We start from the raw sequence: 72,089 nt of genomic DNA on the forward strand, positions 1-72,089 counted from the left end.
CCTTCCTTTTCAACAGCCTTGGGAGAAAGGGTTTTAGTAAAATCTGCTGTTTGTCAAGTATCTTCTAAATATATGCATGTACAAAGTTCTGTCCTCTTCCTGTCGTATAGGTTAAATGCTGGGTTATTAAAAGTGAATTAGTGTTGCTCATGTTCAAGCAGAGCTTTCATACTCAATGAATTTTAAGATAACTTTTTAATATAAGAAATATGGAAACAGCAGCTTCTACAGCCTCCAAGCTGAGTCACCAGGCCAGCTTGACTGTTTTACCTTCCCTCTGCTCTTCCTTTGGACATGAGCTAACTAGAAATAGGGATGGTTCAAACCAGAAGGCTGAGCTGGCCTTTGCTCATTGCTCTGCCTACCACTTGTATGGTTCCAGGCACTTTAAGAATGTTTATGGCTGGGTGTTGGTGGCACCTGCCTTTAATTCCAGCACTCAGGAGGCAGAGGCAGGTGGATCTCTGTGAGTCTGAGGCCAGCCTGATCTACAAAGCTACACAGAGAAACTCTTGACTCGAAAACAAACAAACAAACATGAATAACTATGTATGTAGTCACAGGGGCTCTTCTCCCATTCACCTTGTCCCCATCCAGCTGCTTATAAGGAAGCAGGCTTCAGATCTCTGTATAAAGTTGTAACTGATTACTGGGGTACATTCAATCAGTTGGCCTCTGATAATTATTTGGAGAATACACTGGGGGGGGGGGGACAATTCCTGCCCTTGGGAAGCTGGCAGGGAGTACTTACGTTGGGGAAAACAGACAATATATATATTGGACAAAGTGACAGAGTCCAGAGGAAGTGTGTGTGTGTGTGTGTGTGTGTGTGTGTGTGCACAGGTGGGGTGTGGGGTGGGGGAGTGGGGGTCGGGGTTGTTCCTTAGATGAGGTGCCCTGTTGGCCTTTGACATTATCTATGATCTGAATACTGAGAAGCCAGCCAAACAAAGATGGGAAGGAACAGCTTCTAGAAGAGGGAACCGTGGGGAGACAGAACTGAAGATGGGGTGTTCCAGAGATAAACTGGAGCCAGGTGAGTAAGAACATTGGGTTTGGAGAGGTGATCTGGGTGTGACTTTGTGTCCTTGTCACTGAAAATGTCTACACAGTTCTGTAGGTATGTTTAAGTCAGGTGAACCAAGAGGGGCCCCTCTAGGTGAGGTCAGGGATGATACAGATTTCTGCATGCGATACTGCAAATGGAACCCAGAGCCTCACACATGCTCAGGAAGCACTCTACCCACAAGTCACACCCCAGCCCAAGGAAGTCACTACAGTCGTGCCTTGGCTGTCCTAGCCTTCAGCAGCTGGTCTCAAAAAAGCAACTGTCATAGGGCAGCTGGAAAGAAGGACCAGAGTCCAGCCTGCCCACTTCCCGCTGTGCTTCTGCATAGGGACCCCTCCAGGGGTAAGCAAGAGCATAAGCTAAGAAGGGCAACTGCACCCTCCCTCAGGCTGGTTTGAGTTCTTCAATGCATGAGTTCTCCAAACCCCAGAAAGTAAGAGGCAGCTCCACGAAAAGCATGGAAGTTATGAACATGCTGTCCTCACTAGGAGAGGGTTCATCTGGAATCACTTTAAAAGCAAAAATCAACAAATGACTAACTGCAATGAGGCACTCCCTTCCCACAGGAGGCACTTGAGAATGCCTACCGGGTACCCACAACCACATGGGAAGGCAAGTCCCATTATCAGGTCCTGGTTTCTGACAGTCAGCATGACTCTCAAGAGGATTCAGCACGGGGGCCTTCCAGAGTCACCAACTTTGCCTTCCGGTGATCCATCAGGGAAGGCGAGCTCTCACCATCCCTTCTGGGCGCCCAGAAGACACAATTCCCACTCTTTTTGTCTACTTACTGGATCTGTTTTTTTGTTTGTTTGTTTTGACACTGCCTCACTATGCAGCCCTGGGTGGCCTGGAACTATATAAACCAGGCTAGCCTTCAACTTAAGAGATCCACAACTAGCTGCTGGGTCAAGCTCCTGGAATACAAAGTGAGGGAGGAGTGATAATATGAACAAAGGAGTCAAGACCATGATGGGGAAACCCACAGAATCAGCTGACCTGAGCTAGTGAGAGATCACTGACTCAGGTCTGACAAATGGGGAACCTGCATATGACTGAACTAGACTCCTTAATACAGGTGTGGGTCCAAGATCTAACATTAATGCACAAACTGACTTAGTGGAGCCCATTCCATATGGAGAGATACCTTGCTCAGCCCAGACACGGGGTGGGGGTGAGGGTTGAGAGATGTCTTGGTCCTGCCTCAATAAGATGATGGGACAGACTTAATAGACTTCCTAGGGGAGGCCTAACCCTCTGCAAGGAACAGATGGGAGGTGGCGAGGAGTTGGGGGAGCTGGAGGAGAGGAAGGAGTGGGAACTGAGATTGGAATGTAAAAAATAAGTTAATAAAAGAAAATGAAAGTAAATTAACAAATCTTTTGTAAGACTTGGCAAGTTTTTTGTTTTATTACAACATTTTTAACTTTAATGAGCATTGGGGTTTTGCCTACATGTATGTCTATGTGAGGATGCCAGATCCCCTGGAACTGGAGTTCCAGTTGTGAGCTGCCACGTGAGTGCTGTATTACTGTGAGTCTTGTGTAGGACACAGACTGGCACATGACTTTCGATCGGTCCTCTCCTTCCATCATGGGTCCTGGGGACTGAACTCAGGTGTCAGGCTTGCCCAGCAAGCACACAGCCCTCTATCTTCTGTAGACTGTTTTATTACTCTATTCATCCTTGTCTGGGATCTTGTTTTCTTCCTAGGAATCCAGAAAGTTTTAGCGTACATGTTACCACACCAATATCTAAAATTAACACTTATCTTCTACCCAAATGTTAAGACTTTCAATATATCAACTCCAATTACCCTGCCTCTCTAGCTACTTTTACGGTTTAGAGATCTTTTTCGGGGGGGGGGGGGTAATTTGTTCTGAGACAAGGTCTTACTACGTAGCTGGCCTGGAACTAGCCATGCAAGCGAGGCTGGTCTCAAGCCCATCTAGATCCATCTGCCTCTGGGTTTTCTTGTTTGTAGTTTTCTTTTGAACTTTGTAAGACTTGGCCAGTCTTAGCTCTGTTTGCTGACATATTTTAAAATCCCCACACTGGACCACCTCCTTCTGCTGGAGAAAACTCAATTTTTACTTTTTATAAAAATGCCCTTATTTCATCTTTCATAAAAGGTAGTTTTACTAAGTACAGAAGTCTAGCTTTTTCTCTCTCATCGTATCTTTTTTATTTCTTTGTTTTGTTTGCAATAGGTTCTTGATCTCAGTCCAGGTGGGTCTGGAACTCATTACATATCCTAAGCTGACCTTGAACTCCTGGCAATCCTGACTCAGGCCTTCAGTGCCAGAGCCACTATAATCCACCTCTCAAGACCTCCAAAGATGCATTCTACTGATTCTGGTACATGTAGTTACAAATGAGAAGTTAGCTGTCAGTTTCCTTGGCCTCAATTTGGGGGTGTCCTGTATTTTCATATCTGGTTTCACGTGTGTATAGATGGATTATTACCCTAGAATAGGATGACTCAAATACTGTGGACATATTGGCTAAGGTCTGATCTTTATCTAATTTGACCTTGGGATGTGCCATGACAAACAATATCCCCTGCTAGGGTTGGGAACAATTTTGGGGGAGCCAGAAAGATCTATTGAGGCAGAGATACTGATGTAAATGGTACACGGAGGCCCTTCTCAGTGTTCAATTAAACAGATGCAGTCTGTCCACTCATCGGAGACCCCACCTTGTAGAGACATTGGATCTGGGAGGGATGATGTAGTAGTAGTGTTGGGTGTCAGGAACACAGGCTCTTAGATTTGGTGCATGAAGACCCTTTGCAAAAGCCATGAGGATGATGACAGTGGGCAGGCACAGGCTGGCTCATATCCTGCAGAACAGCTAAAGTAGGGAAACCCTGAGCTCTGCTCCTGTTTTTTCAATTTGAAGAACCTCAACCATTGGCTGCTCCCATTTGCAGCTAAGTATACACTTCTCAGAGTTTACAGATCAAACACGCTGGCTTATTCTCATTTAGCAAAGTATTTTATTCAAAAGCTTCTCAGCACCATCAAGTTATCAGAAAGAATGAGCGTCACTTTCTCTCCCCACCCAATCCCCAAGACAGAGACTCAAGCTAACCTGTCAGTGGGGTACCCCAGTGACCACAGCTGAGTCCCTGACAGGGTTTGCTCTAAGCCTCTGTTTAAGCTGATCCAAGCAGAGCTACACCCCACAGGAAGGAATCATGTCAGACCCGATCAACCTTCCCTTCTAAGACTATTAGACTCACATGAAGCAACCTTGCAAAAGTTGAATTAGTGACTGCCATGTAGGAAGGACAGTGACCTGTGAGACAGCATGCAGCGCTGAGTTCAAATCCTAGCTAACCCTCCCCCAATCTACTCTAGGAACAGGAGCACAGATCTGTTTGTTCTCCATACACCTCAGCTGCTCATCTTATTCTCTTACTACAAACACGAAGACCATGACAGTTAGGACAATTACATCCGAAGAAGATGCTAAGAGATCCTGAGCTGTTAGAGATGAGGAGAGCAGACAGTGTGGCCCCATCCCCCACCTGTTTTTATTTTTCTTTATGAATATTTTGTTTTAGCATAAAGCATCTTTCCCAAAGAGGTTCTTGCAGGAGACTGGGAACCCAAGAGTCTGCCTGTGTCCTGTGGGAACAGCCACCCATGTAACTTTGGTTTCAGTTCCTGGATCTGTCCTTGGCAGCTACGTCCGATCCCATGGGAGGAGGAAAGAGCTGGAGCTGTACCACTCACTCAGCCAAAGCCCCCATGGGGTCCCATGCCGGCAGGACAATGGGCTCCTGCTCTAACACAGCCAGCACCTCTTCCGGGACATGCTTCCTGTCCACCACCACCTCGTAGACATACTCAGAGAACCACTCATCAGTCATGCACAGGTAACCTGGAGAGGAGAGAAGAGACACCCATGAGTTCAGAGGGTGGGTAGAGAGCAGGGAACCTCCTGCAATAAGATCTTTTACAAAAATGTTGTAATCTTCTTTGAACCTCAGTATTAATAGAAATTCTGTGAAGCAGATAGGATAGACAGCTGTATTTTACCAATTAGGGAGAAGGGGCTTAGAGTAACCATACTAAGGAAGTTCAGTTCAGAGAGGACCTATGGCTAGGCAAGTGCCATGCTGCCCCACACTCAGCTCCCTCATTGATGGTGAGCACTGACTTGTACATCAGCAGGTTAGTGCAAAGTGTCTTGTTCATATTCACCTCTGGGAGGACTAATCTCTAGGTAGCACAGCAAGCATACCAGACCCCATTCTCACCTCACCCACACTCCCAGCTACTCTTCCCGGCTCATTCACCTCTATAGCAACCAGCTAAGCTGCTATAGGCATACAGATGGCCATGTTACCATGCCCAGCAGTAGGCCACTCATTTGCAAGTGACACAGAGTGATCACAGTCCTTGCTTTTCTGAAAGGGAATATGTAGTGCCAGAACGTTAAGACAGCAAGTGGCCTACATTCCCCATCATGGCCCTTCCATGAGGAACTGCACAGAGGTACCCATACTAGCAGCCTGCCTCTTCCCAGAGAGATTAACCTGAATCTCAACCTCTACAAGGTCCACAAAAGTTCGTCTTCAAGACCATACCGCCAGCAAGCTCATGTGGGCAAATACTCTACCTAAGCCACTAGCAATACGAAGAACAAAAGGAAAATAAGACTAATATAGTGTGTTAAAAACAAAGCATGATTATAAGCTAGGGAAGGAATGTAGAGCACAAGCATAAGCAAAACAGGTACCTAAACAGTAGCACTGTGTGCACATCAAAGGACTCGCAGGGAAGAGCATCTGCTACCCACAAGATGCAGCTGGTACCTGCTATAGACACGTAGCCACCTTTCTCTCTGTTTATGTAAACCTGGATCTGTGGTATTAATTCCTACACAGGACCAAGAGCAAGGGAGAAGACATAAATGCTTCTCCCAAGAAGGTCTTCTAAAGTCAGGTGTGGTAGCACATTCTTGTAATAGCGGCATTTGGGAAGTGAAGGCAAGAAGATCAAGATTTCAAAGCCACACAGACCTTTCAAGGCCAGCCTGGGCTACATGAGACCCTTACTCAAAAACAAAGAAAACAACTAGTACATAGACAGAGACATAGAGACAAATGCATTCACGCACACACACACACTCACACACAGGCTCGTGCACAGTGCCCAGTCCCCCAAACTCCAAAAGGGTTCTCTATTGAAGCAGTTTCCAAACTTTGACCTCAAGACTGGTTTATACTCTTAAAATAATAATTAGAGGTGGCTGGAGGGATGGCTCCGGGGTTTAGAGCATTTGTTGCCCTTGCAGAGCTTAGGTTTGATTTCCAGCACTGACACGGTGACACAAACATCCACTGCAGCTCCTGGGGGTCATGCATTCTGATCCCCAAGGGTACCAAGTACATCTGCAGTATACATCCACACTCGCAGAAGAAACTCATACACACAAAATTCAATAAATAAATCTAACAATAATTAAAAGCCCTAAGTTTTATCTATATACAAATCACTATTTATTATACTAAAAATTAAATTTTAAACAGTTTTATGGGCTGGGGGGGGGGATGGCTCAGCAAGTAAAGTGTTTGCTGTACATAAGGATTTGTGTTCAGATTGCTAGCACCCACATAGAAAGCTAAGATGGTAAGCTCCTGAAACCAAGACCACAGGAGTTCCCAGTTCAATGAGAAAAACAGCCTCAAAAAATAAGGTGGAGATGATAGAGGAAGGCGTAGCTCACGCACATGTGCATACCAGCACCCCCTCATGAGAAAACACTCTAATGGGCTCAGTGGTGAACATTTGCCTACTGTACAATGGACTCTGAATTCCATTCCCAGCATCACACAGGTATGTGTGCACACACACGAGTGCTCTCAGGAGTGAACCAAGCCTTGTCAAGGGCTGCTTCTCTCATGGTGGCTAAGGACAGAGTATGGCCTGTCCTGCATCTGACTGGCCCTAATTCCACACTGGGCCTCTGGCTCTGCTCTGTCAGGTACTGAGGCCTTACCGTTACCTCATTCAGTGCTACCCAAATCCAATCCCGCTACATCTGAAGTATATACTTCTGAGAAACTCAGCATTTGCCCTGTCAAAGAGATGCACTGGCTAATACCTAGAATCCTAGCACTAAGAGGCTGAAGCAGTACAATTACTACAAGTCTGAGGCCAGCCTAGGCTACAAAGTGAAACCATCTAAAAACTCAACACCATCTGAGACATCAACCATCATTCTCTCACCACAGTGCAGGCTGAGCATGTCCTAGATCAGCTGTGGGCAGCAGAGCAGGTAAAGAACAGAGGCAGACTCCTGTAATAAAGTTCTGTGTCCTAACAATGCTATCGACACACAATCAAATGAGTCTTCGAAGACAGCCCTGAGAAAATGGACAGAAAGTACATCTGCACTATCTTGTTCCAAAAGCAGATCAGATTAAGTCCTCACAAATTAAATCTCCTATCAATTGTAGCCCACCCTTTCCATGTCTCTGCCAAGAGGACCTAGCTTGATTAGCCTCTCTCTGCAGGATATGAGTTCTTTGAGGCCCACAACACCCGCACAGTGTGAAGGCTGTCAAGTAATTGCACCCTGGGAAGATAATGGGATATGGCAGCTCCAACTGTTGACACTGCATATCTTGGGAGTTTTACCAAGAAGATTAGGATCAGTGGGGCTGAAACCAGGAGTGCTGAGAAGAGCCTGAAGCCAAGGGTGCTGTGGTGCAGACTGTGGGTACACATGGGGCTCTGAACTGAATGAAGGCTCTGCTCCCAGCCCAAGAAGAGACCAGCAAATTGAGATCCCAAAGTTAACATTTAGGAAGACAGACAAGGCAATGTATAATGAAGTCAACTTCAGACATACAATTTCACTAAGCATTAGAGTCTTATTTATATTCTTTGGGCAAATACAATAAAATAAACAAGCAATTCCTAAGGCAGCTGGCAATGCTGCTGAGCTCTGTATAGGAGAGGGCAGAACCCACTGAAGGGCAGGTAGGGTCTGGGATAAAGCTGCAGAGCTGGGTGCTGAAGCTCACTCATGGAAGAGCCCCAGATGGCTGGTCTATGGGTGGGACAGCTTACCAGAGTTTCTGACCCTTTGCCAGGGGTCTGAGATTATTTAAACCTTGCAGTCTATATTAAAACAACAAAACATTACCATTTATTTTTTAAACTAATATATATTTTTAATCATTTTGTTTCTAATTACACGTATGTAACAGGTTGTATACACACAGTGTGGACCCATGGAACCAGAAGAGGAAGTTGGATCTCCTGGAGCTGGGTTACAGGTGGCTGTGAGCTGCCTGTCTGCTTGATGGGTACTGAGAACTGAACCCAGGCCCTCAGGAAAGAAGCAGTGTGCTCTTAATTGCTGAGCCAGCTCCAGCCCCAACATTGGCATTTATGAACTAGAAATACCTCCTAGTTTTTCTCATCTCTGTTCAAAGACATACTTCACCTGACAATTTTTAGTTAATTATTATTTTACTATTAAAAAGAGGAGAGGGGCTGGAGAGATGGCTCAGCAGTCAACAGCATTGGCTGCTCTTCCAGAGGTCCTGAGTTCAATTCCCAGCAACCACATGGTGGCTCACAGCCATCTACAGCAGTATCCCATGCTCTCTTCTGGCATGCAGATAAGAGTATGATATACATAAAATAAATAAATCTTTAAAAATTATTAAAAACAAACAGGTATGGTAAAAACCAAGTCATAAGCTAGGTGTAGTAGTGCACACCTATAATCCCAGCACAGAGAGGGCCAGACAGACCACACATTTGAGGCTGGCCTGAGCAATGTAATGAGACTCTCTATTACCTGCTCAGTTTTTGTGTGTCCAGCTGCACTGAACTAAGAATGCCAACTTGTCACCTGATACCCTAACTCAGTGTGCAGCAAGGCTCCCAGAAAGGAAACTGAAATCTGCCTGTCTCATGTTCCAAACTAAGACAGAGTGAGAGACACTTTACAGAACATAAGCTAGCCACTGCCAAGACACTGCAAAGAAATACCCAGCAACTTAGGAAAGTATTTAAGAGTAAAGCAGATATAAGCAGTATATCCTCTGCAATTTCTGTTACAAATGGAGGGCTCCACATACAGTACATGCACTGTACCCACACATACTCCGAGACATAACAGTAACTAAACAGCATGTCACGCCAAGACATAATGCATGATCTCTCCCAGATATTTGACATGTTCTATTATTTTCTGGCTACTTAAAAAAGTTACCCAAATAATTTAACTGGGCTGTGGTGGCACACGACTTTAATCCCAGCACTCAGGAGGCAGAGGCAGGCAGATCTCTGTGAGTTCAAGGCCAGCTTGGTCTACAAAGCTACACAGAGAAACCCTGTCCAAAAAACAAAACCAACAACAACAAATACAAAAAGTTACTCAAATAACTCAAGTTTACTAAAAATGTTTTTAGAACCATGGTAAGAGGAAGAAAAGAAGAGATAATTTCAAAACTATCTACCCTAGTAGAAGAACCCGTTAATTTTACCTTGTAGCTTCAGTAAGTCTCTACCAGCAGACTGCTTCCTAAGGGACAAAGCACCACACACTGCTTTTCCAGTCCCTCTCCTCCCATGACATTCTAGCTGACTCTCACTTTAAGTGTCAAGTCTGTGTGAATCATCCACCCCACCACTGAAGTCTGGGCTGTCTGCTCATGCTCAGGAATACTACTAACACTAAAAATGCTTCTGGAACCGAGTCTGTATCTGCATTCTCCATCTCCACTTGTCTTTACCAGAGCTTGTATAGCTAATGGCCAACCTTTCTGTGGGTTTGTCTGAGCCATTTTAAAGTTTTCTGGTAACTGAGGGCTCACAAGAAGACTAAGGGGGTAAAGATACTTGCTGCCAAGTTCAGTGACCTGAGTGTAATGCTTGCAACTCAAATGGTAGAGTGAATTCAAGTTGCCCTCTGCCTTCCATATCCCGGCTTCAACATCTATGCACAGACCCAAGTGTGCACACATACAAATACATGTATGGAGAAATTAAAAGAAAAGTAGTAGAGGCTGGAGAGATGGCTCAACAGTTAAGAGCCATGCTGTTCTTCCAGACCTGAGTTCAGTTCTCAGAACTCATGTTGGGTGGTTCATAACCATCTGTACCAGGGAATCAAATAGCCACCCTCTTCTAGTGCACATACACACAGAGAGAGACACATATTTAAAAAAAAAAAAAGCCTCTTAACAAAAAGAAAGGCAATAAATTATTACAGCTCTGTCCTGCCCTTCGTAATAGATTGTTTATACAGAAAGAGGCAGAGGGAGGTAACCAAATAACTACTTTCACTTGTGACTGTCACTTGGGCGGTGACCTAAGAAGCCGCTTCTCCCTCCAGACTAGACACAGACGTCTGGCTGGGCTGAGGACACATTCATGGTCATAACCTTTTGCTGATAACAGAGGAGATATCCTACGGCCGGATATTATGGGTGGCCTCTCTCAGACACAAAGGCCGGTGAAGGTAAGATGGCCCTGCTAAAGGCACAGGAAAAACAAGCATGGTGAATTGGCAAACACAGTAAAGATGGGCTGTTTGGGTATCTCTAAGTGTTTAAATTACATTGATTTAAATGTGCAAACATGCCATGGTGTAGGACTCATAGGGCAACTCATGGGAGATGGTTTTCTCCTTCCATCATGTGGAGCTCAGGAACCAATCTCATGGTGTAAGGTTAGTAGCAAGGTCCTTTAACCCAATTTCACTGATCCCATTTATACTTTCCCCCCTTTTTGTTTTTTTGAGACAGCCTTAGCTGTTCTTGATTGTCCTGAACTCGCTCTATAGACCTGGTTGGCCTGGAACTGACATAGAGCCACCTGTCTCTGCCTCCTGAGTGCTGGGATTAAAGTGTGCACCATTCCTGGTTTCCATTTAGACTTTTTAAAGCCACAACAAAATTCAGTCAGTGAAAGTGCACCCACCCCAAGGAAGTGCTCTTCCCTAAGTAGCGCAGAGACAGCCCCTTACCTCAGTGCTCAAGGCTACTCTCTCTGGATCCCCAAGTGAAAGCCTGAGACTATACACGATTGGGTCAGGCCAAGGTCTTTCCTGCCCAAGGATCTGATTTCACAGGGAACTTCTCTGCCTCCCACTCCCCAACCATCACTCCTTGTTATAGGGTAAGCCCCCTGGAGGGCAGGCCACATTACTGCTTGGCTACACACCTCTGACCCGCCCAAAGCATACTCCAAATGTCAAGAACTGCTGTCTGAGCTACCGAATCCCTCGCTAGTCTCTCCACAGCCCTGGGAAGAAGGCTTACTCTTCATCAAGCTGTGTCCTCCTGGAGAACTCCTCAGGAGGGCCCACAGTTCACTCTCCCTACTCACCATTCTGTTAACCTGCACTCATTCATGTGTTTATCACACACACACACACACACACACACACACACACACACACACACACACACACACACAGGGAAGGAGAGGGAAAGAGGCAGGAGAGGGAGAGGGAGAGAGAGAGAACAAGACTTACAACCTCAACGATCCCAGCTTTAGTACTCCTGCCTCACACAGTACTAGACCAGAACTCACAATAATGAAATGCTAGTTTGGCACACAGGACAAACAGATGCCTATCCCAGTCTCCTAAAGTTCCGGAAAAGACCTGTGCATCTAAGCCCAAAGCTCTTCCCTTTGCTCTGACTGCTCTGCCATTACATTAGTATGGCCCTCTAATCTCCCAAACACCCACTGAGGTAGCCTTTCCACCCTCACCTTCCCTGTAACCTCAGTCCTGCATTCCTGCATCTCCCCACTGAGGTGCCATGCCCAGCTCTTCCTTTCTTCAGTCACCCGCCTCTTGAAGAAATCACCTTCGCTTTTCTCGGTCTAGTTGTCCTGTATCTTACAGTCTGAGGAGCACACCATGAATGCCACTTCTGTCACATCTCAGCCCTCTTCAAATCCTGTTCCCATGTCCCAGGAGATTAAGTATAAATTCCCCTGAGGGTCAGGGACATTCATCCCATCACAGGCTATGCACGGGTTTCTGCATACTGTTGATAAATGTGAGTTGATGCCACTGCTAATGGCTTTTCCTCAGCACCAGGTCTGCCCATCTTTACTGTCTTTTCTCACGAAACTAAGCTTACACTGTAACTGTGATGTAATAATACTCAAAGCTCTGAAGCCAGACCCACGGGCAAGTTAGACAGTCCTTTCCAAAGGCGAATGTGAGTGAGCCAATGTTCCTGCTCCCATTAGTCTGGAGCATTAATGACAGCAGCCAGGGCTGTGGTACGCTTCCTCGGCACTTCATGTGACAGTTACACACCAGCTTTAGAGATGAGAAAGTCACACACAGGCTCAATACCACACCACCACACACTTGGAGGTCTCCACACATCCTAGCTCCAGATTCTGTGCTGATCTTCCATCCACGGTACAAACACTCTTTAGAACAAAGTAGATTCTTCTGCACGAAAAAGGACAAATCCACCCCATAACATTTTGTTAACTAAGAGAGGAATTCACTCAGGTCTGAAGCCTTGGATCTGTAGCATGTCCCTGTGCCCACAATAGCAACTGTCTCAAGTCCTACATGTCAATTAGCACCCCTGACCCATACAGCCTGAGCTTCCTCTACTCCACTCACATGTACGAGTTTTCAACCCAAGTCATTTAGGCATTTAGTTAATAAAGATCAGCAATGAAAAGGCCTTCTCAAAAAACCAAACTCCCCAGATGTGACGGGTAGCAGCTAAGTCAACCAATCATGGAAAAATATGAAACACTCTGCCATGAAGTAACAAACTTGACCCATTCCAGGAGGTCAAGGACCTCTGCCTTTAGCTCATAAAGTTACTATAGCCAGTTCAACTCCATGTCACATATCATTTATATTGTTTGAGTTTTTAAATTATTTTGCCCAAAGTGAGCCTGAAACACATCATCAAATAAATACTAGTTGTTCTCTTTAAGTCATACATGACTAAGGCATCCATGAGACCTGAATCCCAACTCTGCCCCATCCCATTCAACCTGCACACATCAAAACCTTTCAATTAGACTCAAGTATTTCACACACAGCACAGGTGCACCCACACATTCACATGCTACCAGGACACCATGCTGTGAAATAAACATACACACATCAGCAAACCCAATTTTATAAGGCAAGGTGACATCTAAGGGTCTATGTTGGGTACCTCTGACAGGAACATGGTACTCACTAACTCTGAGTAATTGTCATATACAGTCTGAGCAATGCTTTATTCGTCACTTCCTTTGACGGCTATAGAGAAACCATAATACCCCTTACAGGAAGAGCAACCAGCTGTGCTGCTGGGAGAGCAGGTGAAAGCAGGATCCTGCGAGGCCCTTTGAGGATCTGTGACCAGGAGCTGACAGTCAAGGTTTCACCACAGCATACCTGTTTCCACAGTATAAAATCATAGAAATGCAGTGAGTTCTGTGCTAAACTTGGAATATATACTGCTTTCAAAATTATATGCTGTGTGGCTAGTGAGATACTTACTGGTCATGGTATTTGATAAAGGATATAATATAAATTGGCAAGTAAGTGTCTTTCTGATTAACAGCCAACATGCAGAAGTTTCTCTAATTGGAAACACAGTGTTCCTTTTAAGGAGAAAGTCTAAACATTTTACTAAAATGAAATCAGGAATAGGAAGGTTTATTTATAAAATAAAATAATGTGGGTTAAAGTAATTTTAAGAGCTCATATACCTATAAAAGGTACAAAGCAATCTGAATATACAAAACTCATCTTGGCTCAAAATGAAAAATAAAGAGATTTTGTTTTGTTTTTCAAGACAGGGTTCTTTGTATAGCCTTGGTTATCCTAGAACTAGCAGTACAGATCAGGCCTGCCTTGAACTCATAGAGATCCACTTGCCTCTGTCTCCTGAGTGCTGGGATTAAAGGCATGCACCACTGCCTGCTAAGAAACAGTTTTTAAAAGATAAAGATTTTCATCCAATGAAGAGAATTTGCAATACTGTAAATACCATGTCCTCTCATTGTTCTCTTACTTTTTCATGTAATCTTAGCACCCAGAAGACTAAGACAGAGGGGCCACTGAGAATTCAAAGCTAGCCAAGGCTACAGTGTGGGATGCTGTCTCAAGATACACACAGACACACACACACACACACTGAATAAGCACTAAAAACTATGTTATATGAAATCCTGTCTCAGAACAACAAAGAATGAGTCTTATGTCCCCTCAGCCACTGTTTCAAGTCATCAAAGATCATTGCCTTACTTTTCTATTGCTGTTAAGAGACCATGATCAGGGCAACTTTGTAGAAGAGTTTATTTGGAGCTTAAGGTTTCAGGTTAGAGTTCATGACCATCACGGCAAGAAACATGGCAGCAGGCAGGGGCACTAAAGCCTTAGCTAAGAGTTCCATCTTGGAACAAAAACTGAGAGAGAGACAGAGAGAGAGAGAGACAGAGAGAGCGAGACAGAGAGAGAGAGAGAGTGAGTGCTAACTGGGAATGGTGTGGACTTCTGAAAACTCAAATCCCATCCCTGTGACATACCTTCACCAACAAGGCCACACCTCCTAATTCTTCCCAAAAAGTTCCACCAACTGGAGACCAAGCGTTCAAACAGAAATGCCACAATCATTAACGGTCTCATGTGATTGGACTAGCTGCTTCCAAAACAGAAATTCAGAGAAGCATGGCTGGCAGTCAGGAAAGCCAGCTCTATTGTCAGGCTGGGCTCTGATTTTGGCTCCATCACAGATCACGGAGGGACTGCAGTCTCTCTGGCTTAAAGACTATTCTTTCTCAGATACATTTCTGACTAAGCAAGAGAGGAACCAAAGGCGATTTCCTCCACTATTTTTTTTTTTGGGGGGGGGGGGGAGCTGACACTAGGTCTCATACAGCACAGGATGACCTTGAACTCTTAATCTTCCTGCCTCCACTTCTGAAGTACCAGGGTTACAGTATAGGCCACTATCCTCAGCACTATTTCCTCAAACTTAAACCTCTAAACAGCTTATAAAATATTTTACCAGATCACCCTTTTAAACTAAAAAATAAGGTGGCAAGTCCCACAGTCTCCTTCCTCATCTCACTATGAGATCCACTTCTGAAACAATCCATAAACGAGGATGAAATGAGGCCAGTATTTCAAGTAGGGAGGAAACAACTGTGTGGGATGCCTGCTCAACATGCATTCCATTTCTAGCACAGCTGAATGTGAATACTCACACTCACCTACATGAAGTAGCTCAATTGGTGCAGCAAGGCAAGACCCAAATCTTCCTTCTGTCTCTCTTAGCCAGTTTTTGTGAAACAGGTTATCTAATTTACCCTGTAGTCTCTGGGCAAGAAATGCCAGGAACATGCCAATGGAGAAGACTGAAGCCTGGCCAGGGCAGAGAGCAAGGGCAGCCTCCCTAAGTATCTTTGCTTGTTTACTTCCAGCTTGCATTATCAAAGCCGCTTTTAGAAACATGGATCTTAACAGACAGAAATCCCAAAGACAACAATAACAAACTGCTAATAATGTCTATAGAAACAAGACCCCAGGGTCCTGACTCACACAAATTACAAGGCCTGCCTCCACAGGGCCAGCCAATGTCTACCAGGATGATAGACAAGAGAACATTGCTGGAGTAAACATATATTGTCAGCAGAATAACACACTAGGTGCTCTCCAAAGGCCAGGCCAAGTGTGCCAATACAATTAGATCATGTTTTCCTTCCTTCCTATTAAGTCAGGAAGGACATTACCAAGAAACACATAAGAGCTATTTACTTTGGCTTTGAAGGAACTGTCCATCCCCAGTTCAAACTCTTATCTTTGTGGCTGTATATCTCAGGCATTTTAGCTATTTGAGAACAACAACCAAAACAGTATTCAGCCTTCACTAAACAGTGAAGACTCCACAGAGTAAGCATGAAGACCCTCGTGCTCTCAACACAACACAGGCTGTGAGACTAAGAAGTTAAACCTGCACTGCACAGTGCAAAAGGGTCCAACTGAAGGGGAGGCTAGCAAAGTGGCCAGAATCTTCTCCGAGGCAAGTATTTAATTTCATAGTAGTAAAACACACAAAACACAAAACACTCTCCTAGATTTATGAGTGTCTATCCTTTCTTCTATCTAAAGCCTAGTGATGTCACAAAATTAAAATGCCAAAAAAGCAAGTTGTAGCTCTAGTCCTTTTCTTGGATGTCACCCCATTTACAAAGATGAGCCAAGAGCCAGGGAAGTTACCTGAAGCAAGAGAAAAATTACTTTAACCCAGTATTTTAGGTTTGCTATAAGTCATCCAATCCTTTTAAACATAAGTATCCCTTTCTTTTTGTTGTGGGACATTTGTACAATGTGTAAAAATGTATTGCTGTGACTGGCGTAATAAAAAGATGCATGGCCAATAGCTAGGCAGGAGGTATAGGTGGGATTAAGATGGAACAGAGATAACGCCACTTGATAGAATGTAGATTAATATACATGGGTTAATTTAAGTTATAAGGGATAGTGGGACAAACCAAAACTAATGGCCAAGCTTTCATAATTAGTAAGATGTCTCTGTGTTGTTATTTGGGATCTGGCTAGTGGTACAGAGAAAGACATGCTACATCCATTTCTTAACCATCACTGACTTACAGATTTAAGAGTAACCTTCACTCTTTCTGCTAGCTTTGTTAAAGCTTAAAGCCTCTACTCCCAGATGCCAAGTGTATTTGTATTAAAATGAATACATTTACCTATTAAGAAAACATACTTCTTAAAAACTATTGCACTGTAATTTGTAACAGTGAACTTAAAAATTACAGAATCATAGAAGGACATGTGGCCACCAAATACTGGAGGAAGTGCACACTAACAGGGCTTGTATTTGTTTATATAAACATGGGGCTGCTAAGTTTCACACCAACTCCTAGGGATGGTTAGCCAAAATCTACAAGCGATCATTTTCATGAGAAGGCAGAGACTTTAATGGACAGTTAAACAGTCTCAGATGCTAGCCATCATAAACAGACACGGAAGAGCTGTCACGCTCAGAGTGAATTCCTCGGCTAGTCTCAGTTTCCAAACGTGAGCAACAGAAGCATCCTGTCACTTTCAACCTCCTCACCTCCTTCAGCTTTTGGCCTTGGACATCAGCATTCTGAAGGACACAGTTGAAAAGTCAGAATTCTAACACCTTCCCAAGCCCTGTCCATACTGAGGATGGACTAAATAGGGCCCTGTGCCTGTTAAGCAAGCACTCTACCACTGAGCTATATCCCCAGACCCCATTTTCAGCTTGAAGCTCTAAAATTTAAAGCATAAAAACAGCCTTTAAAAAACTTTTATAAGTCAACAAAAACAATCTTTAGGTTTCCAAGAACATGCCCAACTATTAATCAGTGGTTGGTTAGAGATCTTAATTTTCTTTTAGTTATTCATATTTAAAATTCTTCTACAACTTGCATATCCCTACATTATTTTCTTTAGATTTGCCACTGTAACTTATTCTGATTCTTACCAGGGTTTGGGATTTCAGTTATTAAAAGAGTTTTAAATGGTAACTTTAGGCTTCATAATGTAAGAGAATCCTAAGAGACCCTACAGAAAGTTTCTTTTTGCCAATTCCACTGTCCTTGTAAAGCTTCTTTCTTTAATATGCTAGTGCAGGGACAAAAAGGTATAAAATGCCACATACCAAGGACAATGCAAAGGACTCACCACCTTCCATTCAACCAAGATTTTCTGTTGCAGTTCTGTAGGGTCAGTATGGCTTACCCAAATAACAACACATGCTGGTTTCAGTTTACTTGGGAGTTTAGGGACATGTAGGCCATAGGAACCCTGGGCAAACATGAGCCTGCTATTTTCCTGTAGGATAGCTGAGCCAGAGGGATTCGTACTAACAAATTCCCTACACTGGAACAGCTTTCTATCTAGAGAGGCAGAGTATAGTAGATCCCAGGTTCACTGAGTTAGTAGTCGAACCTTACCTTTGTGGCCATGGTCTTCACCCCATGAGTTCTCTACTCTCCATTTCACAAATGCACCATCCTGATCATCCTGCCAGAGAGTGAACAACAGTGTACAGTCTGAAATGAGATTCTCTTAGCTGGTGTCACATCATTTTAAATCCTATCGGGCCACTTAGAATACTTTAAGTGAGCAGAGCCATGTATCACCAAGACACGCCAGTATTAGTGGAATTTAATCCCTTGGGGAGCAAAAATACAATAAAACAAGAAACACTACCTCCATTTTTGTTTCAAATATCTATATTTTACTTGTGTGAGCCAGTTAGTTTCTGAGTCCCCTGACCGTGGGTGCTGGGACACAAAACTGTCCTCTAAAGAGCAATAAGCTCTCTTAACCACTAAGCTGTCTCCTCCTGACACGATCTCCTTTATTTTCTATTATACAGAAAAGCAGAAGTACATAGGGCTGGTTGGAGGGCTCAGTGGGTAAAGTACTTGATGTGCAAGCCTGACTAGTTGCATCTCTGGAACCAAGTAAAAGGTAGCTGAAGAGAACCAACTCCTCAAAGCACAAAGCTATCTCCAGGGATTCTTGCTTTCACTCAAATTCTTTCCAGAACCTTGTATTCTCTTATTCAAATCCAGATCTTAGCTGTCAGCAGTGGCACACTCCTGTAGTCCCAGTCCTGAGCCAGGAAGACTGAATGCCAGAGCCCAGTTTGGTCTGTATCTCAAGACTCTGCCTCAAAACAGAAGAATCCAAAACCAAAACCTAATCTTACAGGTTTAATTACATTTATATAATTGTAGGGTTATATCTGTATTAATTTTAGGAGAGATTCTTAAGACCTGATCAAAATTCTTAAAATGCAAAACAAAAATATCATGATACCCAGATTTTTATTTAGGGAATCTAAGTAGTGATATCCTCCAAATATATTCTTTTACTGATTCAGTTACATAAATACTGAATTTAATATAAGAGATTGAATGGCAAAGCAAAAATAAAAAGAGCAATTTCATAAACAAAGCCCAGCCAGCTCAGCTGTTCTCCCTCTTCTGTCTTCATTAATGAAATAAGTTCAATTTTCATCTCTTAAATAGACCGTGACACTCACCATAATAAACCTCATTCGTATCTTTATTAAAGACACAGAAAGGGACAAAAGGCAAACTCCACTTGGGATGTCAGAATAGTTCACATCTCCATAGCATGAGAAAGGCACTGACCCTTGTGTCATCTTCCAGTGCATTCATCTGCCAGTTCCCACTTGCATGTCACTTCCGGATGAGTGTCATCCATGTGGGATTCAGTTTCCTCTGGCTTTGCCCACCCAACACTCTACTCTTAGCAAGTTTCTTAGACCTCAGATTTAGCCAACAAACAAATCCACAGGCATTCCACACCTGTACTAAGAAGATGGAACTATTTATGCTGAACCTGGCTTGTTAAATGTCTGTTTTTGCTCTCTATCTTAACCACTGCAACCCCTCCTCTCTTCCTCTGAAATATCATCATTAGACTTGTATCTGTTCTCCTGTAAGTCAGAGTCCGACAATGTTTGTTGCTCTCCAAGTTGTCCTCTGCATCATAGACAAATCAAGAATGATACATGGTCCTGCTCCATAGAGATTCCATGAATTATCAACACAGAAGGACATTTTAAGAATATATCACTGGTGTGCATTTATCTCAGTATGACCATTAAAACATAGTTCAAACTAGTTTTAGTGCTCGAAAACTCAGTAACAGGAAAGAAAACTTTCTTTCTTTCTTTCTTTCTTTCTTCCTTCCTTTCTTTCTATCTACCTACCTACCTACCTACCTACCTACCTACCTACCTACCTACCTACCTATTTTTGAAATAAAATCTCACTATAGCCAGGCTAGCCTCGAACTCATGGCATTGCTCCTGCCTCTCACCCGAAGGTTAGAGTTACAAGCTTGAGCTACAATGCTTGGCAAATGTTTTCCTTTAAAAAAAAATGTATGTGTAGGAATGTGTTGCTACATGCTGCATGAACGGCTTTCCCAATCTATAAAGGCAACTGCAACTGCACTCCACGCACATGTCTGTATCCTGGTATGGGGACCCCTCTAACTATAGAGCTTATTTGGAAGCTAACATTAACAAATCAAATATAGCCTACCTATGGACTGACAGTCTGTAGAAGAATGTGGGTCCCCTTGTGCATCAATAGACCCATTAATGGCATGCTGGGGGCCTACCTTCTCTGAGACAGCAGTGAAGGTCATGGCGTGGGTCATGAGTGACTCACCAAAAGCCAACCTCTCAGCTTTATTCATGTTCTTCAAGGAGACACCGAACACTAACTCATGATCATAGCTGTAAAAAAAATGACAGAGTGAAATAAAGAGAGTGTAGCCAGCCTGAGGACATGAGGACATGGAGCCTGACAGCTCCAAAGGAATGACCCTGCAGAGAACAGCACATACAGAATCAGTGTAAGCGGGTGCCCACTCCTTACACATCACTAAAGTATGCAAGACAGTATGAGGAGACCATATATAAACTCTCAATAGTAAATGCTGACAAGTTCGATTTATACAGTTATTTCAGAAAGAAAACTTACTTTCTTTTTTCTTTTATTTTTTGGTTGGGTTTTTTGTTGTTGTTGTTTAAGACAGGGTCTCTGTACATAGCTCTGACTGTCTTTGAACTCACTCTGTAGACCAGGCTGCCCTCTAATTTCAGAGTTCTGCCTGCCTCTGCCTCCTGAGTGCTGGCTGTGCACCACCACGCTGAACAAGAAAACTTTCTTTTAAAAAATAAAAAAGCTTTTAACGTAACTTCTTATAGAAATGGTCTCTTTCACATTGGTAGATCCTCCTGGTTTCTGAATCAAACCACTGACTGTGGAATTAATTAGTTTATAGATAGGGCCTTATATAGCCCAGACTGGCCTTGAACTGACTATATAGCAGAGCTTGACTTGAACTCCTGATCCTTCCTGCTTCTGCAGGCCTGTGCCACCACACTTTGCTCTAAAGGTGAAATTTAAATACATAAATGCTAAAATGTTGGAAACTAGTTTCAAATAAAAAACCAAAAAGTCTCATCATTAGAAATTTTTTTCCTTTTGTTAAATATCATTTAAGACATTATTCTTACTAGTAACAATTATTTATGAGTAACTCTAAAATGATGTATTTATTTTATTATTTTTGTAAATATTTCATGTGTGTATCTGTGTGAGTATATGTCACATGTCTGCAGGTGCCCATGTAGGCCAGAAGAGAACATCAGATCCCCTGGAGCTAAAGTTACAGGTAGCTATGAGCTCTCTGACATCAGCTGAGAACTGAACTTGGGTCCTCTGAAAGAGCAGCAAGAGCTCTCAACCACGTTCAGCCATCTCTCCAGCCCCTAAAATGATATATTTTAAAACCAAGAAATCTTGTCTGATTCAGCTTGGAAATGAAACTTCAATGTCACTAAAGATGAAGGAGAATGATCTAAGGTAAATATATAAATTAGCCCAACTTGTCCTAAAGAGAAAATATATAAGGTGTTAAAGTTAGAGAAGCATTTAAAGAAGACCAATAGAAAAGCTCTGGAAAGTCTCTCATTACACTCCAAGTGTGCCACGCAGCTTTCCAGGCGACCCACTGCATGTTCAGTGTCTTTCCCACACAGGCCAATGTCATAGGAACACCATGAGTTCTTTCTCTCTAGTGTGATCTTGGTTTCCTGGGTTACCAGCAGTTACACGTTCAGTCTCTGCCAGGAGCCACAACTTCACAGATGCAGAGAAAGGCCCACCCTTAGGTCAACCTCAATGTCTTGATGAACCTCAGCAGAGGCATTTCGTACACGAGTGCACTCCAACAGCAACAACCCACAAAGAACTTTCTATTTGAATTCCGTGCACTCACACATTCATGTCACTGAGGCCCAGCTTGCCATTGAAGTGTTTTCCAACATCACAGCCAAACCACACAGCCTAGAAATAGAAGAAAGTCAACATAAACCAAAGTAGTGAAAAGGAAAGAAGCAGCTATGTTAACCCCCATGAAGGAGACACAGAAATGTAAGGCAGTACTAACCTCTCCATCTTTGATGGAGGCAGCAACCATCTTTTTCAAGAAGTCAATGGGCTGGTTGTTATACAGCGTTTTTCTCCCTCCAACCATATTGCTCAAGTAGTCTACTGTGTACAATTTATTGTACTTGTGCTGGGGCCGTGGGTCATTCACAAAACAGATCTTTTGAGATCAAGAACATGTGTATTAGAGCATAAGACCAAGAATGTCAGGCAAGACACAACAACCCTCTGCTAGGTTGCTATGGTTACAAGCTCATCACCACTAACTACAAGAATAAACACTACAGCCACAAGGTAAAAGTAACAAACAAAAACTGGCCAAACACATATAAAGAAGGGCATTGCATATTCTATTAACACAAACAACACACTTGAGAGCTGTCTCTATCTACCTTTCTTCCCTATTGGTAAAAACTGCCCCCAAATTAATTCTGCACATAACCCATAAGGCACCACTCATGGAACATTGCCACAGGCCCTTCCTTAAAGTGTAAGAGAAGCTCAATGTGTAGCAATGCACTTTGATTAGAAGAGGGTCAAAAAATTCATCAAAGAAGGAGGCCCTGATCATCCTTCTAGACAAATGCAGAAGAAAGAAGAAAGCCAACAGTGGATGCCTCCTTTAAGAACAAAGTTCTCAGAAAGGCCAGGAGATTAGGGTGCTCTGAGCCTATTTGCAACATCCAATATACCACCATTTTACTTTATACCTGAGATTGATCTGGACTCTAAATTGCAGGGAAGAAGGTTGGAGATGTGGGAATAAGCTGATTCTTGGCCTAGAGTCAGAAACTCTCTGAAGAGAAACACTCCTGGCGTTAGGTACATAAGAACTTCAGAGAATGAAAACAAAAGTTTCCTTAGCATCTGGTTTGACAGATGTGCACATTAACCTGGGAATCTTATACTTTCTGTGTAAACAACAGACACTTGAAAATAAAAAGCCAGCAGCTTCTGATACCAGTCTCTGACCTTATCTTCCATATTGAAAAGTGGCTTCACATGTTCCTGGTAAAACTGCAAGGGTGTTATGGGGCCAATCTTGTGATAATTTTTATCTTTGTCTCGATACTCCCAGGTGAAGGTCTCTGGTGGGTTACCCAAACAGATGCACACCACTCGGAATATCTGTAAGAGAGGGGGTGATTAAGAGTTTCATTTCCACAAACCTGAAAAGTGTTAAGGAATTAACAGCTATGTTTCAAATTCAAAAATTGCAAAAGAAATCTACTACTGCTCCAAAATTCAGAAGTTGTCACAAGTCAACATCTAAGCACTCTGAACAATACAACACTGAAATGTGTACAGATTAATATTCTTAGTAATGTGCTACAAATTAATTTCCTTAACTAAGAAACTTGCCCACACAGAAAGGGTGGTGCATGCCTTTAATCCTAGCACTTGGGAGACAGACACACATCTTTTTTTGGTTTTTGAAACAGGGTTTCTCTGTTTAGAGCCTCTGCTGGAAATTGCTCTGTACACCAGGCTGGCCTCAAACTCAACATAAATATGCCTGCCTCTGCCTCCCGAGTGCTAGGATTAAAGGCATGAGCCACCACCACCCAGCCCCTTATTTATATTTTTAATTATGTGTATATGTGTGACTGTGTGGTGAGGCACAGGTGCTGGAGGAGACCAGAGACTTTTGATCCCTCTGGAACTAGAGATATAGGAACTTGTAACCTACCCCATATGGATGCTAGGAATCAAACTGAGATCCTCTGCAAGAGCTCTTAACCAGCTCCAAATAATATTATCTTCTTAAATATATAACAAGACCTTTGTGTTAGCATTATTTTTCAAAGACATGTTTGCATTATTTTCATTTATACAAAGAAAACAGGAGCCAATACTTTGTACAAAGTCAGAATATATAAAAATATTCCTTTTCTTATCATATTTCCTTGTCCTTAAAAAAAAATACTATTGTGGTTATTTGAATAAGAATGGCCCCCGCAGGCTTACAATTTGAACACTTACGTCACCAGGGAGTGGCACAATCTGAAAGCATTAGAAGGATTAAGATGAGGGGCCTTGTTGGTGAAGAAAATGTGTCATTAGAAATGGGCTTTGAGGTTTCAAAAGTCCATTCCAAGCCCAAAGTCAGTCAGTCAGTCAGTCAGTCAGTCAGTCTCTCTCTCTCTTCCTTTGGATCTGGATGTAGCTCTCAGCTACTGCTCCAGTGCCCGCCTGAACGCCACCTTGCTTTCTGCCATGATAACGGACCAAACCTCTGAAATTATAAGCTCCCAATTTAATGCTTTCTCTTATAATAGTTGCCTTGGTCATGGTGACTCTTCACAGCAATTGCACAATGACTAAGACAACTATTCTGGGTTTAGTGAGATCTTTAATTCCAGCACTTGGAAGGCAAATGGATCTCTGTGAGATAAAGGCTAGCCTTTTGAATATAGCAAGCTCTAGACTGGCTATAGTGAAACACACACTATCTCTCCTCTCCCTCTCCCTCACACACACACTCAAAACCACAACAATTTGCCTCTTCTTTCTCTACCCTAGTCCAGGTTCATCTCTTACTCAGCTTCACTTCTTGAGCCACATACTTGTCTGCTCCATTATAACGTACTTACTAGGTTCACTTAATTACCGTAACATTCCATCCCTACCTTTTTTTTTTTTTTTTTTTCAGATGAGGTTGTGACTCAAAGAAATGAAGTAATCTACTTAAAATCATAAACTGTAAGACCAGGATCTGAACTGAAGTTTTACGCCATTACAGAGAAGTACTGCTCCTTAGCCACATGCTTTTAAAAGAGATCATCTATTGAAGGTCCATGTCATACTATAATCTACATACTATAGCTCTCAATCCTCTCAACAAAAATGGCAGCTGTTACTGTTACTTTATAAAGACCAGAGCTCAGGAAGTAAGTGGCATGCTTGAAGTCCCAGAGCCAGGAAATGGCAGATCAAAACTGGGTTCAGACTCAACTTTCCAAGACTATAAATTCACCCCAAATTTTCTGGGTTTCATATAACTTTTCCCCTACAACACAGTACAAGGTTTTTATAAACAAGGGCCAGCAAATTGTCCTCTGATCTCCACACCTAGGTAATGGAATGCTTGTGTCCACATGTGCATGTAGGTGGGCACTACTCAACTGTTTTCAGCATTCATAGATGTAACCACCATCAGAACAGAATGCATTAAAAAAGGGTCCCAGGTTTTTTTTTTTTTTTTTTAATAACTCACTTAGTTTCCCAAGGTAACTATCATTTGACTCTTACAGCCATGGGTCAGTCTTGTCTACTCTTAAACTTCATACAAATGGACCACAACACACACACTTTTGGGTCTGGTTTCCTCTTATGAACTGTCTATGGGCTTCATTCATGTTCCCATGCATATAAGCAGTTTGTTCTTTATTGCTGTGGTTCCTCTATCTTTACAGAAGGAGATTAACCTTCCAAAGAAGTTTCATCCTGCTCTGTTGTTTCCCGAGAAAGAACGTACTCTTACTAGGATTCACCGTGTGGTTTATGAGCTTGCATGGCTTGAACATCACTCACCATCTTCTAATATTATATTCTCAAGCTGGTTTCTACACAGCAGAGGCAGAGCAGCTTATAGGCAACTATGATCTTTGCTTGGGATTCACACGGACCACAAAACATTTTAGATTTGCTCAGTGCTAAGGCTACAGAAGGCAACTAATTTTGGGACTCTGTTGCCATGAGGATACTACCACTAATAACTAAAGTAGAAACCATGATTTGTATGTTCAAATGTTGTGTAAGTACTGCTTACTAACTGACTGCCACTGGAGCACCCACTGTCATATTCAAATGTTAACTGCTAACACATATGTATGTCATGTATATATACACCTATCAGTGAAATTGTTCTGGTCAACTCCCAATTTATCCAAAGGTGGTGAATCCATCAAGCTCTGGCCAAATAAAACAGAATGAAAGATTAAATCTGGTTACTTCTAAACATATTTTAAAGACAAGTAATATTTTCCTCTCTAAGATGCACTGTGCCTTATAGTATATTCTATCTCCCTACCTGAATATCCAAAGTAAAAAGCATTGAACTACTACCTGCTCCCCAAAGCAGCATCTGAGGCAACACCCACCCCCAACACACACACACACACACACAACGAAAGCATTAGAAGAAATTTGGCACTGCCCAAAATGGCTCAGAGGTAAGGGCATTGGCTGTACAAGCCTGAGGACCTGAGTTCTATTTTCAGAGCCCATTTAAAAGTGGAAGGAATCAACCCCACAAAGCTGTCCCCTTTGGCCTCCTTGTGTTCACCATGGCACATGCACACCCACAAACACATCATACACACAAGCACTGATAAAATAATAATAAAGTTTTTTAAAACCTTTTAAAAAGAAGCCTGCATTTATGTTATCAAACTGAATTCCCTAGTAAGCCCCTTTGCAAGACGACAGTTCTTCATTCCTTATAAATCTAAAGCTTTTAATCAAATATAAATATGGCTGAGAGCTCTTCCTTTTAGATTGTAGAAAATTTTTCAACTTAAGACACATAGTTTTGCAAGCCAAGAGTATCACACACCTTTAATCCCAGCACTGGGAGGCAGAAGCAGGCTGATTTCTGAGTTTGAGGCCAGCCTGGTCTACACAGTAAGTCCTAGGACAGCCAGAGCTACAAAGTGAGAGAGACCCTGTTTTAAAAAACAAACAAAAGCACATCAAGTTTTATTATTTAGTTGTCTTCAACAGCTATAAATAACCCCAAGCTCATCTGTACCAATGTGTCAAATAGCAATAAATAATTTTAAGTATCACCTCTAAAGTTCATAAGGCTGTATTTTCTTGACATGTAAAAAGAGTCTTTGTTTAGAAATAACACTATTTCCAAAGGCACAAAAAACGACAGTTAATGCTAAATATCCAAGTCTGCTCTCTGGTGGACAAAGCAGGAGTGTCACCTGATTCTCACAAAATAGTATCTGGCATTCACAACACAGAAGATGCACAAGAGCACCACCATATTCCTCAAAATATAATTACATGTCAGAATCCACCATTAAGCAATCAGGGAAAGGCAGTGGTGACTTTGGAATTCTCTCTCTCATCCCAGCAAATCTGCTCCTCCCTTTATTTTCTCCACGGTATATTACACTTTTTATATATTTTATTTGTCTCTGCCTACTAGAAAGTAAACTACACAGAGGTAGGAATTCCTATCTGATTTGTCCACTGCTAAATTTCCAATGCCTAAAACAGTGCTAGGTAGACGTAATTTACTATCTGTGCCTTCTAATTGTGATTTCAGAGCAAGCAGTGTATAATCCAACCTGATTGAAAAAACAACAACTCCCCCCAAAAAAACTAACACAGTCAAGGGAATGAGCATAAACAACATTGGCTTCCCAAAATACTGGAAAGCTAAAGGCCTTCAGCACAGAAACCCCTGGACCTGGTTCTACTCTCCCATCCCCCAAGTCGATAACTATGCGGTCTTGTTGATTTTTATTTTAAAACAGAAATCAATGCTTTTAGTTATTCTCAGAAATAAGTTACTGGAAAATTTCTGTCCTGTCTTTGACCCACTGAGACCCTTCCCTTATCCCTTGAACCTTTGGAAGAAGGCAGTCAAGAGAAGCCATGCTGAGCTGCATGTGCCTCTTAAGTCCATCTGGCTTTTAATTCTTGATAAACTTAATTGCTTAAGTGGGAAATTTAAAGTACTCTTACTTTGGGAATCCGTAGTCTTTCTCTACCAATATATAACCCTTCAGAAAAGCTTAAGTCTGTATAAGAAAGATCTATTTCCTATCTTTAATTAAATACATCCTCGAAGGTGGCTCAAGAGTTGGCTCAATAGTTAAAGAGTACTGGCTGCTCTTTCAGAAGACCCAGATTCAATTCCCAGAACCCACACGGCAGCTCATAACCATCTGTAACTCCAGTTCCAGGGGATCTAACACCCTCACACAAACATACATTCAGGCAAAACACTAATGCACATAAATAAAAATAAATTTTAAAAAATACATCGTCTAAAAAGGCAGAGTCTAAGTTTCAAGTCTAATTTTGTTTAATTTTTTTTCATTTTACATACCAACCTGCTCCCCCTCCCTCCTCTTTCAGTTTAATTTTGTTTAAAAAAAATCCTATTTTAATTGGCTTCTAAAACTATTAACTCCTAGCAGAGTCTTATTTTCACTGACTTGTCAATGTCTAACATGGCAAATGGCACAAACAGCTTAAAGAAAGGAAAAAAGAAAGAAGGCACAAAAAGTATAAGATTCAGAACAAAAGGAAAGCCCAGCTGGTCCCAATTTCAAGACAAGCAAATGGGAGAGAGTCAATTCTCATGCACATGGCTGCATCTGGAAGATAGCGAACCAACAGGTGAGGGAGAAAGGATGTACCAGGGAGGGCGATTATTTTCACAAGGTGAGAACTAGAGAATTTAAAACCAGCCGGGGTAGACAAGGAATGAATGAAAGATTAGAAGGAGACAGTAGTTAGAGAAAACTGGTAAACCTGAAGATTCCAGAGACTGAAAGGATGTAGAGGTGATACAATCCTAGAAGCAATAGTTGTTGAAAACATTTTAAAAATCTAAAGCATGGTAAAACTCAAGTTACTTCCATTGTTATAAAGTACAAAACTACAATGTTGTTTTGTTTTGAGATACTGTCTCACTATCTAGTCTAGAGTAGTTCCAATTTTCAATCCTCCTGCCTCAGCTTCCCAAGTGGAGAGATTATAGATATGTATTACAGTGTTCAGCTTGCTACAATGTTCTTAAGAAATTTCCTGAACTTCCTACTTTTACAGATGGAGAAAGGATTTAAAGGTAAAATGAACCACTGATCAGTCTGGCCACAAGCATCTTCATAAAAGTGGAACTTTGAAGGCAGTTCCAGGAGTTCAATGAACTAACTCTGGGAGAGGTATGTAATGGACCTTTGTGACTAAGTTACACAGAGAAAGGGGACAGGAGGAAAGCATTCTCTACTGCTTCCTGATGGGTAAACTAGAAGAACATACTTAAAAACAAAAATCACTACCTAAGTAAAGTGAGCAGATACACCTGGAGGCATCAAATCCATCTCTAGTCAGAGGAGCGGCATGTAACATGCATGCTGATATACACAAGGTACATGCTGCTCTGGGATGATAAGAGAATGCCCTCATGGGGCAACTGACAGTGTTCCTGAGATCATTTCTAGAGTGGTGTGTGAATTAAAGAAATAGAAATGCAGACTTTTCCATCCCACTGCAGGCCCACTCAATCTGTATTTTCTGTACTTCTTTACATAATGTAAGTACTTCATTAGACCATATCTATCCTTCCCTCCTCTCAGATCTTGTCAATTATTACTTCTCTCCTTTATTCTTTTCTACAGTTTCCCAACTCCTGCTTTAATCGATAAAAATCTTCCCCTCATATCTATAATCTTCCCTCAAGACACCATGACATCACCAACATAACATATCTCCCCTTCCTTGCCTTCCACCAAGCTCATTGGCAAGTCCTGACAGCATCTCTTTCAGACAGACCCAGAGATGTCTCATGAATCTCACTCTCCTAGCCTTGCCAAAACTGCCGTAATCTCTAACCTGTGTGGTTATAATTAACTTTCCATCTAGTTTCTCTATTTCTACAAATACCCAGAGAGTTCTCAAAATACCCATAGAGATTTCTGTCCCTGTCTGTTCAAACTAACTCTCTCTCTGTCTCTCCCTTGAAACAAGGTTTTATATAGCCATACTGGCCTCAATCTTATGATTTTCCTGCCTCAGCCTCCCTAGCAAACAATTACAAGTGTGTGCTAATATGCATAGCTTCAGAACAACAAAAAAATTAGATAAAATATTTGCCTAAACTCTCTACAAGCTACCTTAATTAGAATAAGAAGCAAGCTCTTCACCACAGCTCTGGGTTCTACCTGCAATCTGTCCCACTTGACCCCACCTTCACTTTCCAGGCTCAAGCCATCATGCCTTCTTTCTATTAGTCAAGAGCACCAGCTTCTTCCATCATGGGACATTTGTCCCCTGCCGTGGCTCATGCTTAGTACTCTTAGCTCAGCTCAGATTTTACCTCAGGAAGACAAAGACAAACAGGTAAAATATGAATCCAGTTAAGAGTGCTTGTGACACTTGCAGAGGATCTGACTTAGATTCCCACCACCCACATCCAATGGCTTAAACCCACTGTATCTCATCTGACATCCTCTTCTGGTGTCCTAGAAACTGCACTCCCCCCCCCACACACACACACAATGGTGTTTTTAATAGTAAATTTTAGAACCTGGAGAGGTGATTCAATGGTTAAAAGCACTTGCTGCTCTTGTAGAAGACCCAATCATTTTTAACTCCTGCTCTAGGGGATTCAATAGCCTCTTCTGACCCCTGCAGGTTCCTGCACACACATGGTATACAAACATACACTCAGACATATATACACAAAATTAAATATATACATATACATATGTACATGTACATATGTATATAATTTTAGGATATTAATATAGTTTATATAATGCTCAGCCTCACCAAAAATACATAATGAGGTAATATTGTTACTATCAGACTAACCCAAATCTAATTGTCATTGACAATGGGAACAGGCATTAGCATAATCCCCAGATTTGGAATGTGTTATCAGATCCTCCCACTTCCCTTCCTCTGGACACTCAAGACCTTAAGCATGTTAGACAAATACTATACCACTGAGCTATCTCCTTAGATCACTGTTTTATTTTAAAGTTTATTTATTTATTTACTTATTTATTTATTTGAGACAAGGTTTCTCTGTGTAGCCCTAGCAGTCCTGGAACTTGCTCTGTAGACCAAGCTGGCTTCCATCCCAAAGGTCCACCTGCCTCTGGGATTAAAGGTATGTGCCACTACCACTTAAAAGGTTTATTTATTTTTATGTTATGTACATGAGTGTTTGCCTACAATGTGTGCCTGGTGTCCAGAGGCTAGAAGAGGGTGTAGGATCCCCTGGAATTATAATTACAGATGGTTATGAGCCACCATGTAGGTGTTGGAAACAGAATTAGGGTCCTCTGAAAAAGCAGTCAATGTTCTTAACCACTGAGCCAGCTCTCCAGCCCTATTAATGATGTTTTTCAGAACCCCTGCTATAGAATTTCCTAACCTGTCAAAATTACCTCCTGCCCCCTTTCATGGCCCTGACAACTATCAGTTTTGGCCTTCGCTTCAGAATTTATTTTTAATAGAGCATGTTTTGGAAGAGAATACAATAATAATCCTAAAGGGATCTGGAGGCTTCAAGAATGAGCACATGGGGAACACCTGTAATTGAAGTGGCTACATGATTCCAAAAAGATCTGCTGAGTCTACCACATCCACAAACCACCTACACTCCTCTCTGAAAGAATGCCTTTGGCATAAACAAGTTCCATTCAACTACCTTGGCTTCATGGTTACTCACTGAAGTCATCATTGAGACTTGCCCATAAGGCTAGGTAAATCATAGACACTAATTTGTGGCTTTAAGTAAAGCTAGACTCTTCATTACAAGAGTCAGGTTAAATAATGAGGAGTTATTTGGAAGATTATAAAACTGTAAAAACCTACCACACAGATTCTGTAGTGAACAGATGAAGTAAGTCATTAAGTAAAGAAGCCTTTACTTAATAAGTATTATCTTTGGATTTCAAGGTAGGGGTAGAAGAATTCAAAACAAAAGAAAACATGTAAAAATGTATGACTATAATTCTGTATCATTTACAGTTCTCTATTAATCTTATGGTTAGAACACAAACATATTATTAATCCAAGGATCACTGAAGCAAACACCATAGGCCAATATGATACTTATGATCTATAAGAGGTAATCTCTGGGGGCTACAGAGATGGCTCAAGCAGTTAAGAGCACTTGTTCTTGCAGAGAACCAGCCACCCACATGGCAGCTCACCACTGTCTGTAATTCTTGTTTCAAGGCATCTGGTATCTTTCTGGCCTCTATGCGTACTGCATTGCACTTCCTGCACTTCCATGAACGCAGGCAAAACACTCAGAAGTAAAAACAAATCCTAAGAAAAAAGAAGGCAGGGTGGTGGTGGCACATGCCTTTAATCCCAGCACTCAGGAGGCAGAGGCAGGTAGATGTCTGTGAGTTCCAGGCCAGACTGGTCTACAGAGTGAGTTCCAGGACAGCTTAAGTTAAACCCTGTCTTGAAAAACAAAAAACAAAAAAAGTAGTACTACTACTATTGGAACCTTTTCATTAACCATAGCATATAATCCTTTTTAAAAGTTATTATATTCACTTATTTATTTGTGCATGCATGTGTGGAGGCCAGAGGATAACTAGCAAATATCCATCTTTCCCTTTCACTGTGTGGGCCCAAAGATTAAATTTAAGTCATCAAGCTTGGAGGCACTCACTAGCACCTGCTGAGTCACTTGCTGGCCCTGACTGTACAGTCTTCATTGCCTGCTACACTCCCATTACCTTAATCTAATCACAAGTTTAGGCATACTGTCAGGAGAGATGGCCTCAGCAAGAAACACCATCCTAAATGGGAAGACAAGTCAACAAATGCTTACTAAGTGTTTGCTATATGCAGGGCACTAGAACCTGGCATTCTGACATTTAATTCCTTAGTTGATCTCCCTCCTCTCCCTGACTCCCCACCATTCCAACAAGGGAAGTATTTGAAATCCCAAACTGAGTCTCAGGTTAGTGAGCAGATCATGGGATATAGGTAACCAAGTCCAAATTTAAATGCATGGTACATCTAACTCTAAAATCACTTTCCTCTGTACTAGGAGAATGTTCTTCAATAGAACATTTAAGAAAATTGAATATGGAGCTAGAGAGATGGCTCAGTGGTTAAGAGCACTGACTCCTCTTCCAGAGGACCCCGGGTCAAATCCCAGCACCCACATGGCAGCTCACAACTGTCTGTAACTCCAAGATCTGACACCCTCACAGAGACCTACATGCAAGCAAACACCAATACACATAAATAATAAAAATAAATTATTTTTAAAAAAGAAAGCTGAATATAAATTAAATGCAGTTAGCAAATAAACACTGCATTCAAATATGTAAGAAACAGCTACATGTCAAACACTGGGTATGTAACTCATGAACAAACTGAGACTTGAAGGAGCAAGGAACTTGTCCCAGGTCATGCAGCCAAGCAGAAAAGGCCATCGATCTGACACTGAAGACATGCTCCATTATGCTGCATTGTTTCCCTTAAACATTCATGTTTTTTCCACAGAAGTGACAAAATGCCAAGTCATTCCACTTCCCTGTCTTAATATGGTCACCAATGTGCCCCCAGGCTGGAAAAAGCATTATCTGTTCTTTTCTCAGAGAATTTCAGCTTTAGTCTATTAGTACTCAATGTGAGTATGATTAATACACTCTTATCTGCTTTGATAATAAATGCCTATTTGGCAACTTTTCAATTTCTGTGTTTTACACACATTACTTTTAATAGATACAACCATCGACAGCTCCTCATTACACATCTAGCACACAGTTTGTTATTATTATTCATAGTTTTTCTTTTTTTCAAAAGACTAAACTTATAAAGCCAGGGATACAGCTCAGGTAGATAGAGCACGCAAGAGTGCCCGAGTTTCATTTCCAGTGCTGGAAGAGGGAGGGTAGGAGGGAGTGCCACACAAAACCTGAGCTCTTTGATAGATGAAACTTGTCTTCTCTTTATTCCCTCACTGCCAAACTCACAGAAGGCATTCTTCATAAAATGCATAAAAGAAAAGGTTTTATATAGAACCTAAATGAGGAATTAGGAAACCCCAGAACAAGTCTTCAGAATACAAGCAAGTATAAACCTCATTTTTTTTTTTTTTTTTTTTCAGCTTTAAAATAAGTAGTTTTTGTTGTTTTGTTGAGACAGGGAACCTGTAGCCAAGGTTATACAGCCAATGTCGATCTTAAGCTCTTGATCCTTTTGTCTCTACTTCTTAAGTAAAAAATAAGTAGCTTTCCTTCAATTAAATATTCACTGCAGTGACTACATTCCATAATCGCTTAGCAGAATATCCTGAGAGCTTTTCAAACAAGCCACAAAAAGTCCAAAGATTCTTATTACCTCCTCCATCATGGCATCTTGTGTAGATGAGATCTCCCCTTTGGTTGCTCCACTGTGTACCAGGTTCCGTAGCCGTATACAGAATTCTCTCATCTATGACAGAAACTTATTCAGCATTCCAGTAGTTATACAAGCTCTTAATAAGCCTAACACCCTGGGCAAAGTTTATAAAAACAAATGATTTTCCTGAACTGGTCCACTTAGATAGTGAAAAATACTTTCAATAAGGACACAGATAATGTGGACTATTCCCAAAGAATAGCCCCCCCCCCATATGTGTGCATGGGAGAACGTCTGGTTCTAGTACCCACCACCCTTAGAAAAGAAGAGACAGAGCATGGAAGCACTAAGCACTCTTACACGCTCTCATTTAGAATTCTATTTTCTACCCACTTTACCTTCTCTAACCAGTCACTGTGACCATGACTACATAAACCTCCAACATGACTTCCAGTTTTCTTCAATTTTGGGAGAAATCCAACATTAAAGAGATTCCAAAACTAAACTGCAGTGCTAAAGCAACTTGTTTTCAATCAAAATGAAATCCAAAGCTAAGATATCCTGAGAGCTTTTTAGATAAGCCACAAAAAGCCCAAAGATTCTTAATACCTCCTCCATCATGGCATCTTTTAGCCTTTGGATAAGAGACACCAGAGTTCCCTGGGTAGGAAATAGTCTACATCTAATATTGGGAAAGTATCTATACTTATTTTTAAACACACTATTTCCCCTGGAGATAACATCTAATTTCAGCCTTGTAGATATGGGTGGCAGATTTTGGAAACTTCCAGTTTTCAAAAAAGAGATCTGGCAAGCAAAACACCACCACACAAGGCTTATAATCATCCCTGGGAAAATGTGGAGGAGAAATGATTCATTAGGGTAACTTAAGCCATAAAAACAGTTCAGTGACTACATCAAATTATCAGTGGGTGGTTAAACCACACTGATGTGGTCTGGGTAAGCCTAAGAACAAAGAACACTTCTAAAGGAAGTCATACAAATTGTTCTGCTTGCTTCTGCTTGTACATGAAGCAGCCTCAGCACACCTCTACTAGAAGCAAGTGAGCAGCACAGAAACCTATGTGTTCGAGACCCATGTTAACCGAACCCAGGACCTTTTCCCTTGAATACATTTAAGAAAAAAGAAACAAAACACAGTAATCTTAATGATTTCTTGAAGCTAGCATGTAGCCACAGCACTGATAGACCTTGACATCAATAGTTATCCTGTCTCTTTAAAAAAAAAATCAGTTACAGTTTTAAGGTCAAGTACACTAATCCAGTCCCTCCTACTCATATTCTATACCTTGTGATTTAGAATATCATTCATTCTTCTGCTTGCCTCTGTAGTATGAGATTCAGGGAAGCATTTCTTAGGGACAACACCGTATTTTTCTAAAAAAAACAACAAATTTTAGTGTTCAACAAAGTGAAAATAAATTCTAGTTTTAGAAATCTTATTGAAAATGTTGGCTACTTTAAAATAGGCTGTATTAGCAAATGGGTGGGGTTTTGTTTACTTGTTTGAAAAAGGGCTTCATGTAGTCCATGCTGGCCTCAAACTCTGTGGCTAAGAATAACCCTGAACTTCTAGTCTTTCTGCCTCAACCTCCCGAGTATTGGGATTATGGGCACATACCACTATACCTGGTTTATTTGCTGCTGAGGATTCAACATTGAACCCAGACCTCTATGCATGACTGGCAGCACTCTACACACTGGACTTCATGCCCAGACCTTACCAGTCTTGTTGGATTGTTTGATTCTAAGGACTGAACTGAGGGCCTCCAGCATGCTGAGAAAGTGCCTTACTACTGAGCTATACTTCCCATCCCTTAAACAGACTTAACATGTACAGTCATCTACCTTGAAATTAATTCTGATATTTTTACCTATCATACTTTATAAAATATTGGAAAAAACATTTTCATACAAATGCAGGGTTTTGTTTGCTTTGTGTGCTGATTTGTTGTGTCTGCGTTACTAGGGATCAAACCCAAGGCCATGTGCACAGCAGACAAGCACTCTACCACTGATCTATATGACCAAACCAACTTTCTTTTCCTTTTCAGATTTATTTTTATGAGTGTTTTACCTGCATTTATGTATATGCACCACGTGTGTGCCTGAGGCCAGAAGAGTGTCGAGTTACAGATAGTTGTGACCCACCACTGAGTACTAGGAACTTAGCCTGGGTCTTCTATAATGGGTAAGTGCTCTTAACTGCTTACCCATCTCTTTAGTCCAATCAATATGCTTCCTGACTCCCCAGTCAAGAAGCTTTCCTTTAAAATTATTTTAGTGTGTATGGATGTTTTGCCTGCATGTATGTCTGTGCACCATGTAAAGGAGGCAGAGGATTTAATACACTAGAACTGGCGTTACAGACAGTTATGGGCATGTGTGGGTTCTAGAGATTGAACCTGGGTCCTCTGAAAGAATAACCAGTGCTCTTTAGTCACTGAGCCATCTCTCCAGACCTTCAGTGCTTTTTTCTAATGGGAAGTTACTTCTAATTAATTCTTCTCCCAGCCAAGCCTTCATGGTATCTTTTTCTTATCAGTCAAAGAAAGGGACTTCACAGTGAGAATGAGAAGGAAAGGTTTACAGAGCAACTAAGCAGCCCTCTTGGAAGCCAGTTCCACTGTGTACATAACCACCAAAGAAATGGCCTACTCCTAACTGCAGAGCCTTAATTGGAAACCAGCTCTTACCAACAATATTGACAAGCATATCCCATTGTCCACCATCATTTGTAGGGTTCATGAGCAAGTACTGCACCAGTCTCCCATCTTCAGGCTCTTTTTTCTGGGCTGTATCCACAAAAGCATTCAAGAAGAAATAACAGCGTTCAACCTAAAGTAAGAGAAGATAAATAAAATTAAAGGCAAGGGAGCTAATCACATCAATGGCATGCGTGATCAGTAGAATGGGAATCCTGTAACAACTAAGAATCCAATATGTAAGTCTTTTTTTAAATTGAAGCTGGTAATTAAATATCAGTATTTGCCTTCAAAAGAATATCTGGCCTTTTCTTATACTTGCAAATGTATTTCAACATGCTGTACCCATGTATTGCACATTCATTCTAATGTTTAAATAAATCCTATTTTAGAGTCTTTAATCAGTAAGCATCTAGTATTTTAAAAAGTTTTAAATGAAATAAAAATATTTACTGTCCCCACCCCACCCCACCCCACCCCAGAAAGGTGCTACCAAAAGAAACTGGTTGCTTAAAAGACCTAAGTAAAGATACTAGAAAGGGAAATTGCTGAAAATAAAGTTTTAAATTTTAAATAAAGAAAACACAAGCAGTGAATCAATAGATTTGTTATTTCCTCAGAGAACACAGCCACCGACCAAACAGAAAGCAGCTGTGGGGCTAGAGTTCAGGGTTAGAGCCTTGTCAACAGCACACCAGAAGCCCTGCTCTGACTCTAGCACTACAAAAGGAAAAGGAGGAAATGTAGTTCTGCCTTTGAGAAGACAGACTTCTGATATTGGAATAATCAGAATGGTATCACATCTATAATAAAAAGGTACGCTATAACAAGAAAAACAAAATAATATAAAGGCCACCCCTAATTAGGTTTTCAAAACAAAAAGAATCACGCAAGGTCAGTACCCTACCTTGTCCCAAAAAAACAGGTAAGATTGACTAAACTCAAATTCTTCAATATTAAATTTTTTCATGAATGGAAGTCTCATAACATTCAAACAAGAAAAGATCCAGCATCGTCCTAAAATGAGAAAGCAAACCGAGAAGTTATGACTGCTTATAGATTACACTGTCCCAACACCAAATCCATAAGACTTGGACATTACAACTAAATAAGAAGTAACAGAAATAATAAATTTATTTATTTTTGACAGAGTCTCATATAGCCCACTATATACAGCCAGGATGGTCTTGAATGCCTGATCCTCCTGCTTCATGTCCCAAGCACTAGGAATATAGATAGGTATACATCACCATACTTGGTTTTATGTGATATTAAGACTTGAACCCAGGAATTTGTACATGCTAGGCATTCTACCAGCTTAACTACATCTTCAGCAAAGAACAGAAATACTAAAACCAAAGCAAAATGAAAGACATGTATCTATTACTACTATACAATATACACAAACACACAAGTTTTAACTCTCTAATACAAAATCAAAACAAAACAAAACAAAAAACCAGAACCTTTCAGGTTGGGCATGGTGGCTCATACTTATAACCCCAGTACTTAGGAGACTGAAACAAGAAGATGGCTTTGAGTTCAAGGTCAATCTAGATAATATAGTGAGTTCTAGGATAACCTAGAAACACGAAGGAAAAAAAAAATGAACAGAGATCATGAATAAATTACATAATATCCAAAAAGGACAGAGAGAATAAAGAAACTTTTGTTTTAAGTTCTTCATAAGACATTAGTGAAATGAGAAAAGATCTTTTTCCTCTTGATAATGCACAAATTGGCAAGGACCTAGAAAAATAAGCATTCCACTTCTTAACAGAGTACTAAGGAAATACAAATCACCTGAGAATGATTTGGGAATCAAAATCTTAATTTGAAATGAACAAAAACCTTAATTTAAAATGAACAAAAACCTTAATTTGGAATGGACAATGCATCCTTCAGGGAGTGCTACACCTAACAAAAAGCACTTGCCTATTTTCTCAAAAACTGAATTGTTTTTAAAGGACATAACTGGGCTATATAAATATTTAAACACAAATGAAAAGTTTGGGAGGGCTGAAGCAGGAGGATCACTTCAGCTCAAGAGTTAAAATATATATAATTTAAAAATTGAGACATGAATAAAACAAAGTATTTTCCTCTTCAAATCGTTTTAACACAGTAAAGTTACTTAGAAACACTACTGTTCCACAGAAAATGAAAAGATGTGGATTCCTTCCAGACTAATGTGGTTTGATCAAGCCAGATCACCTGAAACAGAGTACCAGGTGATCCTACATTCAAAACAGCTGGACAAAGCAGCCTTACAGACTACAGCCAGGATTTGTGCATCTTCTTCGAATCCCCCATGACAGTGCCCTTTAGCAGCAGGAAGTAGTTTGGAAAGAACAACGCCCAAATTCCCAAATATTGTCTATGTTTGTTTTCATTTAAATGGACTTTGTTATAGAAAATAAATTAAAAAAAAAAAAAAAAAAAAAAAACCACTACTGTTCCAAGATGGAGATGTTGCTCAGTTGGGAGAATGCTTAACTAGCATGCAATAAACCCTGGATTCATCCTCATCATTAGACATGGTAGTACATGCCTACAATCATAACCCAACACATGTGAGATAAAGGCAAAAGGATGAGAGGTTCAAGGTCATTGTTGGTACAAAGGAGGACTATTCTTGTACTCTATTTTCACAGTTTCACACACTTTATATGCACTTGGCCATCAGTATCCACATTTTCAAACACAACATACCATCATTCTCTTATTTAGTAAGTTTCTGACATATCGATGTTCTAAACCCATATATGATGCTGTCCCTAAAGACTTTATAACAAGTATTAAGAACATAATCATGTCTTCATTTACCCCTGTAAATGCATAACAAGAGCTTCTGTAGTTCACCGCTTTCTATACTAATGTTGAGTGAGTTTTAAAGGTCTATTTCCAATGACCCTCAACATTTCTATGTGAGGTCATTCATATTCAGAATGTTCAAATATTCTGCTTCACAGAAAGGGATAGAATCTAGTATCTGTAAGCATTCCAAACTAGTGGGGACTAGGGCAACTTCAAACCGATGTCTTTACCAAAACACAAATGACTCTACTGAAAGATAAACTGTCTCTATCCTGAAAGCCTTTGTGAGTCTTGAATAAAAATGCTCTTCTGAAGGAAAATTTCAACATATTTGGATATAATGTCTTTACAGATATGAAAAATGAAAAGATTTTTTTGTTTATAAAAGGCGCATATAAAAATTCTTAAGGTATGATCTCATATTAAAAACATTCATATAGAGAATAAAGACTTGATGGGTAAACAACTATTCTACTGGTATGTGGAGGATTTTCTACATGGAACAAGAATGATTTTTGCTACAAAGAAAAAACTTAAACTGCGTTTCTGAATAGTGTTGTCTTTATTTTAGGGTTATCTGTATATGACCTCTCCTCCTGTATCTAGTTCTGCTACTTCTGAGTGAACTGTTAAGATAAAAACATCACAAGAACAAATAACATCAATCATGCACTATTAGTATTTAGAGTGAATTAAAGAGATACAACACATAAGACCTAACCAGCCTTTTCCAGATTAACATTTCCAAGCTTACCCTAAGAAACCATTGCAATTGAACACATAGGGCTATTGTGATAAATTAACTAGAAAGCCTAACAGACCACACCATCCCAAACACTTTTGAACTAAGTGCCTGGGTACGCCTCCTAGATAAGCACTTTCTACTACATGAAAAGATTTTTTGCATTTCCTTTCAAATTTAAAAATCAGTCTTATAAGGTATAATTTACATACAGCAAAGCCCATGTTGAATGTATCCTTTGGGTTTTGAATTGCTCTAAGTAGCAATAACATGTTTTCTTTAAGTACTCGGTAGACTTGGAGTAGTTTCAAAACAAGGAAAAATAATGGAAGGTCCCTTTAGCTCAATTTTTTTTTTTTTTTTTTTTTTTTGAGACTTTCTCCTATTTGGATTCCTGGATAAGCAATCTCTCAGTGTAGATGCATTTCTAACAGTGGTTACTGGACAGAGGACAGCAAAACAAGAATTCTCTGCCAGCAAGAGGAGAACTCAAGAGTATTATTACAAGGTACCCTACTGATGGGAACCAACCTAGGAGCACAGCAACCCCAGTTGCAACCATGGAGCATATTTTAAAATAACAGTCAACAACATTCTGTTGTAATCACATTAAGTTTTTTTGTTTCATATATTCAAATTTTAGCACAATTCTGGGAAGTCTTCTAGGGCATGGATATTTTTGTGTGGACTATTTATGACCAAAGACATAGCTCATCTTTGCTTCAGGTTTACCTGTATGCAACCTTTCCCCTGTAACTTTATCTTCTGCTACTTCTAGATGAAAATTGCATATCCAACCTCACATAAGAGCAAGACCATATGTGCATTCAATGACCATCATCCATTTGTCACTTTAGTGTTTAAATGAAATGCTAACAGGCCACCATACAAGCAATGTTCTCAGGCCTGCGTTTTCTTGTGCCTCGTCTCTGATTTATTTCAAGTTCTTTCAATGTGTTACAAAGCTTTGTCGCCATGGCCATTTTTAGGACAAAATAGGCTGCTGTCAGAGTAAACTAGGCAAGAAGTCGAGGACCTCACCAGAGCTCTTCTGGTTGGTGACGGGTTTGCCTTCCTGAGGCACAACATGCTGGAATACATGCTGAGCACCCTGGACCGTGGCCCTCTTCAGACAGATGTCCAGCAGATCATGGGTGGTCCCGACATTCTGGGCTAGTACGAACTGAGGGTCAGAATTTAGTTTGTGGATCAGAGCAGCTACCTTCTCCGTATTCAGTCCTGTGGGGAAATCAAACGCCATTATAATTATAACACCCTCAAAAAAAAAAAAAAAAAAAAAAAAAAAAAAGGCTGACGGGGGCAGCTTTAGGACAAAGTCACTGTAGCTCCTAGATTTAACTTCGCAAGAGCATCCCGGGGAGTGCTGAAACCAGAAAGCCCTCCGGGAGGGCTACATCTCCGCCCTCCCCTAGGTCTCCCCCCCCTCCCCGACCCTAACCCCCATCCCCACCCCCACCCCCGGCCTTTCACGGCGCCGGGCCTCACGGGTCCGCCGAGCCTGGGAGAGAACCCTGGAAAACACTCGCGGAAAGAACGGCGCCTCACCCGCGTTGTTCATGGCGCCCACGCTGCCTCGTGGGGAAACGTTAGCTTTCGGGGTCCTCAGGTGAGCTCTGGGGTTACACTACTGCCCGCTGCCTAGCTGGCCGGACCTAGTTCTCGCACCCGGAGCGCCGGAAAAAGGAAACCCGCTCAATGGTGGCCGAGAGAAACGGGGTCCGCGGAGGGACAAAACTCCCCCCTCGCGTTGCTGAGTCAGCGCCGTCGGGGCTGGCCCCGCCTGGGGGAGGGCCGATGGGGGAGAGGGGGCGGCCTCGCTGACGCTGGGGCAGGCACCCCAACCCGGGCGCGGCCCTGCCAAGCCACCCACGTTGGCAACCCCAGTCACCAGCATTGCTCACACTTCACCCCAGCGGCGCCCTCAGCCATCTGTGATCCCTCTTCCTGGCCACAAAGACGCCCTCCCGGGATCTCAAGCTCTCAGAGGAAGTAGGCTGAGAATTCCGTGCTGAGCCCAGATCCCTCACATCCTAACATTGGGAAAACTAACGCCCAGAAGTCTTTTAAGAAGCCAAAAGGAGGCTCCAGGAGGTGAAAAGGAACCTAGGGGCTCCCAAAATTAGGCATGGGACCTTAGGATGGGTTGGCAGGTCTCAAGAAATCCATCCGAATCTTTTCCTGTAGGCACTTAGCTGACCAATCTGTTCATTTTTCAGTTGCAACTTGTTGCTTGGATTCTAGTGAGAACAAAGTTCCTGAATTTGAAAGGAGTTTGGAACCAATCTCTTTCCCACCCACCCGTAAGCTACTACCACGGTTCTCCAAACACACATCTGCTCGTTTCATCTACACATTCTGGGCATCACAAGGCTCCTGAGCGACTCGAGCACCCCCACCCCCACCTCGGCCCCATCTACAAAACCTGTAAATGAAACACACACCCTTCAAGATAACTAATCAGTTTTTCAAGATTAGGTGGGTGGAGCACTGCATATAAAATAAGTACAACTTCACACTGTAACCTTACTATTCAGGTTTTCCATGGAACCTAGAATCTAAGTTTTAAACTGATAATCATACGTGGTTCAGAGGGATTCTGATGTTTGAAAAAGCCACATGCAGATACCCATCTGTCATTTGAGAATTCAGTTTCTGTGTCCCTGAGAGACTTTGCTAAAGGCTGGAGATACAATGTAGCCACCATCTTCAAGGGAGCCAACCCATCAACTCCCCTACTCTGAGAATTTACCATTTTCTGAAAAAGAGAAATATGCTAAAACGTGTACTGAAAGAAATCATGCTCAAAGTTCCTGCCCAATTCAAAGCATAAACTTTTACTCAACATCTACAGTCCATACCAAGCTTCTGATGACATGAGATTGTCCTCAAGAAACTCATGATAAGGGACTGAGAGATGGCTCAGCAGATAAGAGTGTTACTGCTTTTCCAGGGGATCCAAATCAGAAAACCGAAAGTCCAACTCTGGGGGACCTAACACTCCCTTCTGGCTACCATGGGCAATCATCATGTGTGCACATAATACACAGAGGCACACACATACACATTAAAAAAAAAATCTTTTTTTTAATGTGGTGGGAAAGACATTGGACATAATCTATAACAACCACACAGTAATGCTGTGTACGTAGCAGCTAGTAGTTAGAGCCAGAGAGGAATCTGTTTGGGGGGGAGGGGTAATAAGGCTGGGCTCAATAGTAGAACACTTGCTTAGCATTCATGGGGAGCCTGGTTTTATTCTCCAGCACCCTACAAAAAGAAAAAGGTGACAAGTGCTCATAATTTTGAAGAGTGGACAGAATTTTACAAGACAAGAATTAGAGAGGGCATTCAAGGTAACAGCGAAGACACAAGGCGTGCAAGCACACAACAGCATCAAACTGTGCATCACGATCTGATGTGGTTAACAGCAAAGAATGTGTTGAGATCAGAGGCAAGGTGCACAACTGGGAAAGTAGGTTTGGGCTGGGATGTGAAGGGTTTTATATGCCACACCTGAGCATCTGGACTTTATTCTATGCTTAACTAGGAATCAAAAATAGTTTTAAACAAAGGAGCAGTATTCTCAGATCTGTGTAAAGAAAAAGCTGGTGGCTATGGGGAAGGGGGAGATTCTGGAGACCAGGAGATTAGTCAGAATTCTGTACAGTAGAACACTTGGGAGATAAAAACAGCCTTAGACTGTGGAAACAGAAGAAGCACAGATAGCCAGACTTGGAGCTTTCAGTTGAATTAGAGGATAGAAGATGCTGTCATTAGCCAAGACCCAGCTTTTAAAACAGCAGGTTTTAACTCCATATTACTGGAGGTGGCATAGGGAAAAAATTTTTTTTTTGCAGCAGGGGCTAAAGAGATGGCTTAATGATTAAGCGTACTGGCTGCTCTCCCAGAGGAACTATGGTTCACAACCATCTGTGACTCCAGTTACAGGGGATCTGATGCCTTATTGGCCGTGTGGGCTCTCTGGTATGTGCTATGAAGACATGCATACCAGTAAAGCACACATACACATAATATTTTTTAAGAACTAGATTTCTGTTTAATTGGCAATTGTAAAAGGTTTCTGAACATGTGGTGACTAAAGTTCATTCAGAACCCAACTTTGAATAAATCTGAGTTGTATCTGGCAACACTCAGCTGTGTTGCCTCATATGACATTACTGCAGCCTGGTATTTGAACTGCATATGCTGTCACACCGTGCAACACCACGGAACTTTGTCTGAGATACCTTGGCAATAGACTGTATATTGTTATGAATTGCAGTGTTTTACTGTACATACAAAATATTCTGCTCTTATTGAAATATAATGGTTTAATTACAAAAACGTTCATGTAAGTGTCAAATTAGTATACTAGTATACCCTTAGAATATTTGATTTTAAAGACTGATTTTTGAGTGGCTGACTTTTGTTTCATTAAAAAAATTTTTTTTTCTGACTTTTATATTTTTATTTATTTATTGACACAGGGTCTCACTATGCAGCTCTGGCTGTCTGGAACTCACAGAAATCTCCCTGCCTCTGCCTGGGAGTAAAGGCATGGGCTACCACACCTGGCTCTTCCAGCAATTTTTGAAAAGGCCCTAAATGTACCTCTCCCATTGAAAATTGTTTTATATTTACTGTTATGTGTGTGTGTGTGTATGCACATGCACCCCCCTTTCAAGTGTCCTTATCTACTAAGCCACCTCACTATCCCACTTCTGTGATTTTTCATTCTATATTTATGCAAAGCATCATTCTCAGCATTGAAGATTATAAAACCAAACTTAAAAGCTCTAAGAAATGCTGAGGATGGTTCATGCCCTGTAATATCAAGTACTCAGTCAATATTCAATTCTTCTGTAAAAATAAAAAAGCACCTCCATCTTCTCAATATGAAATTCACCTTGTCTTATATGCATGCCAAAGAATTGTATTAAAATAATTTTATGGTTATTAGTAATAAATTTTTGGTACATATACACATACCCCTAAGGTCACATAAAAAGTACTTAGGTGACAAGTTGTGAGTGGAAAAAGTTTAAGAAACTCTGAATCAAAAGAGGGAATACAGAAAAAAAAAAAAAACCCAGTATATTTGTGGGTATGGGGGTATGAGTGTCTGAACTCTATTTCAGTTATGACAACTTTGAGGTTCCTACAGGAAAGACAAGAACTGCAGGAGACATACAAAAGTCTAGAAATTAGGTAAGACACACTGACTAGAGTTGTGATTATGGAATTTTCCAGAAGAGGCCAGAACCAGAAAGATAAGGATCAAGGCTACCATCCTGAACCTCAGCATATAACTGCACAAGGTGTTCAGGTCCTGGGGACAGCAGGCTAAGTGTGCTCAGAGGGTTGCAATCCATTCTAAGCTGTTTGTTGCAGCACATACCCTGGGCCAGGTCTGTGCCAATCATGTAAGTCTTTCACTGTTCCTTAAAGCTGAGGAGCTGGTAGAAAAGGAGCAGCCAGGGAAGTTAGAGATGGTCTGGGGAGTTCTATGCTCAGATTCCAGAAAGGCCAGATGTGATGGCCATTCTTGGTTGTCAGCTTGACTAATACACCAAGCCAATGAGTCTGCTGGTACTGAAAACTCTAGGAAGATGAGAAGGCAGCTGCATTGGAAGTAGAGGGTGGATAAAAGCCTTGCTGTAGTAAGTTGAGAGGGAATTATGTCTACTGGGGGTTATGAGGAAGAAGCTGGTAGAGATAAGAGATGGGACTGTGTGTCAGAAAATGTACAGCTGCTAACATAAGCGTGAAAGACAAGAAGAGGTGGCGGGGAGTAGTTTTACAGCTCATGCCACCCTTTTCGTGCTGGTAGTTATATCTCCCCACCCTATGCCTGGAGATCCCTATCACCATCTCCTCCCAGATCTCCTGCTCTGTGCTATTGTCAGGGCGACACCCTTTGTACTAGCTTTCCACCCAGCAACTCACACCCTTACGTTCAACCCTCATGTGACCATAGAGGGGAGGTACACAAAAAACTGGTTTTCCATTGGGTCCTCCCCAAGGGTCCCACCCAGGAAGACACTTCCCCTCAAATAAAATTCTTTTGGTATTTTTCCTCTCCTAACTCCAGCTAGAAGAAATGTGGTTGGTCCCAGTGACATCTCATGGTGGGACAGAACTAAACCCTGGAGAGCAGCACAATATGTCTACCTGGTGCGTCTATGGCAGAGCAAATGGGGCCAATACCTGGCAAATTCTCCATCCAGATCCCTCCTTTGTTGTCCACCAGTCTTTGACACATGCTGATCAACTGCTTCTATTTTGATGGAAAAGGCCAGACTTCTGTGGTGGCTAGAGAAGTTCTCTGGGTAGCAGACTTGTCTTTTTTGTTTTGCTTTTGTCTGTCTGTCTGTTTGTTTGTTTGTTTTCTTTTGATGCAGGGTTAGTCCTAGCACTATCTCTGTAGACCAGGCTGGATTTGAATTCACAGAGATCTGCCTTCCTCTGCCTCCCAAGTGCTGGGATTAAAGGTGTCAGCCACCACTACCCAGCCTGGTTTGTCTTAAAAATATTGTCATTTTGCTGGGTGGTAGTGGTGCAGAGGCAGGTGGATCTCTGTGAGTTCAAAGCACTTTGATCTACAAAGCTAGTAAGCTAGGGCTGTAACAGAAAAGCTCTGTCTTGAAACACCCCCACCAAAGTCCTGTCAAGGCTAGGAAAAGGTCCAATTGTCAAAGTGCCTGCTGCATAAGAATAAGGAATTGAGTTTAGTGTCCTATTACGTATGTAAAAAGCCAGGCCTATCAGCACACTAAGCTTCTAGCCAGCTCTCCTCACCTAATAAGGGACTTCGAGTGAGGTTCAGTCAAAAACTCTGAATATAAGTCGAGGCTGAGATGGCTGTGTGGGTAAAAGTGATTGCTGCCAAACCTAACCACCCAAGTTCAGTCCCCAGGACCTACAAGAGAAAAGGAGAGAACTGACAGTCACAAGTTGTCTTCTGATCTCTACATGAATGCTGTGGCACATTTGTGCACACACATGAAAAATAAAACATAATACAAACAAAATTTTAAAAAAAGATGGAGAGTGATAGAGGAAGTCATGCAACATTGCCCTCTGACCTCTGACTTCTGGGTGCATGCACCCAGCATGTACATGTGTAAACATACAAAGGCATCTCTCACATACAAAATTGTCATTTTCCTCAAGGGGGCCCACATTTTATACACATACACATGCGTACACTTGCTTCACATTTTTTTTTTTGATGGCCTATGGATATAGAAGTTTTTTCAATGTTTGATGTAGGGTTACCTAAATGGAGTGTAGTGGCATTACCTCTTCTTTCCATTCTTTCCCTTACCCTCATCCCTGAAATGAGAAAAGCTACCAGAAATTGCTAAGGCTTGGCAATGCCAGACCTGGAAATTTCTGAGACAAAGGAACCTGTATTCCTTCACTACACTTTCCATTTTTGTTTTTGTATTTTGAGACAGGGTATCGTTATGTAGTCCCTGCTGGCCTGGAGCACTCTTATGTATTCCAGACTGTCCTCAAACTCACAGGGACCTGCCTACACCACTATGCCTGGACCTTCACTACATTTCCAACACATGAGCACAAGTGGGCTGTTTTCTTATGGAGTTTTATGTTCCCTGCTGCTCCTAAATCCCTTGCAGGTTTAACCCAACACTTGACCTTTCTCTCTTGGTGTAAAGACTTGGCCTTTTGGTATACTCAACATTAGTTGCAAATTATGTCTGGGCTTTTGCTTTGCTTTGTTTCCTGAAATATCACCCAAGGATCTTGAATGAGACTGTCCCTGCAAACTTTTTCCTATCTCTGGATAAGACACTACTTCTAGTTACCATTCTTCCAGGTGCTAGAAGAGGAAAAGGCACATACAGAGACAGAGGCCTGGACTGATCCAGGTGTAGTGCATGAACAATGAGACAGTCAAATCAGATGGCAGTCCTCAGGCTCCACAGGGACACCTAATACACAGGGAGGTCTCAAGATCTCAGGATGCTTACTTCCTTTGTGTAACATCACATAGTATTTACCTACCATCTCTGCAACCCTCTCAGGTAGTTTAAATTGCCTTTAGATTTCTGGTAACATTAGAGGTAAATACTATGTAAAAAGCTAGTACATCAGTAGAGGTGTGTTTTTAAATGTGTGTGAGTGTGTGTGTGAGTGTGTGTGTGTGTGTGTGTGTGTGTGTGTGTGTGTGTAGCCTAAAGGTCTTCCTCTATTGCTTTTTACCTTATTTTTGGGGGGACTGGGTCTCTCACTTAATCTGGAACTTGACGTTTTAACTAAACTGGCCAGCCTACCTGTTCCTAGGAATCCCTGTCCTTCCTCCTGCCCTAGTGCTTGTGTTACAGGCATGACCCTTTACTCACTGAGCCATCTCTCCAGCTCTTGTGTGAAGGGTTAGGACCAAAAACCAAATGCTCTGGAATTTATTGTGGCAGAAGTATAGAGTAAATGGTGGGAAAAGGAAAAAATTTAAGAAGTCAGAAATGAGGTTGAAGGATAGTTTATAGTCATGTCATAAAGACTTTTATGGCATATACACCTTTTTAAAATTTTCTTTTATTCCATGTGTATTGGTGTTTTGCCTGCATGTACATCTTTGTGAGGGTATTGGAACCCCTGCAACTGGAGTTACAGACAGTTGTGAGTTGCCATGTGGATGCTGGGAATTGAACCTGGGTACTCGAAGAGCAGCCAGTACTCTTAACTGTAAGCCATTTCTGTAGACCCCAGCATGTACCCTTTATGCATTGGGGTAGTTCTTTTCTTGTTTACTTGTTTTGTTTTCATTACAGGTTTCTCTGTATATCCCTGGCTGTCCTGAAACTCAGCTTCTAGACCAGGTTGGCCTCAAATGCAGAGACCTGCCTGCCTCTGCCTCCTGAGTGCTGGGACAAAAGGTGTCCACCACCACTGTCTGACTCACTGGGATAGTTCTGTATGTACAAAATCTCCCAGTGAGAAAAGTCTTCAAATAATGGTGTTGCTGAACCGCGTCAGCCTTGTCTTCTGTGAGGTGCCAGCCTTTGAAACGACTTTTGCAAAAAGAGAGCTTAGTTGCTGAAGAGATGGCTTAACTGTTAAGAGAGGCTGCTGATTTTCCAGAGGACAAGCGTTCAGATCCCAGCACCCACATCAAGCGGCTCACAACTGCCTCTGACTCTAGCTCTAGGGAATCTGATGCCCTCTTCTCGTAACCGTGTGTGTGTGTGTGTGTGTGTGTGTGTGTGTGTGTGTGTGTGTCTGTGTGTCTGTGTGTCTGTGTGTCTGTGTGTCTGTGTGTTTATCTGCTAAGTGGCCACTCATGGAGACCAGGCAGCAAATTTCCAGTGTGCAGGAGTTGGGGGTGAAGACAGACTGAGGATGGGGAAGGTGACTGGAGTTAGAAGTTACCAATGCTCTGCACACTCAGGCTGCCTCAGCTTACCATCAAGGCTCACAGAGGAGTGTTATCTACACCTCTAAAGTGGGCGGGTTGGTTTTTTTGTTTGTTTGTTTGTTTGTTTTGTTTTTGTCTGTTTTTCAAGACAGGGTTTGTCTGGGTAGCTCTGGCTGTCCTCAAACACAGATCTGCCTGCCTCTGCCTCCTGAGTTCTGGGATCAAAGGTGTGGGCCACCTCTGCCTAGAAGGTGAGTGGTTTTCAAAGATCAACTAAAAGCAGATGAAAAGGATTGAAACAACTCTCCTTCCACATCCACAAGCATGTGTGTGCACACATATGCACATATGCCCATAATGAATAAAACAATTAAATGTAATTTAAAAATTAAAACTAAGCCAAGAGATAAAAACAAAACAAACAAACAAAAAAAAAAAAAACATAAAAGACCTAAACAGGCAACACACAAAAAGAAAACATGACAAGAATGATAGCATTCCAAATTAAAACAGAAATAAGATACCATTTCATACCTCTATAACAAAACAAGTTAAAGAAAGACACTAAAAACAAAACACTGTCAACAGTTCTTACATGACGTTCATGGGAGCATAACTTAATATTGCCAGTTTAAACACATTCGTCAATGCAGTCCCTGCTGCTGAATGACAGGACTGCACATGTCCTGAGAACCATGTTGTTGATTTCATTGTGCAAACACACAGTGAGTGAGCCTACACAAGCCTGGATGGCCTAAGTCAATCTTTTGATATGGCCCCTTGATATGCTCAAGATGAAACAGTAAACAGGGTGGGTGATGTTAAAGCTAGTATAACATGGCATATTGTTTGGCAGTAAAACTTTTTACTTCTAACTGAACAATGAAAAGTATCATATCATGAACATATGACCAGCCATTTGTCATCAAGCATCATGTACTGTCTGTGCCAACTATCACATGGCTGGCTACTCAAAAGGTTTGCTTATAGCAGCACCTCATAAACTTGTAATCTGTTGTGATGTCGCACTGGGACAAAGACCACTAGGCCATAGGAACTTCTCAGCTCCTCTTCAATCTTGCAGCAACACTTTCTTGTCACTCTCTGTCATCGACAGAAGCATCCTGATGTAGCACATGGCTATATTTCATAATAACCAAAGTGCACTTACTCTCTAACCCATTCTAGAGCCACTCTGGCTACCAGGAGCTTGTGGACTACCTAAAGTAAAATTTCAAATGTAGATTGGGAACATATCTCGGTAGTGTCCTGAGTACCTAGTAAGTGTGGGGCTCTGGGTCCAACCCCTAGCACAAGAACTAAAACAAAAATTCTGTTTTTCAATGGGATAGTCACATTCTATGTGTTCAACATCCATATCTAGTTGGACGCAAGGCCACTGGGTCAAGCTGCTGTACCATAGAAAGCTTTCATCACCAAAGTAAGTTCTACTGGACAGCACAGCACTTCCCTGGAGAAATTGCTGCCCTAGGAGTCACAGTCAAGACTGTTTATTTTAGCATTGCTGGTAATTGCATAGAATTCCCCAAAAATCCACTAGCTCGTTTATAGACACTTTCATAAAATACTATGCAGGAAAAAAAATCTACATGGAGTTTCCAAAACAATATTAGTGCACATAGCAAATTATGAAGTGAACACCATGTAGCAATTTTTAAGAGTTAAAAAGCAAGGCAAACTAAAGAATGTATTGGTTAGAGAGACATACAAAATGGCAAAATCATGAGGATTTATGTAGTTTAGTGATAAACACACACACCCACAGAGAGAGAGAGAGAGAGAGAGAGAGAGAGAGAGAGACAGACAAGACATATCCCCATCACATCAATCCAAACAAATTAAAAGGATAAACAAATAGACAAAGCAATGTTTGTTTGTTTTTCAAGACAAGGATTTCTCTGTGAATTCCTGGCAATCATGAAACTTGCTCTGTAGAACAGGCTGCCCTTCAACTCAGAGATCCACCTTTCTCTGCCTCCCGAGTGTTGGGATTAAACTTAATTCTCTATTTCTTAAGTTGGCTCACAGGTACTCACTTTACTCATTATAACTAATTCTGTGTGTCATCTGAATTTTGTATAAATGAAGTCTCTCTCCTTTAATAGCTCACTTCGACTGTAGTGTGAATAATAAGACTAAAGAGAGGCAGGACTATAAGCTGCATGTGTGGTGTGCATGTGTGCAACTCACCACTTAGGTGGTAGGGACAAGAATATTCCAAGTCAAAGCCAGCCTGGGAAACTTAGGGAGACCTGGATAGGAGGAGATAGAATAAGGCGAAGGGACAAGAGAGGAATGAAGAGAAGGGGAAAGGGGAAGGCTGGGAGACATCTTAGGAGACAATAACTTTATCCACACAAGATCAAGAAGACATATCTGGGACATGGGAGTGAAGGCATTTTCTTCCAGCACTAAGGAGCTTAGTCTACACAACATCTTCCAGACCAGCCACAGCTACACAGTGAGCCCTGTCATGGGGCCCAGCAATTGAGGCAGAATTGGTGTGGGATACACATTGGGAGTGGTGCTGTGGAAGGTGTTTGCCTGACGTAGCATGAAGAAAGAATTTTGAAGTCAGGCTGGAAACTTTGGGGAGAGCTTTTCTGGAGAGACAATAACCACCAAGTCTTGTCCGATTAGGAATTTGTCAAGTGATGATGCCTGGAGGGAAGGAACTCTAGTTGGAGTGTTCTAGTTTGCTTTTTACTGCGTTGATGAAACACCTACCAAAAATAACTCCAGAAGGAAAGAGTTTGTGCTAACACATCCCAATCTCAGTCCATCATGGATGGAAGTCAATGAGGAGCAGAGGGAGCAATAGCAGTAATAGGAGCAGAGGTAGTAACCATGGAGGAGACTGCATATTCACTTGGCCTCCATGGCTTACCCAGCTTTCTTTCTTGATTTATTTCTTTTTTATGTTCAGGGATGTATAAAACAAGTATGTCTGTGTACATGTGTGTGCGGTGCATGCCTGTGGAGGCCAAAAGAGGGTACCAGAACCACTGGACCTGTTAGGTTGTCGTGAGCTTCTGGGAATTGAACCCTCGTCTTCTGAAAGAGCAGCCACCACTCTGAACAACTGATCCATCTCTCCAGACCCTCTCCAGACCCTCAACTTTCTTATACAACCCAGGACCACCTGCCCAACCCTACTGTGAGCTGGGCCCTCCTACATCAATTATTAATCAAGGAAAGAGCCCACAGACATGCCAAAGGGTGTTTCTCATTGAGGTTCCCCGTTCTCAGATATCTCTAGTTTGTGTCATATTGACAAGAATTAGCCTGCACATGGAGGGAATGACTTATACAGATTATTTTAAGGCAGCTAGACTCAGTTTAGACAGAAACTGAAGACAGCATAGTCAATTATGCCCACTGAGAACTAAAAACCAAAACCCTGAAAGATTTATGGGAATGGTCTTCATTTTTCTTTCCCTCAGCCAGGAAGGAAGGAAGTTCCTTGTGAGAAATGGGATAATGGGTCAAGGACATAGCCCCATCAGTGAAGTAAGTACCTGCCAGCATGAGGACCTGAGTGTAACCTCCAGTTCCCAAATCAAAAGCTACTAGGTGTGGCAGTCCACACTTGTAATCCCAGGGCTGATGAGGTGGAGACAGGTGGGTGGTTCCCCGGACTTGCTGGTGGACCAGCCTAGCCTACTCTGCCAGTCCTAAATCCCTGTGAGAGGTCCCGTCTCAAAAAATATGACAGGTGTTCCTGAGGAACACCACTGTACGAGAGGTCATCTTCTGCTTCCACGCACATGGATGCAGGTACTCACACCCACACCCAAAAAAGAAAAACAAAACAAAACAAAACAAAAAAAAAAAAAAAAAAAAAACAGAATAAAGTATGCCCTCAGTATTGTGGGGATCAGGTAGAAGGAGGCCCTGATTGAGCTCTGAAAATGCTTCATTGTGAACCCCTGAAGTAGGGTGCAGTTACAGGTCAGGTGGGAGTCGGGGGAGCATCTAATTTCTTCAGTTAAATAAATTAATTCCTTACTCTTACAAAAACCTACAGTCATCAAGACAAATTTTACTGAAATATAAAAAAGTTAGACTGAAGCTAAAAAGAAAAGAAGGTCAAATAACAGGAGATATGAAACTGGAAAGATTTGACCGTCAGGAAAACAATAATTAGGTTCTACTGGAGCCCACAGGTCGTTGTTCCCTTTTAGGAATGTTGTTGGACTGGCTTTGCTTAGCTGCATATGCCAGGGTTTTAATTCTTCCCTCCTTTGTAAAGTGGATGCTATCTAAAGCAAGTACATGTTCCAGAGTGATAGTTGTGATGTTACTGTCTTCTTCCTTTTCTTGGGACAAAAAGTGAAAATGCTACTAAGTAAAACACACAGGAGAAGTGACTCAGCCCCACCCTTTCCAGCACATGCCCTAGTGCCTTTCCCCTTGCAGCTCCTAGTTTTCATTCTCACTTTATTTTTCGTTCTTCTTTGTCCCAAGAAAGAATGATTCATTGGATAGAAGTGAAACCAAAAAAGATTTGGCAGCATCTCACCCCAAAAGGGAAGGAAAAAAAATTTCTCTTTTTAGGACAAGAAGGAAGAAAAAAAACAAAAACAAAAACAAAACCTGTAGCTCAGTGGTGAGTGACTGCCCAGCAAACCCAAGTCCATGAGTTGGAGGCTACATAGTAAGAGGCAGTACATGTCTGTAATCCCATCCCTCAGGAACTGAAGCAGGAGAATTGCTAGTTAGAAGTCTGGGCAACAGAGAAAAGGCCTGTCTCACAAAACAATATCAGAAGAAAAGCATAGAGATTAAAAAAAGAGGCCAATATTGGAAATCCACTCAATCTGGCTCTGCCATTTAGAGGTATGTAGTTACTTAATCACCAAGTTCATTTCCTCTTATAAAAAGGGATGTTCCTATTAAACACAAGATATCATGAGTAAAATGATTCCGGTACCAACTACATCACAGGCTTTGCTCAGTACTCTTTGGTTATTTATTCCCCACTAACAACCCTATGTCAGAAGTGGGTTCTGTCATTATTCCCATGTCTTAGTTAGGTCTTAGTTGCTGTGAAGAGACAATATGACCACAGCAATTCTTATAAAGGAAAGCATTTAATTAGGGCTGGCTTACAGTTTCAGAGATTTACTCCATTATCATCGTGGCTGGGAGAATGGCGCCTGGGAGTATGGTGATGAGTAGGCAGACATGGAGGAGCTGAGATTCTACATCTTGACTCACATGTGAGTCAGATTACTTCCTGTTGCCTGCAAGCCATGATGAAGGGCACTCAGCTACTTCTCCAGCACCATGTCCACTTGCATGCCACCATGTCCCACCATGACGATAATGGACTAAACCTCTGAAACTGTAAGCCAGCTCCAATTAAATGTGTTTCCTTGATAAGAGTTGCCATGGGCATGGTGTCTCTTCATGGCAATAGAAATCCTAACTAAGACACCCCATTTTACAGATGAGGAAATGTAAGCACAGAGAGATTGGGTGATACACATATCATCACCTAGCTAGTAAAGCTGCAAACTTGGAATATGACATAGTCTGACTTCAGAGGCTAAGAATGTAGACCCTCCAACCTGGAGATCAAAAGACATATTGTAAGTGGATGGACTTGAAAGAAAATGTACTTTATTTAGGCTGACTGAGCCCACAAGTTTACAAACTGCTGAGTATTGTGTGTGTCCTTTCTCAGCCTGCCACAAAGGAAGTCTCTGAATAGTTTAGGTTTACTGATGCTTCTACTCACACAGATGGAACATCGTTATCATGAAGGCATGTGCTCATAGATGTTAAGTTTCCCCATTCATCTGATATAGGTGGAAAATAAGGATGGCCAGTCACTGTTCAGACAAGGAGCACACAACAGAAGCATCAGTTAAATGATTAGTGACTGTGAGATCAAATAGTATTATCTCCACCTTTAGCGTGATCAAAAGAAACTATAAATTTAGCAGAAAGACAGAGTTGGCAATCAATCAGTAGATGTTTCCTTAAAAACAAACACAATTCACACACATCTCCAATTGGAACAAAGTCCTTCAGCCTGGTGATTTCCATGTGAGCTGAGTTTCGTTATCAAGCTGTTTTATGAAGTCTCATAACTATAAAATCATTTCTGAAATTCAAGGTTATGGTGCCTCAGCAGCAACAAAGTTTATGTCCTCTTTGATGGAATCATTTAACGATGCCCTTGAGCTGCCGGTCAGATCCACAGGAACAGCTGGAGAGAAATGCCCTGTCTGGGACTGAGAATTTGCTTTAGAAGGAACATGCAATTTGCAAAAATGACATACAAGACGGAAAAGCCTTAAAGTCATTATTGTTAAATATATATATATTTAAATCGTGTAGTATGGGGTCTCATGAGGCTGTACAGAGAATATGCTTGAATGGTCCTTCTGTCTTGAATCTATGAGAGATGAGTGATTCCATGTGGTGGAGCCAGGATGAGCGTCCAGCTTTTCAAAGCAGCTGCTCATATACATCATGGATGGCTGTCTGGAAGCTACAGCTTTCCCATGAATGTTGTTGGCTGTGCATAGCAGGGCAGCATGTAACCACAGGAACGTGGCTACTCACTTTAGTACCCAGCCTGACCAAAGCTCCAAGAGGAGCTGCGCCTTCCCCAAGAACAAGATTCCAAAGGTCGAGGGTTATAAGTCAGCTTTCCATTGCTATGACAGAATTGATGAGATCTCAACTTAATAGAAAAGTTCAGAGGTTCACAGTTCAGAGGATTTCGTCTGGGTCCATTGCATCCTGTTTCTTTAGGCTGATGGCTGTGCAGATAGGAACTTTCTATGGAGTCCTTGTTCCTTTCCACAATTGCTAGAAAGCAAGAGTCCCACAATCCCCTTTGTGGACACCTCCTACTGACCGAAGACTGCCCACTAGATGCCTCATCTTAAAAGTCCCACCACCTCCCTCCCAGTAGCCTCACAGGCTGGATCAAATCCCAAGTACGAGGCAAGTGTTCCATCAAGCTACACCGCCTGCATTCCCTCTACAGCAAATTCTTGAACACAAGACTCATCCTCAGTTCATGATGTACTCACACTTTAAGAATCACTAAGGAACCCAAGACCTGCCAGGGGTGTATTCCCCTTCTCTGAATAAATAGATGGAGCCTGGTCACTCATGGGAGCTTTAAATCATTCCATCTCCTGTTTTCCCCCTCTTTTCTCATTCTGCTCTCCCTGTCCATCTGCATTTGTTTTCCATTTGATGTTAAATGTGTTGATCTTGGTGTTTCCTTTATGCATGTGTGTGTTCTGTGATACAGGAACTACCTTAAAGGTTGTCATTCTTGGTGTAGGAGTCAGATGTGGTTTCTGAAGAGGCTTTGTCTATCTGAAGTAAGTCTGCAGACTGCCCTTGGCTGACTTGAGGACAGACAGAACGTTGTAGGTTCAGATCCAAAGCTCTCTTAATCTTATTGTTGATCCTTTAACAACCTAACACCAATAGAAACAACTGGTATTTATGTGTCATAGTAAAAATTTCCACCTCCTGTCTCCCTTCTTTCTGTTAACTTGCCAAAGAGCTGAGTTTCCTGTAAAACCAAGAATAACTGTGGTGCTTATGGCCAAAAGGCAGTGATAAAAAGGAGTGGCCCTCCTTCCTAGCTGTGTGGCCTTGGACAGGTCCTTAACCTTTCTGAACTTTAGTATCTCCAATCATAAATAATGCCAGCATTACCTACCAGAGTGACTGTGTGTGTGTGGGGGGGGCAACAAAAACAACCAGATGTAAAATGTTTTATAAATTACAAAGTAACACAAAATATAAGACAATGCCCTACCTAATTTATTTAAGAAGAGGCTAACATTTACTGAGAGCATCAGAAGAAATAAAGGCCAGCAGTAAGCCATGAGTTTCACAGCAACACTTTAGGAATCTGTTGGTGGTGGCTCAGACCCCCCCTCCACCCAACACACACAGTCCACCCCCACCTGAGCCATATACATATGTGTAGAAAATGCTCTAAGAACTACATGTTTTACAGCACTATGGAAGCACAAACAACCCATGATGCAAGTCATTTGCCACATACCCACCTTGATGTTGCCAAGATAAATTCTCCCGAAATGATTACCTAAGTGCTGAGACATCTGTGGTTAATGGGGAGTGTGCCTTCTTTGCAGTCCCTGGCATGAAGTTAAGAAGAATTTGGATTTTTGTTTTTCATAAAATGAGATGAGTGGCTTGATTTTATTTCGGCTCACATTATTGCTGTCCTGTCTCCTCCAAGATGTGTCCCCAACAGATATAAACCTATTCAAAGGGGTAAACACGATCTTGTGGCAGGTCAGTCAGCACTTTTCTATGACTCAGAGTTCATAGGGGGTAGGAAGGATGGGTTATTAAGAAAACTGTCCTTGGGTTGGTAAGATGGCCCAGAGGTTAAGGACCCTTGCCACCATGCCTGTTGACCTGAGTTTGATCCCTGGGACCTGCATGATAAAAAGTGAGAATTGATTCTTCTGATGTAAGCAAGCTACCACCCTACACAATAACTAACTAAATAAATAAAATTAAAAAGAAACTTGCCTTGAAATGAAACATTGTTTTATTAAACTATTTTTTATTATTTTATAAACTGTTTTGATTTGCATCATTGCTGGAGAATGAACACAGGTCCTCACACATACTAGGAAGTACTCTGCAAGGAGCTACTACACTAGCCCTCTTGTATTCTTATTGTGATAGAAATACCTGTATTAGTCAGAAGTTAATTTGTATAGCAGCAGCAACAACAAATACTTTTCCAATCTGGTGGCTTAACACAGAGGTCTAGCTCTCATTTACACATGAACAGGAAGCTCCAGACTAAGGGGTTATTAAGAACCTCAGGGTGGGAGGTGTCCTGACATCTCTCCACAGCTGCCACATCTGGAAAGAGAAGAACCTAAAAAACCTGTTCTGCTTTGCTTTGCCCAGACGTGACACTATTGGCCTCTCAACTAGAAGTCTTATAGATGTACTGATATCAAGCAGATGGGAAACATGATGATCACAGAGACACTCAGGAAGTATGTCTCTGCTACAATCCCAAGCCCCCCAAAGGGCAAAGAGGCGCAGGATGATGCACACGTCTTCATCCTCATTTTTGTTCCATGGAGCAAGCTGCTCTGCTTCAGACTCCTACCCACCTCAGCCTCATTCTACTTGTGAGACTGAGAAAGTCATTCTATCCTCCATTTCCACATCTGTCAAGTGCAGATGCCAATGTCCACCTCTGCACAGGTTCAAGACACACTTTATGATTGGCACCAGGAGGGCATAAATATCTAAGGCAGCAATTCTCCCCAAGCTGTTCCGATATGACAGACTTTCTTAGAGACTATGGTGATATTTTCCAAAGGTATCATGACCAAGATTATTGTAAATTACCTTTGCTTATAAATTCTCCATAAGTCATCCAAAATAGGATAAATACAGACACCATCCTTGGTATAATGGAAGGTGTGATTTCCATTTATTGTGTAACTCTTTTTCCCTCCTGTGATACCGTTCCCCACTCCAGCACCCAAGCTTTAGATCAGCCTGGGTGTGAATCCAGTTTAGTCATTCTGCTTAGCAAGCACTCTGAGCCCATGTCCAGTGTTCTCATCTCTCTCTCTCTCTCTCTCTCTCTCTCTCTCATACTGGGATTGATTCAGGGCTTCTTTTTTGTTTGTTTGTTTTTGTTTTTCGAGACAGGGTTTCTCTGTATTTTTTTTTTTTTTTTTTGACTCTGTAGACCAGAGTTCTGCCTGCCTCTGCCTCCTGAGTGCTGGGATTAAAGGTGTGTGCCACCAACACCTGGCAATTCAGGGCTTCTTAACATCAGGACAGTCATGACTCTCACAAGGTTGTTCAAATCCAGTCCCCAGCACAGTATAGTGTAGCCATCTATCCTCTAATACATTCTAATGAGCATTCCTGCATTTGGTATGGGAGCTTTGCTACAGGAACCTCACTGAGTTGGTGAAAACTCAAGTTGACACCAGGTTAGGACCTATCTGTCAGAAAATGGCTTTTGCTAGCACAAGAGAACTCATCTACTTCTAGACATTAAGGATCAAAGTAAACAGACAACAAAAAAATTAAATTTGAAGACTTAGATAAACAAATACACATTTCTGATTTCTTCTAAAGAATCAATTCTGTCTCCCGTGGTCAAAATTAGCTTCTAACATACAGATGAGCTCTTGGAGTGTGAAACAATCCTTCTCATTCCATAATAGGAGTGACTGAAGGAGAAAAGCTGGCAGGGAGGCGAAGCCATCTTTAACTATTCAGCCAAACACTAATGATCATATGGGTATTTCTGCTGCTCCTTTAATTTTTATTTTTTTTATTCTCTGAGAATTTCATACAGTATATTTTTGTTACATTGTTTCCATCTCCATCCCCCAACTCTATTCCTTTTGGATTTTGGTAGTAGTTATTTGACACAGGGTCTCATCTAGCCCAGGCTACCTTCAAACTTACTAGGTAACTGAAGTTGACTTTGAACTCCTAAAATGCCTGCCTTCACCTCTCAGAGGCTAGAACATAGGCATTTGCTACAACTCCTAGCTTATCTTGTTAATCTCTAAAAGATTGCAGGGTTTGAATAAAATACCATTTCTTTGCTTTTAGGTGGAACTATATTGACTGATAAATTGCATTATCCTAATGCAAATTTAGAGTAACAAGTAAATATTATTGATAAATGTTTCTAAAATTATGAGGATAGATTACTATAATAAGTAGCATTTGCTTGCTAAATTGATTCTGGCAAAAAAACAAAATGATGGGGTAAAAGATATAGGTTAGTGGATACAGGTTAGTGTCCTGGGTTTGATCTCAGCACTGGGGAGGAAGAAAGAGAGAGAGTGAAAAAAAAGAAAAAGAGGGGTTGGAGAGATGGCTCATCAGTAAAGAGCACAAAACTGCTCTTGTAGAGGATCTGAGTTCAGTTTCCAAGACCCTTGTCAGGTGGCTGACAGCCATCGGAACACCAGCTCCAGGGGATCTGATAGCCTCTCTGGCCTCTGTGGGCATTGCACTCACATGTACACACACACACACACACACACACACACACACACACACACTTAAAAACAAGAATAAGATCCTTAAAAAAGAATGAAGTTCAAAAAAAAGAAAAATAACAATAAAAGTTGTCCTTGTTGATGGAAAGACCAAGAAAGGAGCATCTATCTCTGTCCTTTCCACTGGAACTTGATCCCAAGTCAAAACTAGAAGTCCAAGTGTCAAAATTTCAGTTATCTCAGAGTAGGTAGAGAAAACCCTGGGGAAGAGGCAACAGATGGAGTCTGCTTCTGAGGCTTTTAATCTCATGTCCTAAGCAGGCTCACTTTGATTTTAACAGGAGGCCTAGTATTAATAGTGCCTCTGTTTTCTCTGAACCAAAAGGCAAAATGAAAGGCAGTGTCCATTTATGATATTGCTGTGCGTGTGCAGTTCATGGTCTTTGTGCCAATGTACAAGGCCACTGTACGTTGTATATGGGTGAAGAGACTCTCCTGATGACCTGCAATTCTCAAGGATTGTTATGTGTTCTGGAACATATTGTGATTCATAAGTTTGCTAGGTGGGGCAAAGGCATTACCTTTCCAGTCCTTGTCAGCTCTTTCCCACATTTACCTAAAGCATGTGGGAATCAAAACTCCCAAGCTAATGTAAATGCGGTAAATCTCTCCTAATCCAGCCTCCCCATTTTCCAAACGCCCAGGGATGGGAAAAGGACTGCCCACGACTGCACAGCCAAGACCAGAGACAGGTTTCCAGCTTCCACCTCCATTTCCATATGTTTCTTCTTACTTCCCTTTTCCTTTTAAAACAAACTACCTTAACCTGTCATTGCCTGAGATCCATTTTGTCTTTATATGTCCCAGGCTTCTACCTAAACATCCAAGCATTCCAGTTTATCCTCCTACTTTATCCTTAGCGTTTTACCAGGGCTTCCAGAGTCCACTTAGAGAAATCCTGCATGAAGCCAGATCATCTTTTCACCCACCTAACCCTTGTCTCTCTCTCTCCCCTTTTGAGCATATTTATTACACTAAACACATTCTGAAGAGGTGAGAGGCTCAGTCTTCTTGCCTAAGATGTAAAGAAAACTAGATTTAACTCTGGAGTACTTAAAAACATAAAGAAACAAAACAGAAAAGAAATTTCTTTCAAGCTAAGAGCAGATTGCTGTAAAAACACTAAAGTTGGTTCTGGCCAGTTCTGTCTCTTGCTCGGCTCACTCCAGTTGTGTAGGGGAGGAACATAAATTCTTAGGAGGGAAAAAAATCAGGAAGGAGAAAAATGGAAGTGGAGGGAGTCAATGATTAGTGATAAGTGAGCTGCAATTTAAAGCTGATGCATACGGCATGAGTACAGGCTGAGTCACAAAGAATACAGAAAGATCTATGCACATGACTACGGGAATAGAGGCAAAGGATACTTGTCAGAGGCACCGTCCAGCCATCTTGCCCTTTGCACATTTTATGACAGTGGCAGCTGTGTTGAGATAAGAAAAACAAGGACATACGCTAAAAATTTCGTGTTACTAAATTTATTCCATTTGAAGGAATGTCTTACAATCTGGGATTAGAGCCTTCCTTTTTTTTAGTCCTAAAACATTAATGAAATGACATTGAAAACAGGAGATAATTTTTGATTTACTTCTTTTTTTTTTTTTTTTTTTTTTTTTGCTACTGCATTGATTTGGAAAACTCCAATGTCAGTCTTCTGTCTTATGTCTAGAAAAATATAAGTCAGGTAATAAGTGGTTACCTATCTTTTTGGAATAAATCACACCTAATTAACATATACTTCAAAGAGAGGGCTTAACAGAATTTTTCATTCCAAAATCTCATTTACAAACTAGTTTCATAAGTAGATCAAATCAGTCATAACAACTACTGTTTTGTAATTAAATACTTCTTCATAACCTCTGACAATTTGACCCGAGTGAATTTCAAAGTAGCAATAAATACAGACAGGATTACACAAATTGAAGTGGTCTTGGTGCAAAACTCTTCACGTGTTCAGTATGTGGCAACTAAACTTTTCTCATCTGAAATGAATGAAGAAATTAATTGGAACAATGTTTGTAATAATAAGAAAAGCATCCAAAACAAAATTCATCCTCTCAGGCAGAATGCTTTTGTTTGTTCCCACTGCCCACTTGCCATGTGTGAACAAAATAAAAAGTCCATAGAGGAAACAGCTTGGAAGATGAGGTCAAGTGCCCTGGCTTCGACGTGAGGATAGAGCAGCAGTGGCTCCTACCAGGACAAGCTCCCTTGGTTGCTTGTGTGGCAATGCAGTTGTGCAAGCCTTGTCCAAACTTGCTTTGAGAGTAGGCAGAAAGCCCCAAGGTGTTCCTGCTCCCAACCCTTCCTCTAATGTGGAGGCAGGTTCCCCCCCCCCCCCACCTTCTATTCTCCTTGGAATCCCTTCACCTTCTAGTACCTCCAATCTCTGGAGAAGGATACCTGGAATGGGCTAATGATGTGAGCCACTGCTGCCCCTGCCAGCTGCACTTAGACCCCCTACCCCTACCAGTGTACTTACAGAGCTGTGTCTGAATTCCGGTCCTTCTTTTTCATGCAGAGCTAAAAGGCAAGCACAAGTTCATGAGCTTGCATCCTCTTCTAAGGTCAGGACTGAATATTTTGAATGCATCAGCATGGCAGTAGGTGCTGTGGAACTACAAGACAGCCATTTCTGTGTGGGCACAGGTCTCTTTGACCACATGGATAGATTTTATTGAACGTTGAGAAAACATAGGTCTTAATCAGAATGTTTCTAAGGTTCACAGTTAGGTCTTCATTTTATATGCATAGTAAAAAAAATCTCTCTCTCTCTCTCTCTCTGTGTGTGTGTGTGTGTGTGTGTGTGTTTTGTACATGATAGGGGAGTATCATGCCATTGTGCATACATAAATGGAGGACAGAAGACAACTTGCAAGTGTTCATTCTTTTCTTCATATGGGCTATGGGAATTGAACTCAGATCATCAGATTTGGCCACAAGTACCCTTACCTGCTAAACCATCTTCTCTATCTAGTTTGTTCTCTTCTTTTCCCTTCCCTCCTCTCCTCTCTCCTCCACTCTCTATCCCCACTTCCCTCCCTCCTACCTTCTTTTCCTTTCTTTCTTTGGAAAAAAAATGTTTTGGACTGGAATAGAGGGTGGGGTGAATTTTTTCTTGGGAAACACTGTTGCCCTGAATCAGATCTAGTTGCATGAAAAATGACTTGCTGACTGATGAGTTCAGCCTAGGGCATTCTATCTCTCTTTAGAGGTTTTCTGCCACATGTGCCCTCTTTGGCCCTTAGTGATCTGGCAGAGTCAAATGCATGGCATTAACCTAAGCATGCACACATTCTGAATTACAGTAAACAATGATGTAAACTGTTGGGCGACTCAAAACTCCAGCCCACAGCGGCAGAGCATGTGGCTGTATTCAAGAGCAGCCTGTGTTTATTTATTGTGCCAAGGGTACCATAGCAACAATAAAAGGGGGAGCTATTGATTGGAGTTTTTGGTTTTGAAACAAGCCGCCCCGGTCGGATTTAAATTCAAGATCTTCCTGCTTCTACGTCCCCGGCAGTGGGAAGACAGGCGTGCACTGCCACACCTGGCAGGAGAAATTTAAAAAGAAGAACCAACTCCAAAGCCCCTGCCTGTGACACCATAGGTATTTCCTCTCAGGCTTTGTCCATTTGCACTTCTCTTTAAAGCTTTGTACATGCCCGACATGGTCTATCACTGAGCCACAGCCCAGCCTCTTAGATGACTTTCTACCCCAGTAACTTAGAATACATAGGTACCTTCATTATTCTTTTTCTTCTAGCAAGCAATCCAAAACCCAGTGTCAGGAAGACCACAACACAAGCAGCAATGATTGGCTCTATGGGCACAACTGGAACTTTATCTGTTGGGAAGGCAAACACAGGAAAGAACAGCCAACTTCTAACTTATAAGTTTGTACTATGGACCAGGTACGGTCCCTTATATTTGCATACACCACTCTTTCCATTAAATCCTCCTAATAGCCCCAAAAGATGAGGAATGGGGGTCTTTGATAGGCTAGGTTACTTATTCAAAATGACAGAATTAACAAATGGCAGAGGCAGATTTTGAACCCATTCCTTTGTGAAAAGAGTTTCTGAAACATAAGCACCTCACCCCAAGTGGCCACTCAGTCCTTTCAGTTCTTTCATTATTTCACTTTATTTTTGCCACACAGTAAGCAGAAGCAAATTGAAGTCGATGCCTTCTGAAAAGCATTTTTAGGGGGACTCTCAGAAGGAGAAAGAGGGAAGGAGGCTGGGAGAAAGAAGACAAAGATGGAGATGGCTCCCCAGACTAAGAAGACAGGAGTCATGGGTGGGTCCAAGGAGCAGCACAGTGGTCCGTACTGTGTTAGTGCCACAGGCAGGCAAAACACAGAGAATGGCTGTAAGAAAGTAGAATTTAAATCATCAGCCTTGGCCAAAATTTCCGTAGTCCTCTAAGGGACGAGGAAAGACAGTGAAGGAGCTGCAGCAAGCGTGACAGCTTGGAAACGAAGCCCACTCAAACATGGCATTTACTTATTTGTATTACATTTATTTATTCATGTGTAGGTGTTTGTGGTGTTCAGAGGACAACTTGTAGGAGTTAGTTCTCTCCTTCTACCATGTGGGAGCCAGGGATGGAACTCAGGTTGTCAGGCTTGGCAGAGAGTACCCACTGAGCTATCTTGCTGGCCTAACCAATTATCTTTTAAATGTTTTCTTTCAATTATGTCTTTCAGCTCCTGCTCAGGATAATTGGGGGGAAGTAAATGGATTAAATACCCCTCATTTTTTGACTGTGGTAAAACTAGGGGTAGAACCCAGGGCCTAACGTATGCCAAGCAGGAATTCTACCACCGAGCTAAACCCCCAGCTCCAGAGAATCCTTCACTTCTGCCCTCTCTTACCTCTTCTCATCCCTTCCCCCCACCCAATTATTCTCATGAAGGTGTGGGTAGTGCCAACCCTCCATAGAGGTTGGCCTGATGAGCCTTCTAGAAACCCCTAGCCCTATGTTAATCAGCTCTGGGATATACTGGGATCATTACCTGACTGGAGCCCTCTACTTGCCACCAAGGAAGGCTGTCAGAACAGAAAGGAAGGGAGATCAGATGACTAGGAGAAGAAATCAAAATGCAGTCACAGATCAGAATATCTTCCAACAAACTGAAACTCATGAAGCCACATGCTAACCAAGCTGGAACAAACCGACTGACCTAGTGGCCCACTTTGCATCCTAGGTTCCTGTTGGAAGTGACGTTGGCATGTGTAACTGCCTGTACTCTTCCCTTTGTCCTGCTTTGACCATTCTAGTAAGACAGCTTCTAACACGTGGGTTAACTCTTATGCTCGAGTAGAGCTTTGTGGCGTTTTCAGTGTCTCATAGCTCTTTAGAAACTACCCCCATGGAGCAGTGAAGCAGGGAGAGCCCATGGAGAATTTGGCACCATGCCCCACTGAGTACCGGCAGCAGACCGTGTGTGCTATAAAAGTCAGACTGACAGCCTGGGAAGTAAAGCAAAAACCGAAATATGAAAACAAGCTGGTTTGGTAGAACTCCACCCAAAACAAGTTTCTGCCCACCTAAAAGGCAATTTGCTGATTGCCACACAAGCTGTGTGATTTATTTATGTATTTGTTTATTTTGAAAAGAACATGGTCATAGAGCAATTTTGCTTTCTTCCTGACCAAGAGGGATACTATAATCACTCAGTCTCCAAGTGTGGTCTTATAGCTAATTAGGATAGTACAGCATGACGCTCACCCCACCATGTTTTTGTAAAGGTTCTGGGTGAAGTTTAAAAAAAAAAAAGCCACAAGCTTCAAGGTGGAGCTTCTGCCCTTTAGATACAGGTTATTTTGGAGGTTTTGTTGTTGCTGTTTTTTTTTTTTTTTAATCAAGTAGCCCTAAGGCATACTGCCATTGCTCTGCAGGACAAATTACTGAAAAACCCTGTAACCATAGTGATGGGACAGTCAACTAACAGCGCCTCCATCCCCACCAGCCACTGTGTTTGTATCCCAGGCTCCCTAGTGTGGGGAGGAAAGAAGCTATGCTCTGGTGACATCAGTCCAGACAGGGGGAAGAAGGTTGCTTTGTTTCTTGAGAAAGGGCAAGAATGGCAATGAGTAGGCACAGTGAGTAATATTCTAGCAGGATGCAGGAGCCAGGGCTTGTTTGCCTGCTCTCTTGGTACCTGCCCAAGACCAAATGTGTACAAAGGCATGGTGTGTATCTGTGTGCCTGTTTCAGCAGGAAACCCGAGGAGATGCACGCCTTTGGTGCACCTATATACATTCAGGCAAACACTCATACACATAAAGCAAAACGAAGATATCTTTAAAGAGGAAACAAAATCTAAGGAGAACACTCCAAACCTCATTGGTTCTCCATGACCACAGGGTGATAAGCTTGAGTGACTGGAGCAGGCCCTCTGATTAACCATGTTTCCCCACTCCCTCTGCTGATCAGGCAACAGGATACAAATCAAAAATTGAAATGATTTCAGAGATTTTTTTTTTATCTAGTCAACATTTTCCTCTTATGTATTTCTGAATTATCTTCTGTTACAGGCTGAAAACTCAAATGGCTAGTTCCTGCACTCATGAATGCTGGAGGGAAGTTGTACTGTCCTGGAACTTGCTTTGTAGACTAGGCTGGCCCTGAACTCACAGAGATCTGCCTACCTCTGCCTCCCAAGTGCTGGGATTAAAAGTGTGGGCCACCTACACCAGACTTATTTTTTTCTTTTTTAAAGCAAACACTCTACCACTGAGCTATCCTAGCCCTTTGCAGTGCCCAGATCAACTCAAGACCTCCTGCACACAAGGAAAGCACCCTACCCACAAAGCTATAGCCCCAGCCTCCAGCCCTTTTTCCTTTTTTATTCTGAGCATTGTCTCACCAAATTACTGAGGCAGGACTTAAACTCACAGTCTTCCTCCCTCAGCCTTCTGTATAGTTGAGATTACAGATTTGTGGCACCAACTCTGACTCAGACTAGAATTCCTAGAGATATTCTCCTGACTGGGGATAATTTTACAATGAAAAATCTTAGCTACAAAGTATAATGGTCACCACCACTGGCTGTCATTGATAATATTTACCGATTCTGACTTATGCGTCATACTGAGAAATTACTTAAGAAGAGTTACCTAGTACGACCAGGTGGAAGTCCATGGTCTCCGTTTTCAGAGATGAGCTAGCCATACAGGTGTAGGTCCCATTGTCAGATTTCTTGACTTTGGTGATGGACAACTGAAAAGACTCTGTTGTCTCTTGGATCTGGTGTCGATCTTTCTCTAAAATCAGGGTGCTGTTGTTTTTATACCACGTCATTTGCGCTTGGGGGTTAGACTTCACGTTGCAAACCAACCTTACATCACTGTCTTCCTCTACAGTTTGGAAGCCATTTCCGCTTAGAAGAGGAGGGACTGTAAAACTCAAGCATTCAAAATTAGTCAGAAACAAGCAATAGTTCTTTGTCAGCAATTCAAGAACTCCCATGTTTCTCAGAGTGTATTCACCCCTTAGACAAAAGTGTGTGGAGTAGCTATTGTATGCTAAGCACATAGCTAGCGACTGGGGACAGGGAAATAAGTGACAAATATTCAGCTCCTAACTTCATACAACTTTAAAGGTTATAAAGATAGATCATGAGGGGCTGGAGATAAGCTCAGCAGTTAAGAACACTGGCTAAAATACTTATACATATATAATAATAAAATAAAACGATTTAAATGTAAAGGTTTTTCCTAAAAAAGAACTTATACCTAAAGTTGTATATGATAAAGAACATTACACACACACACACACATACACACATACACACACACTTATATGCATGGTATGCATGGTAGTACATGCCTTTAATCTCAGCACTTGGGAGGCAGAAGCAGGCAGAGAGTTCTATAAGTTTTAGGACCAGCCTGGACTACATAGTAAATTTCAGGCTGGCCAGGGCAACATAGTGGAACCCAGTTTCAAAACCAGTCCTTGCTTTCTGAGCACATGTAATAATCCAATTTGTACAAGGGTTGGTTAAAACAGCATAATACCAAAGACAGACATGCTAGCTAGACCTGATTCCATATATATCCTCTGTTGTGACTTTGAGACAGTTACTCAACTGTTAAAGTTTCAGTTTCCTCATTAAAAAAAAAAACAAATAAAAACAAAAAACAAAGCAAAACAACTTGGATAATGATTCCTTTCTGTACTGTGAAGACTAAGTGAGACAATCCCTGTAAAGAAGTTGATAGCATACTAACTGTATTATGAATGTGGTGGTGGTTTGGAAAGCTATTCACACCCTCGAGTTTTGCATTTTGTCTGACCACATTTACCCAGGCCACAGATTTGCACTTGCTCAGTGGCCCTCTATAAAGAATGCCCTGCTTCAGGAAGCCCTCTAAGTGTGATAAATCTTGTCTCTGTGGAAGCTTAATAAATTCCCATGCCTCTCCTCTCTCATCCTCCACAGCGAAAGCACTTGTAGCCATGGATAGTTGGACACATTCATCTTCATCAGATCATTCTTACCCTCACCCACATCTAAGAGAAACAACCAAGCCACTTTTCCCTTCATGTCTACGCCCCTTGTGTTTATTGGCAGATGTTCCAGAAATTAATAAATGGTTAGAGTGGGCAGTAAAGGAGGAGGTAAACCTGGAGAAGGAGGGAAAAGGAGCTTTGTCTCATCTGCACACTGAATAATTAGACCCTGAGTGGGCTGCATTATTAATAACTTTCTCAGAAGAATGACATTTTGTTGTTCTTTGGAATGAGCTTGAATTCTGTATCAGTATCCAACAAGGATCTTGTGTGGTCTTCACACACACAGGAAGCTGCTGGAATAGAGAACAGAACTGCCAAGCACTATGGATCCATTTGTAGACACATCCTATTAATTGTTTCATCTAACATTTAACGTTAATGAATGTTTAAGCAAGTCCTCTACTCTGGCCCTTTAAGAAAATCACATCTCAAATAAAGCTAAAACATTCTCTTTGACTTGCAGCCTAGTCATTTCCTGAATCCCTACTGTTTTGGTCATTGTTGCTGTTTTTTTGAGATAAGGTCCTGCTATATAGCCCAGGCTGGCCTTTAATTGACAATCCTTCTGCCTTAGGCTCCACATCTAGCATTATGTAGCCTTGTACCACCAGGCCCTGCTGCTGATACAAATTAATGAATAAAAGGTGCAAATATAAGGCACGGGCAGACATTTCACAGAGAAGAAACATGAATAGTCATTAAGTACATGAAGGGGTGAATATCCTCATTTTTAGTTAAAAAAAATGAATAAGCTAGATACAGTGGCTGACTTTGAAAGACTGAGATAGAGCAAACACTTGAGCTCATAAGTCTGAAGCTAGCCTAGGCAACATTGTTAGATGAGAGACAGACAGGTGGGTGTGGAATTTCAAATGTGACTGGCAGATACTTGGTGCTCCTGAGGGGATGGGGGAAATGGGCATTCTGATGTTTCACATGGGAACATGAATTGGACAGTGTGGTCAAATCAAGTTTGGGATTTCAACTTTCACTTAACAAAATGTAGACATCCAAGATTGCCTGGCAGTTTCCTTTCCCTCCACTCACAAGTAACATTCAGCATCACCGAGACTGACACCGTCTGGTTGCTCTGCAGCTTGCAGGTAAAGCGGACTCCATTATCTTTTTCACTGATGGAAGAGACACAGACAGAGCTGGTGTTGATATTATTTCCAGTTTTCAAATCTACTCTTCCATCTTCTCGGTACCAGAGAAGCTCTTCCTCTCTGATGTGGTTTTGCACAGCACATTCCAGAGATGCTTGGACACCAGATGGAGTGTCCAGGACATAGTTCTCCGTGTTACCATTCACAGTTAAAACAGAACCTGAGGATATAAGTGGGGAGGGGCGAAGAAAAACCTGTTAAGATAGGCAAATGTCGAACCAAATGTCCACCAACAGAGGGTTGGTTAAATGAATTTTGTTACATCACTGCAATAAAATATACTCTCAACAATTCAAAAACAATTATATCGAGCTACACGATTTTACAAGGAGATAGATACAGTGTTTTTTGTTTCTTTGGTTGTTTGGTTGGTTGATGAGTTGTTCTCAAACTGAGGAACCCCCTGCCTCAGCTTGCCAAGTGCTAGGATTACCTGTGTGAGAGCATGGCATAATGTATTATTAGCTAAAAATAAGAAAAACATTGAAAATTGTGGCCACCGAATCTTGCTGCACATAGAAATCACCCAGAGACTTTACCCTGGCCATCTGATTGATTGACAGGAGTGTAACCTGGATATTGGGGCTGTTTATAAGTTCCTCAGGTGGTTCAAACATACAGTGAAGTTTGACAACTGCCAAACTAGAAACAGTGTGTACAAAACAGTTCCAGAATGATCTGATAGAAAAATAATAATGAATAGGATGTTCATTAAGATAAGTCTTGGGGAAATGTCATATATTTATATAGACTAGAACTGGTGAATATAGGTAAGAAGTAGAGAAATAGCAGGTTTGACATGCTTGCTTTGAGGGGAGGTAGAGTAGGAATGTAGAACTAGCAAAATGGAAAAATATTTAAAACATAAATCCAAAGACAGGATACGAGTTCCATCTCTAATAATTATCCCAAGCATCAACATTGAATATGAATATGAACAAAAACTGATCTTAAAATACTTTTCTTGTTAGATGATAGGGATATGTTCTTGCATTTCTAATGTTTTAATCCTAGACAGTACAGTAAAATTAAAAAATGTTTAAATGACTATGATTTGGGAGGTAGCCAAGATTTTTGGGGTGCACAATCAGGATCTACAGCAGGTCTCTTTTGTTGTTTGTTTTTTGAGGAAGGGTCTCACTAGGTAGCTCTGGTTGTCTTGGAATTTGCTGTGTAGACCGGGCTGGCCTCAAAGTTACAGAGGGGACCTCTGCCTCTGCCTCCCAAGTGCTGAGATTAAAAGTATTCACCACCATGCCTTGCGGATTTTGGTTTTTGCTTTTTTTGCTCTGATTTTATAATTTTTTCCTTTGCATAGTAATATATATGTGAATTTCAGTTCTTATTTTCCTGGATCAGAAGCAGGAAAACAAAAGTTAGAGTTCTGGCTGCTACTGGATCATCCTCTCAAATGTGTTAACGTGGCCTCTAATTTGACTGTAAGTGTGC

The 72,089-nt window shown here is 41.7% G+C and overlaps 2 protein-coding genes across 4 annotated transcripts in view; both read right to left on the reverse strand.

Annotated features, from left to right (window-relative positions):
• Nucleotides 1–4,044: 4,044 nt before the first annotated feature.
• Nucleotides 4,045–42,213, reverse strand: Blmh (bleomycin hydrolase). 3 transcript variants are annotated; one of them, XM_051179963.1, is made up of 12 exons: nucleotides 42,013–42,213; nucleotides 41,488–41,685; nucleotides 37,795–37,904; nucleotides 36,879–37,020; nucleotides 35,471–35,559; nucleotides 34,162–34,254; nucleotides 23,062–23,217; nucleotides 22,091–22,249; nucleotides 21,920–21,987; nucleotides 20,252–20,369; nucleotides 18,040–18,109; nucleotides 4,045–4,957 (listed from the first exon to the last, which is right to left on the reverse strand). In XM_051179963.1, exons 1-12 carry the CDS (start codon nucleotides 42,023–42,025, stop codon nucleotides 4,806–4,808), a joined length of 1,368 nt encoding a protein of 455 aa, XP_051035920.1. In that variant the 5' UTR covers nucleotides 42,026–42,213; the 3' UTR covers nucleotides 4,045–4,805. The 3 variants fall into 3 exon arrangements, with proteins under 3 accessions (XP_051035920.1, XP_051035919.1, XP_051035921.1); XM_051179962.1 differs by lacking the exon at nucleotides 42,013–42,213 and having other exon boundaries at nucleotides 41,488–41,722; XM_051179964.1 differs by lacking the exons at nucleotides 37,795–37,904; nucleotides 42,013–42,213 and having other exon boundaries at nucleotides 41,488–41,627.
• A 21,210-nt stretch (nucleotides 42,214–63,423) lies between these two features.
• Nucleotides 63,424–72,089, reverse strand: part of Tmigd1 (transmembrane and immunoglobulin domain containing 1) — a 12,754-nt gene continuing 4,088 nt past the window's right edge. The window contains exons 3-6 of the mRNA XM_051181587.1: nucleotides 70,522–70,800; nucleotides 68,073–68,351; nucleotides 64,689–64,792; nucleotides 63,424–63,468 (exon numbers count right to left, since the gene is read on the reverse strand). Coding sequence (XP_051037544.1) covers nucleotides 63,424–63,468; nucleotides 64,689–64,792; nucleotides 68,073–68,351; nucleotides 70,522–70,800 — 707 coding nt within the window. The remainder of the gene's footprint in view (nucleotides 63,469–64,688; nucleotides 64,793–68,072; nucleotides 68,352–70,521; nucleotides 70,801–72,089) is intronic.

This window comes from Phodopus roborovskii, unplaced genomic scaffold, assembly GCF_943737965.1.
Source record: "Phodopus roborovskii unplaced genomic scaffold, PHOROB, whole genome shotgun sequence".
Lineage (NCBI taxonomy): Eukaryota > Metazoa > Chordata > Mammalia > Rodentia > Cricetidae > Phodopus > Phodopus roborovskii.

What these genes read in the sequence shown, in the direction of transcription:
- Blmh (XM_051179962.1), bottom strand. Translation starts at nt 41,707, where the DNA reads ATGGCGTTTGATTTCCCCACAGGACTGAATACGGAGAAGGTAGCTGCT. An exon ending in CACCAACCAGAAGAGCTCTG is followed by an intron (nt 37,905 to 41,487) that starts GTGAGGTCCTCG and finishes TTCTCATTTTAG; the next exon opens with GACGATGCTGGATCTTTTCT. An exon ending in CCTCCATCAAAGATGGAGAG is followed by an intron (nt 21,988 to 22,090) that starts GTTAGTACTGCC and finishes TTCTATTTCTAG; the next exon opens with GCTGTGTGGTTTGGCTGTGA.